The 72,089-nt window shown below is 35.5% G+C and overlaps 1 protein-coding gene across 2 annotated transcripts; it reads right to left on the bottom strand.

Annotated features, from left to right (window-relative positions):
- Window positions 1-14,692: 14,692 nt before the first annotated feature.
- Window positions 14,693-28,958, bottom strand: LOC128217463 (demethylmenaquinone methyltransferase-like). Of its 2 annotated transcripts, none has more exons than XM_052924738.1 (4): window positions 28,455-28,958; window positions 19,160-19,307; window positions 18,939-19,021; window positions 14,693-18,621 (listed from the first exon to the last, which is right to left on the bottom strand). In XM_052924738.1, the coding sequence occupies exons 1-4, from the start codon at window positions 28,632-28,634 to the stop codon at window positions 18,130-18,132; spliced, it is 903 nt and encodes a 300-aa protein (XP_052780698.1). In that variant the 5' UTR covers window positions 28,635-28,958; the 3' UTR covers window positions 14,693-18,129. The 2 variants fall into 2 exon arrangements, with proteins under 2 accessions (XP_052780698.1, XP_052780615.1); XM_052924655.1 differs by lacking the exon at window positions 28,455-28,958 and adding an exon at window positions 24,342-24,704.
- Between the last annotated feature and the right edge of the window lie 43,131 nt (window positions 28,959-72,089).

Genomic DNA, 72,089 nt, shown 5'->3' on the forward strand with positions numbered 1-72,089 from the left:
TATAATTTGTTTGCGGCATTTAGTATTGAATTGATCATAGACCATTGAACATAGGTTGTGCTGGAGATTGATATTGCTTTGAACTTTGAACTTTTATGGTGATTAAGTTTATTAAACATTAAATATGTCACTGGAAGAGGATAAATTAGGAATAGCAGCTGGTGGTATGGAGAAAGATAGTAAGGCAAAGCCTGTAATTAAGAAAGATGATGAACATGAAATTGAAGAGGCATTGAAGCTATTTAAAGCATTTCATGAATTGAAACTAGATCCAGGGGTGAGTGGCCCAGAGGATTTAAAGAAGTTTTTGACGGAATATACAAAGAGGAGTAAAGAAGACAGTAATGCAGCCGAGCAACACCAATCAGACCCAGCATCCGGGAAATCGTACCAATTTCCAAAATTGTCATTGTTCTCCGGTGAAGATAATAAGGGAGAAGTTTCGTGGGATGCATACAGATTTGAAATTGATTCCCTAGTAAAGGAGAAGACTTTTAGTGATGAACAGTAACTTTTAGGTATTAGAAGGAGTGTTAGGGGTACCGCTAGTGATATTGTAAGGAGATTGGGTACAGGGGTGAAAGTGGTGGAGGTTTTAAAGAAGTTGAATGGAACTTTCGGAAACATTGAATCAAAGGAGTCATTGATAAGGAAATTGTACTCATGCTCTCAAGGATTGGATCCGGTGAACATATATGCATCAAAGCTTGAGAATTTATTTGCACAAGGAGTTGAACTTGGAGCTGTACTGCAGGGGGATGACATCTTATTGAGAGAACTTTTGTTTCAAGGATTAAGAATTGATTTGAAACATGTTGCCCAGTTTAAGTTTGAAACCATCAAAGACTATGATAGATTTGAAATTGAGCTGAGGAAACTTGAAGCTGAAATGAAGTGTCAGACCAATCAGACAGAAGCAAAGAAGACTTGTCATGTGGCACAGAACGCTCCGTCAAAACAAGAAAAGGACTTACAGGAGCTCAAGGAGGACATGAGTAAGAAGTTTAATCAATTTAAGTCAGAAAGCTTTCACAGAGGTAATGGTAGAAGCAGGGGAACTTACAGACCTGGACGCCCATTAGGTGCAAACAATTACAGGGGGTGTTGTCACAGATGTGGTGGACATGACCATTATGTGAAGGATTGCACATCAGAATATCCTCGGACGGAGCAGACAGGGAATTATAGGGGCTGTTGTCATAGGTGTGGTGGCAATGATCATTATGTAAAGGACTGTACAGCAGCATACTCACGGGTGGGACAGACAGAGAATTTAAACGCGAAGGTGCCTTGTTTGATGGACCGGACCAGGGCACAAAAAACATTAAGGAGGGTCTTGCATTAGTAGGGGAAGCGAACATAACAAAAGTTATTATAAATGAATAGGAAGTAAATGCTTTACTGGATACAGGTTCTTCAGTAAGTGTACTTGCACAATCATATTTTGAAGAACATTTTAAAAATATTGAATTAAAACCAGTGACTGAAATCTTAAATATTGAATGTGCAGGTGGATCTATGCTTCCATACTCAGGATAAATTGAAGTTGAAGTAAATGCTATTGGAATTCCGGAATGTAAGAAGCAATTAGCATTATTTTTGGTATCACCAGATACAAAATTTTCCAGTTCAACACCAGTCATTATTGGAACTAACATTTTGCAAGAAGTTCAAGAGGATTGTAGACAGAAATTTGGAGAAAGATATTTACAAATAGCAAAGCTGACATACCCTTGGTACTCTTGTTTTAGAACTATAGTGATTAGAGAAAGAACATAGAAACAGAATAAGAATAGATTTGGAATCATCAGATGTGCTTTACCACACAAGTTGACATTGAATCCGAATCACACCATGGATATTAAAGGTTACATTGACAAGAATATTGACCATAAACCTACAGCAGCCATTGTATGTGGGACTAATAAGGCCAGCCTACCAGATGGTTTGGAGGTTACACCCAGCATCATACACTATTCTTACACCGATGCCAATGAAGTTATTATTACCATTTCTAATCATTCAAGTTGTCCTATTCATATTTCGCCAAAGGCAATTGTATGTGAGATACAGCCAGTAACAGTCACTGATGAAGTTTTAAATAAGATAGAAGAAAAGGACATAGATCAGAAGAGAAGAAAGATAGTTGAAGAATAGAAGATAGATGAAGATAATGTACGTAATGAAGACCAGAAACAGAAATTGAATACCTTACTTTTCCACCATCGTGATATATTCAGCACTAGTGATACAGACATAGGCAGATGCAATTGTTTCAAACACCGAATTGAATTGATAAATCCTTTACCATTTTAGCAGAGGCACCGTCGAATACCACCTGCTATGGTAGAAGAGGTCAGATCACATTTAGAACAGTTGTTGTCATGTGGCATCATACGGCCATCGAAGTCACCATGGGCTTCACCAGTAGTCTTAGTTAGAAAGAAAAATGGAAAATTACGGCTATGTGTTGATTACATGATGCTAAATGAACGGACAGTTAAAGATGCCTATGGTCTGCCTAGGAAAGAAGAGATGTTTGACTGCTTACACGAGGCACGCTTCTTCACCACAATGGACATGAAAAGTGGATACCATCAACTACCAATGGAGGAAGAACACATAGAGAGAACTGCTTTCACAGTAGGACCACTGGGACACTTTGAAAATCAGTTTATGCCTTTTGGATTAACTTATGCCCCTGCCAGTTACAGTAGACTGATGAATGAATGTCTAGGTGAAATGAACATGTCCATTTGTATAATATATTTAGATGACCTAATTATCTCCAGTAAAACTTCTAATGAACATCTGGAACGCTTGGATGAAGTTTAAGCAAGATTAAAGGAATGCAATCTGAAATTAGCCCCTGAGAAATGTAGCTTCTTCAGAGAGAGAGTCAACTTCCTTGGTCATGTAGTTAGCAAAGACGGAATTGAGACTGATCCCAGTAAGATTGAGAAAGTTAAAAACTGGCCATCACCAAACACACCAGAAGAGCTCCACAGTTTCTTGGCATTTGCGCTATATTACAGAAGATTCATTAAAGATTTTTCAAAAATTACCCGTCCCTTAGCTGAGATGATTCCACATCCCACCTCCAAGAAAAGCCCATAGAAGAAAGCAGGACAGAAGAATTGGAAATGGACAGAAAATGAAGAGAAGATATTTCAAGATTTGACCAGCCCTCCTATATTAGCATACCCAGATTTTAGTAAGCCATTTGAATTGCACACTGATGCATGCAATACTGGATTGGGAGCAGTACTTTACCAACAACAAGAGGGTGAAAAGAGAGTTATTTCATATGCAAGCAGAGCAGTTAGTAAATCTGAGAAGAATTATTCAACCTACAGATTAGAATTTTTGGCGTTGAAGTGGGCAGTAACTTCAAAATTTTCAGATTATTTAACAGGAAACCATTTCATAGTATATACTGACAATAACCCACTGACACATATACTCTCTTCACCCAACCTTGATGCTACAAGCCAGAGATGGGCAGCTGCACTGGCAGATTATGATTTTGAAATGAGATACAGACCTGGAACGAAAAATGGAGACGCAGATGCATTGAGCCGGTATCCATATGAGAAGATTGAGGTCATGAAACAAGATGGGAATGCAATTGAAGAACTTGTGAATTTGGATAGAGATGCGGTCAGAGCAATTTGTAGTACCCTTACACCACCATACATAGACACTCTACCCACCATGAATATGAACATAGTAGAAATTACTGAAGACACTAGTACCCCAATGGCCCAAGTAGAGTTAAGGGAGATTAGAAGGAAACAAATTGAGGATCCCCTGATAGGAAAATGGAGAATTGCAGTGATAGATAAAGTTAGATTAGAAAATGACTTTACTAAAGAAGGTACATTCATGAAGAAGAACTGGAAGCATTTCAAGATCAGAAGAGGTGTGCTGTACAGAGAGGTAGAGAGAGATGATGAAAAGATCGAACAATTAGTGTTACCAGAGTGTTATAGAAGAGATGTGTTGACAGGTATGCACACAGATGTTGGCCATCCAGGTATAGACAGAACAACAAATCTCATACGAAGAAGATTTTTTTGGCCTTGTATGACAGCGCAGATAGAAGACTTTGTGAAGAATTGTGACCGTTGTTTGAGGAGGAAGTCTGCAACAAACACACGTGCCCCATTAGTAAGTGTGAACACGACCTTCCCCTTAGAACTTGTTTGCTTTGATTTTTTGACATTAGAACCATCCAAGGGAGGATACTCAAACATATTAGTTGTCACTGACCATTTTACAAAGTACGCACTAGCCATACCAACCCGTAACCAGACAGCCAAAACTACAGCTGAGGCATTTTATAATCAGTTCATAGTGAATTATGGAATTCCACACAAACTCCACTCCGATCAAGGTGCTAACTTTGAAAGCCAACTTATCAAAGAGTTATGTGAACTTACCAACATGAAAAAGAGTCACACTTCAGTATACCACCCCCAGGGAAACGCAAGCCCAGAAAGGTTCAACAGGACTCTAATAAGCATGCTGGGGACACTTGAACAAGATCAGAAGAAGAATTGGAAAAAATACATTAGTTCCCTAGTGTTTGCCTACAATAGCACGCCTCATGAATCAACAAAAGTCTCACCATATGAGCTCATGTTTGGCAGGAAGCCACGTCTTCCTATTGAGGTTATGTTTGATGTCGAGAAAGAGAAAGAAGAAAAAGTAAATACTCAAGAAGAATACATAGTAAAATTAAGACAGACCATGAAAAAGACAAGAGATATTGTCCATGAACATGTAGAAAAGGCAAAGCAAAGACAAAAGAAATACTATGATATGAAGGTGGGAGGTGTACAGATTGAAAAAGGAGATCAGGTATTAGTGAAGATTCTGGCTAGAGGAGAGGGTAAACACAAATTTAGCGACAAGTTTGAGGAAGAGGTTTACACAGTTAGAGGGCAGAAAGGAGAAGTACCTGTATATACTCTAGAAGGTAACAGTACCGGGAGAATTAGGACCCTACACCGGAACCATCTATTCCCAGTGAACCATCGGGTGAGGGATGAATTTGTTCAAGATGAGAATATTGAGGAAACAGGAAAGATAAAAGATGCATCTAGAGATGAAGAAGATTCGGGTGGAACCACCAACGACAGCCATGATGATGAAGATGGTGTGATTTATGTCCCACAGACATATTTTTACGGGGACGCCCGTACGCCAGTAAATCGGTCAGAGGCAGAAATTGGGACAGACGTATTAAACATAGATGATGAAGACAAGAATAAAAGTGAAGTACTTCAGGTACAGTCTGAACTGGAGAAGGAACAGGTGGATATTGAAGAGAACACTACAGAAGTTGATGGTGAAGAAGAAATAAAGGATGTTGCCAACGCAGCATCAGGTGGTGCTAATATAGATGGGAGCCCAGGTGAATGGGAACAAGGTGACACTGTTGTTGAAGATGATTTCAGCAACGAAACAGACTCTACACTTCCTGTAACAGAAGACACAACACTTGAGGAAGTTCCGGAAACCACAAAGAAGAGAAAAAGACAGTTACCGCATCCACCAGTCAGAAGATCAGAAAGGGAAAAAAGAGCGCCTGAAAAATACGGTGGCTATGTGATGTATGGAATGAATAGACCTTTTGATGCCAGATTCCAGGCATTACAATCTATCATGAGTTCTGGAGTATTAGGAAGTATGGGTAGTGAAATTGCCAGATTAGTGACAGATGTTATGAAATAATTTTGATGTATTATTTTTTTTATAAAGATTGCTATGTGAGAATATTTTAATTACAATTTTCATCATGTTTATTCTTATTGATCATGAACCTACTACCCAGTAATTGGTTATTTTGTGTGGTAACTTTTTGTAGAAGGGGAGGAAGATGGCATGAAATTTATTTTTGGTATGTTGTACTAACTAAGTGTGGCTTTTTTTGTTTTTTGTTTGTTTAGGGTTTTTGGATATAATATTCATAAATTTTTGGTTTAAGTGACATGAGTGTAATTGAGATTTAATTGCCAGGAAATATTGGTTGTTATTTGATTTTTTTATTGTTTTATTTTTTTAAATTATTTTTGTGACGATTAGACAATGACGGGACGTCATTTCAGGAGACAGGGAAATGTGTAATAAAGTCCAAGTTTCATAATTATTACATTTTATTTTTTAAGTGAGTTTGATGTAATGCAAGGGAGAAAACAAACAAATCAGCTTTGATGTTATGTACAGAGTTGTCTTTCTTAGTAATTTTAAAATATAATTGCTGCGTGGTCATCTGTGACTATAATCCCTAAATTGACATTTTTGGTGGGAACACTGGATCATTCCGTTCTTTGTTTTCAAGGCGAACACATCATATTTTACTTTGTCTGTAATTGTTGGAATTGGCGGGAAAAGATATTGAAGGTTAGTCTATTAGTTATACTTCTAGAAACTAGTATTTCAAGAATATTGTTTATTAAGAAGTGTAATAGTTTTAATTACATTTGAGCAGTTGTATCTAAGTATTTAGTAAGTTGGAAATATGATAGTTATAATATTTCTAAAAGGTCAAGATAGTGATTCAACCTTGCATGTTAATATTATAAGTAATATTAATAAATCCACTTATTTTAGAATTGCGGTACCAGTTGAATGTATGTGTCAGGGAGAATATAAAGGCAGTTTGGCCTACAGCTGGTGAGTTAGATTATATGTAATGTGATGTGAAATGTGTTTGTACCTGTTTTGTATATGATGTTTGTATTGTTTTAATATGATTATATTACGTAATAGTATGGCCGCTAGAAAATAGTATTAATTATGAGGAATATTGATTCTCAAAGTATTATAGAAAACATACTGAATTAATTGTTAACTCTTGTGTGATATGCTTAAGTTGATGTTTATATACTTTCAGAGCTGTGGATTTATAATACATGTAATAAAAGCCCCTAAAGACTTCCGACGTTTTAATCAACTACACTGAACCCTAACTGCTAAGTTAGACCGTTAATATAGTCGTGGCCATAAGAAAACTACCCTTTTACAATAGGACCCGACGATATGTCCCTTGACACATGACGCGTGCTTAGTGTATTGACATCACATTCACACCTCTGGCATTATGGGCCAATCGTTGTAAAAACAAGTCAAACGAATCTTAAACACAACAACAAAGTTGTAGGCAAAATATTTATTGTTATATCAAACGTTTGATCGAATATTCGAATATTCGTTTGCATCCCTAGCACTATTATGTTGCGTTTGTGAGTTATTTGCTGCTATAATAGTTCGTACATTCTCTCTATCCGCTTCCTCACAAACACAAGATCTCCCCAGGCCGGAATATGTGCTCATTGTATTGCGTGGTCAGCTGACGTCAACGTCCATCGTGTTTTTTGGTGCCCAAGGCTTTCCGCCGAGAGACAAGTGTTAATGAACAGACTCGACACCCCATGTAATAGTGCAGAGTTCATTTTCTACTGTACTAGCGCGAATCATCATGAATATGCTGCACTAAAAGATCATACAGACACACGTATCCGCGCAGTCTGTAGATATTTTCACAATGCATTGCGCAAACGGACATAGTCTTACAATCACAAAGGACCTCTTACTGCTGATTATTTTATTCAAATGTATTATTATAAAAGCATATTTTCCTGAGCACCTTCACTTGCATTTCTATTTCGGCATGTTTTGAATCAGGTGCCACGAGAGAGTTTGAATATTGATTTTTTTCTGATTTATTTTTAATTCTGTTTTGGAATAAAATAAAATAATAGACTCAAGCCTAAGTCTTCTGTGCATTGTACATCGCGTTAATCATAAAAGCCACAAACTCAGAACATATACGCTCAGTTTTAAAGTATAAGCTTTATCTTACAATATTAGCACATTAACATCGTCATCCTTGTGCCTTATATCATGGAATATTTATTGCTGTATATACTGTATTAATGACTGTTTGTCTGTTTAATATGTTTAAATCACTTTTCACGGGTGAAAATAAAGAGAAAAATACTACTACTACTACTACTACTACTACTACTACTACTACTACTACTACTACTACTACTACTACTACTACTACTACTACTATTACTACTACTACTACTACTACTACTACTACTACTATTACTACTACTACTACTACTACTACTACTACAAGTTCACTAATTCCAACTGATAACTGAGACAGCAACACATCGATACGATTGACATAAGCTTAGTATTTGAACAAATAAGATGAATGCCCTCTTTGTCAGTTGTTCACAGTTATTTATTTCTTTATTTGTTTATTTTTATTTATTTATTTATTTATTTATTTATTTATTTATTTATTTATTTATTTATTTATTTATTTATTTATTTATTTATTTATTTATTTATTTATTTATTTATTCATTTATTTATTTTTTTATTTATTACTTTTTTAATTTATTTATTTATTTATTTATTTATTTATTTATTTATTTATTTATTTATTTATTTATTTATTTATTTATTTATTTATTTAATATTACGGCAATACTTGAAGAGTACTTGCCTTCTTGTTTTTGATTCTGACTTACATAACTTAACTTTCAGTGCTTTGATTTTATTAAACTTTTGCAGATTCCTGTTGTTGTTTTTTAAACCGTTTTTGGCTTGCTAAGAATGTTCCAGCATGTGACGTCTCTTTCTTTCCAAATTGTGCTTAGTTAATCATTTGCAATTTGCAATAATTTTTTAGCAAATATATGTCGTGTTTTATTTTTGATAAGGTTTTCTAACTTGTTTGTTCCCAGTTTTAGTACAATGATGCTTTACATTATGAAACTCTATGCTCACACGGTTTTAAACCTTTTATTTGCTAGGACATACCGTGTGTGATGTTCATAGTTTCAAACAATAACTGCATCGTATCTTTTATAAGTTTTTGCATTAGGTACTCTGAATTGTATTCCTTCGTCTGCAGATAGAGTCGGGATCCCTAATCATAGAAGTACTTGGGGTTTATTATCATTATTATTATTATTATTATTATTATTATTATTATTATTATTATTATTATTATTATATAGTTATTATTAAGTAAGTTTCCTCAAATTATGCGTACTTTGATAAGATTTACCTTTTACGTTTTTACTTTATTTGGGATTGTTGTGATAAAAGTGATGTTGTGCACACACACTCTTTCAAACCCCCAGTAAATTTATTACTGACCGTTCCAAGACGGTATCTAACAATCCTTGATAAACACAACTAGTTTTGTATATAGTGTATATGTACAGTGTTGTGTGTGGAGTTTTGTGCTGTTGTTCCATGCTGGTGGATTTTTATCTATTTATTTGGTTAGAGCTTGTTTCTGTATTTTTTTTGTTTATAAAGATTATAGTAAACGGTAGTATTTCAGTGAATCGTTTCATATACCAGCTTGTTCTTTGTTTGGTGTAGCGTACCAAGATAAAACGAATATAAGAATACATTTTGTATGTTCAATTTTACAAGCATACAATATATTTTTGATAGTTTTTAACAGTATTGATACACTTGATATAACGATAATCAATAGCCAGTATTAAAATAATCAATAACAATTATAAAATACAAATACAGTTTTCTTAATTAAATTGTCTTACTTAATGTTACTGTTTTTATCAAGCTGATGACCTTTTGGGATAGTTTTTTTCATTTCTTAAAGTAATTTGTTTTGTTTTTTTATCGTGACTTTTGATCATACCTTTAAAACACTACAAAAGGATAAACAAGGAATAGACATAGTTTGGCAAGGTGAAGGGTATTACGCTTAACTTTAACATCTTCATCACAATAAACTATGATACAAATATCCAATGAAAGGGTCGTTCAAGTCCCAGACCCACGACCCTACGCCAGAGTTTAAAGTCACACTTAGAGTTTAATTCTTGTGGAAAGCTGCATATAGGCACATTGAGAATAATTTGTAATACAAGTTTGAAATTAGAATTACTTGGCACATGTATTTGGTAAGTAGAGACGACATATCGCGTACAAGATCCAGTCCTACCGCAAAGGAATTCTGAGTACACAACATAGTTGGTCTTGTCCGGGCTGCATCTTGATTTATGTACATGAGAATTTAAAGGGACAGTACACCAGATTGGCACCAAAATAAGTTGTTTTTTTTCTGTTACGAATCTCAGGATTAATTTTTCAATAAAATGTTTTACTCTTTGATATCGTAATTGTAAAAAAATACCAAAATTGCAGTCCAGCGTTGTATCCACTGGGCTACGAAGCCTTACCCTAATCAAGTCAAGACAAAGTTTTATTAGCAAATTCAATTAGAACATTACCAGTACACAAAGCACATACTAGATGGCATTAATGACAGCAAAATAGAGTGAAATATAAATATGAAATAACTATGAGATCATTTTTACAACATTTTATCTAAAGGAGAAAAGTATGAACTATAACTATACATGAAATGTATTTAGACATGTTAATTATGCTAAGCAGCATTTCTTCTATCCGTAGCGAATGATAAATAAGTAGCAATATTATTCGATATTTTACCATTATTACAGCAATCAAGTTATTAAATTTGGTCGTATTAGGCCAGTGAATAAAATACCTGGGTATATTTTGTACGTAAATCCAAATAATGAGGGCACACTAACAAAAAGTGATATTCATTTTCTACAACATTCATATTACATTTATTACATTTTCTATCTTCTCGGTTTATATTTCTATATCTTCCTTCTTCAATATTAAGGTTGTGTGCCGTACATCTAAATCTAGTAAGTAGTATCCTTACCTTATTGCTATCAATACAAAATAAATATTTTTCAATTGCAAAATCGGTTGGAATATTTAACGTATATACCTAACTCAGTAACTGTGCTGCTTGTGGAGTTTTGTGCTGTTCTTCCATGTTTCTTGTTTGTGATTTTATGTCATATGTCTTTGGCGTTTATCCAGTGCTATTAAACCGGGTTTATGTTAACTTTTTGCTACTGAGCTTGTTTCTGTAGATTATTACACAAATATTGGTAATATCACGTGATAACATCGGCTAGCCAATCACGCATAAGGAATGAATTCTACTAGGTTCTTTCGCTATTTCATCATACGGAGTGCAGTCCCATTAATAATAATTAGAACATTTGTAAGGTACATACAGTTGATATTTCACGCGCAAGACCAACGTTACCATGAAGTCCATGATTAAACTTAAAAGATTCATCATTATGACATGTTGCATGTATGCACAAAGATAGAGTCTCGGCGTACGGTCGATAACTTTGTCATGCACGGAGGGATTTGATAATTAATTTGCACATGTTTTATGTACATAAAGAATCACGAACCCGCTTAAGAGTTCAAGGTCATACTTAGAGTTGAATCATTATGGAATGCTTCATATGATTAAGCGCAATGATAAAGAATTATTGTTTCCGGGCTGTAATATACAGCGGTATTTTTCAGTTACTTTGCACATATATTCGTTAAATACAGATGAAGTGTCCGATGCAAAACTCATGTCCCTATCATTGGCTGTATTTCCCTTATACACAAAACGCCAAATGGGCATGCATATGGAACTAGTTAAGGTACACACTATTTAAATATTAAGTGCCCAAGTGGTTCATAACACAGGCTCTATTTTTTAGACTGGGAATACTTCTTTTGAATGATAGATTGTTCAAGTCTGTATAATGCACATACTTTATAGTTGTTATATTTTGATTAAGTCCGAAACCTGCATGCTGCATGCTTTAATTAAAGGTCATAAATAACTCAGAGTTTAATCATGTCCTGCTGGAGTAGAACTTTGTTTACTTTAGGTATGATTCGACATGGATTCCTTAAACAATAAAGTTGCCTAATTTCAAAGTGAGTACATTTTAATATAATGATAGAAATGACTTTTTTCATCGCAATCTGAATCTGAACTGGATAGTGCTTAAGTTAAAAGACATTCGTCACTGACGGCAACATATTCAATGGAAGCTTCAATCACAAACGATTAAACTAATTGATACAACGTCTAAAATAAGTAAAAGGAGAAGGTGTATATCTGTCATTAACAAAAAATTACCGTTGCAATGGTGAAAATAGTTATGGTATGCCTTGCAGGACCTTCAGATTCTTGATGTTAGGTGTGGCACCTGACTGTATGCCAAGGCTATGTTGGACCATGGCAATGGCGGAATGTCACTGATTGATGCCTCGCAAGATATGTTGAACATAGCAAGCAGTAAACTTGCCACAGAAGTAGAACAAGGTATTGAATTGATCTGCCAGTGTATAAAATTTTGTGCGATTGTGAAACAAAATGCTAGAGGCGATTATTAAAAATACAATTTACTTTAATGGGCGGAGTTCCAGTCGTGATAAAACTGCATGTTTTAAGTGAATGTGATGATGTTCTTTTCAGGGCCGCGTCTTGAGTTTAGAACACTTTCAGACACCAACTTTAACATATCATAACGGGAGTTTTGACGCTGTGCTTCTGAACATGGTAAGACAAAACCCCTGTTTGATGTCAAAGGTTTTTGTTATTAACTAATGCATATCGTAGTATGAGATTTTTTCACTTAAATGTATATATGATAAAGTATCCATCATTTGTTGTTTTTCTTCTATCCACATACCTATCCTCTCATTTACATTTGCTGGTACTGCGGTTTAATATTAATTTCGTGATTATATAGCGTGAGTGACGTCGTTTTGTATAATACAGGTTATCCACCATTTAGATTATGGGAATGGTGGACCATTTCCCAATGCCATTGGCTTGCTGGAGAAAGCCAAAAGATTTTTGAAAAAAAGGAAGGCATAGTGGCAATCACAACGGTACTACCTTCGACGCGATGAATTACATGGTGCAACATACTGTGTAATGAATTCAGTCACATATTTATCAAGTATCTACCATCCTCCGATGAGTTTGAAACAATGTTTATAAAATCGGGTCTTCAATCTATGCAGAAGTTAACATTTCTTTGACCAGGTTTTCTTAGCTATGAAAATATCATCAATTCGAATGGATATTTGGACCAAAGCTGGGTAAACGGTGCATGTATATTTGAGCTCGCAACAGATGAAGAAATGATAGCGATACATGAAAAGGTACATAAACTTTTTCAAAAAGGAATGTTGCAACAGTGGACACAAGAGAATGACTCAACGGAAGAACACGGAAGCGTTACTCTACTTGTATGCCAAAAAGGTCATACAGACTAAATATCGTGTACGTAGCTTAATTTATTTTATTTAATTAAAGTATAGGTAACACTGTACATTGTACGTTCAACCGCCTGTCGGGCTTTACACTTAAGTATGTTCCTCTTTAATATTACGCATGCTCAGAGCGGAAACGAAAGATCAAATCGCCCTCGGATATATTTCGTTTAAAGAATAACAACAAAAACCTAAAAGGACACGATATATGCCGATAACTTTCCATATCAGTATGTACTAACGTCTATGCCGTTTGAAGGTTTAGAATTGTATTTCTCCGTCTGCAGATAGACCTCTAATCATAGAAGTACTTGGGGGTTTATTATGTTTTGTTTTATTGTTATAAGTTTCCTCAAGTTAATGCATACTTCGATAAGATTTACCTTTTGCGTTTTATCTTTATTTTAGATTGTTGGGATAAGAGTGAGGTTTGTGCAGTTAAACTGGTTTAAGCCCCCAGTAAATTTACATTTTACTGACCGTTCCAAGGCGGTACCTAGCAATCCTTGATAAACATACCTAGTTTTTTATATATAGTATGTATGTACTGTGCTGCTTGTTGAGTTTTGTGCTGTTCTTCCATGTTTCTTGTTTGTGATTTTATGTTATATGTCTTTGGCGTTTACCCAATGCCATTAAACCGGGTTTATGTATATATGTTTTGCTACTGAGCTTGTTTCTGTAGCTTTTTGCATAACTATTAGCTTAATGAAAACAATGTAGCTCAGCAGCATTTTTTTCTAAATTTGGAAGGCATTACAATGTTGGCTTGTTAGGCAGAATATCTTTCGATGCAATTTTTATCAATACGATTACATCGGCATATGTACTTATAACAGATAGAAAAAAGGTTCAATGATTGAAAATATTTCTGCATTGGAGGTGGTTCTTCTGCCAACCTTATGAAACGTGCTCCAATTATAGAAAATAAAAGTAGTTTTCCAAATCATAACTCAGGTTTTGTCCGGAATTCATAGTGGCGACTGCCACTTACCAGGCAAACGATTAACCTTTTGCTTACTCGAGTAGCACGTTTGTACACAAACCGTTATTTCCAAAATAATGCACTTTTATGTCTCAATGGCCCATTCCCCCATAGCTGTTTGGACGTTTCTACTTAAACGACACATGTGTCACGAATACTTTAGGTTACTATTTGTGTTTTTTTCCTTTATCCAGAGTACAATTTGGTGTCCAGGTATGAAGAAAAATACGCTGGATTGTAGTTTTTCATGAACAGCTTATAATATGAACTTGGTATCGTTTCTTTTTACGATGAGTATATATTCAATCAAATGACAAGGAATGGAAATACTGATACAAATATACACTATGAGTAGTCAAGCGTCTGATGCATCCCAATATGATATATATAGCAACTTGAACTCTTTGACGCAATTCAAATACATGTATACATATTAAAAAAAGTTTGATAGCTATTTCAAAAAAGCAGCAAAGTATTTAAATGGGTCATGAAAAATGCATTGTCAAAACTCATTTCTTCCAGGTTGTGCACGTTCTAGCCGCTGTAGTAGCCACGGAATGATTTCGGAGTTAAAAGATTCATTCCCGATAACAAATTCTGCAAATGTAGTTATAGTACCAGATGAACAGTTATCTGAATATTGATGCACGCTGACCCCATATTATTTTTGCTCAATGTGTAGAAGCTATTTTTTAATATTGTACCGATTCAAATATTGCGTATAGGCTGTTTTTATATTGAAATATTGAAAATATGTTATTTTAACTTCCGATTTATGTTGGTCTAATGAACATAAATACATACTGGTCAAAATTTATACGATTTGTTTTCGGTTAAATATTACAATATCAGAAATAAGCAAGCAATGCCCTGTTAATGATTCCAAAATGCCATCAAGATTAAATATAATAGCTTAATGAGAGAAAAGCTTATTTTCCTTAAGGGGTGCGTTATGACATCATATTTGATAGTCAGTCACATTGTGGAAATCCATCAAGTGGCCATGTTTCCAAGGTGGTATCAAACATTTATAAATACAGTTATTTGTATGCATATGTTATCTGTCATTATCACATTGTGACGTTGTTTACTGCCCTAGCATTGACAAGGGGTAATGGGAATATCAACGGGTTTTAACCCCAGTGAACTGGTGTTCCAGTAAAGTCGTGTTTTACTGCACGTTCCAAAGCGGTTATCCCATCCATTATTGATGAAGCTATCTTGATGCAGGTGTGGTCTGTCATTTTGTGTCTCTCGTACATTGTGTCTCTAAACAGGGCTTTACTTCAATGTTTGACTACAGTGTTAAATGCGACGCATACGCAGATTGTCAGAAATTGAAAGCCTGCAATCGGATCATGCTTAAAAAGCTCACTTCAAAAATCTCTCAAGGACTGTGTAGGATGTTATGTTGAAAGTAAACCACGACACGGTATATTTACCTGCCATATCAGAATATATAAATTCAGTGGAAAAAATATTGGTCACCGGGAAATTTCAAAACTTTAAATGAATAACATGTTGGAAAGTGAAACAGAATTACCTTGGAGGTAAATTTCCGAAATAATACAGAAATTGTCGAGGAATTTTGTCGACTGCATAGTCGAATGCCAATCCTGGGTTTGGGGCGGGTATACGGCTTATTACCTTATCTGCATATCTGAAATCCTTCATCGGCATATATACTCATACAGTAGGAGAAAACATTCTAGCAAGTGAAAGCATTTCTTAGAGTTTGAAACATAGTTGTGGTCGCTAACACCAGAATTGAATCTTTTGCTAACTAAATAAAGACTAATGAGGCATGCTTAACAAATAGAAAGTAAAGATAGTTTCCCTGATTAGTTTTCGGGAGTTGCACGGTCGTCATATGCAACTTCTTCGGAGGAGTTTATCATTTTTGTATACAAACTGTCATTTCGGAATATAACACGTTTTAGTATCAGCATAATCCCTTTACCGATATATGTTTGGTCGTCCCAAAGCATAGTGAAACATGTGTGTTATGTCATCATCAGAAAACGAACAAAACCATGTATGCAATTTATATAAAGTCTTCAACTTTAGAGGCAATGTTCCATAAAGAATTTGATCCGGCTTTATAAACTCATTTTATTAATACAGTCTATGTTCGTTGCTTGGTTCAGAGATTTCTGCAACTCTTTTCGCCTCGTTTCAAAGCGTGTGCATTCCGAGTAAACTACAGAACGTTCCGCGTAATGAACGAACCAAATTACAGAAATATTTGGGCGCTTGAACATGGTCGATGCTAGAAATTTTAATATTTTAAACAATAGAGAGAAAATAAACAAAAGTACATACCCTCCCACTTGCGCTGACCTTTTTCAGTGCCTGATATCAAAACAGTATACCGCGTGATCACCGCCTCTGCTTTTGTTAAACAGTATTATACCTATTTTACCCAGTTATCTACCCATCACAACTCGTTTAATTCGTAAAAACGTTAGATAGATAAAGCAAGCATATACCTAATTTGAAAGTTTTCGCTCTCAAGTGAGGTATCAGTGCGAAGCTAACCAATAAATTACCATGAGGGCAACCACCGTGCCTAGTGGTAAAACAGGTTTTTTATGGCATTTTAGGCAACATTTAAGCCACATAAGCCATCAAACAAATATTAAAGTACATAGGCATTTTCAATGACAGAGAGATATATCGGGTACAAAACACAATCATGCATTATTATGCATTTTAACTGCCTTAACGTTCGGTATGGTCCATACGATTTAAAGTTGAATGCATGCATCTACATACTTGTGTGGAGTTTTGCACCAGTGATGCATCCTGATATGCATTTAAAAGATTTGTTTTATTTTAGAAATTATCATAATGATATTCAAGACCATAGTTTAACCTACCGACAGTCATTTACGACAACTGAGGGAACAGCGCTTTGACTGGTACATGAAAACATGGAAACATATGACAAATGGATCTCACGCCATAGAAAATCCATGCAACTAAATGGTGACTATGTAGAAAAGTAAAACACGTTTATGTACTTTTTGACGTCAATATGTTTTTTTCCGAAACGGAAATTTGTCAAACTCCCAAAATATTGTTCATTTTAAAATTGTATTAATGAAAGATGTGACTGTGGCACTATACTGAGTTGTCCGGAAGAACAAAAACAATTGTACAGCTTTGTGACACCTCCCACTTAAGAGGTCACGTTGCCTCTAAAAAATAACACAGTACTGGTTTCTGCCCACGAAACGGACGCGAAAGTGACTCTTTAAGAATTCAGCTTCCGTCACAATCGAGCTAAAAGATGTCAGTATAATATGCTAATAGAACCAGTCCAGGTCATCTTGGTGAGACGCTTGATCATCATGCTTTTGTGCAACATGCAGCAGTGTAAATCGACTACATTAAAGTTTATTATGTGCATGAATGGGGAACGGTACTAAATTAAACAATTGTTTAGCATTGAAATGAATAAGGACAACTAGAACATACCGTACAGGGACACATTGTTAAATAATACAAGGATAACTAACAAAACAAGCTCAGTATTAACACATTCAAGTATAAGCTCTGTTTAGAGACACACTGTACTAGAGACACAAAGCGTTAGACCACACTTGCATTACAATAGCTTATCAACAAAGGAATTCATTACCGCCTTGGAACGTTAAGTGAAACATGACTTCACTGGAACACAAGTTCGTTTATATGTGTGTGCGTGTGAGCGTGTGTGCATGTTTGCGTGCGTGCGTGTGTGCGTGCGTGCGTGCGTGCAAGATTGGGTGCGTGCGCGTGTGCGCGTGTGCGTGTGCGTGTGTGTTTGCGCGTGTGTGCGTGTGTGCGTGTGTGTGTTTGTGCGTGTGTGTGTGTGTGTGTGTGTGTGTGTGTGTGTGTGTGTGTATTCAAACATTATTGACAATATCGAATTGTGAATATATATGTTTGTATATATATATCTAGTCTTTGTGGCATACAAGAAGAGTAACGCCACCAAGTGCTTCCGTTGTGTCATTCTCTTGTGTCCACTGTTGCCACATGCCGCTTTGAACAAGTCCATGTACCTTTTCATGTATTGCTATCATTTCTTCATCCGTTGCGAGCTCAAATACACATGCACTGTTCACCCAGCTTTGGTCCAAATATCCATTCGAATCGATAATATTTTCATAACAAATAAGACCTGGTCCAAGAAATGTTAACTTCTGAACAGATTTAAGACCTGATTTGATGAACATTGTTTCATACTCATCTAAGGATGGAAAATACTGGATAGTCCTGTGGGTGAATTCATAACACTGTTTGCTGGTCCAGTAATTCATGGCGTTGGAGGGTGGTATCGTTGTTATTGCCACTATGCCTTTCTTTTTCAAACACATCTCGGCTTCCTTCAGCAAGCGAATGGCATTGGGAAATGTTCTACCATTAACAGAATCTAAATGGTGGATAACCTGTATTGTACAACAATGCCTTAACTCACGCTGTATAATAATGACATTTGATCAAATGTAACTGGAAGGATAGGCATGTGAAAGAAATGGTATATACTTAATCATTCATTACAGTTTTACAAATTCATACTACGATAAAGTTAATGACAATATAATGGTGACATTTGAATTAAACCACAGTATGAGCAAATGTAACTGATAGGTAAGTGAAAAGGAAAACATATGATGGATACTTTATCATACATTGCATTGTCATACTATAATATACCTTAGTAAATAAAACTAACGTTTGAATCCAAACAAGTTTTCTGTCTTACCATGTTCAGAAGCACAACGTCAAAACTCCCGTTTTGATATGGTAAAGGTGGTGTCTGGTAATGATCTAAACTCAAGACGCACCCTGACAAGATAAGTATCATATTCATTTCAAATTGGTAGCATTATCACAACTGGAATTTAGCGCATTGAAGTGAATAATAATTTAAACAAAAGACTTAAGCAATCGCACATATCTAAAAATTAAAGTTCAATTTGTTACCTTGTTCTATGTATGTTGCAAGTTTGTTGCTTGCTACGCTCAACATATCTTTCGAGGCATCAATCAGTGACATTTTGCCAAGCCCCAGGTCCAACAAAGCCTTTCCGTACAGACCGGTGCCACAGCCAACATCAAGAATATGAAGATCCTGAAACAATTACCATAACAATATTCACCATTGGAACGGTAGAACCAGGTAGTTCACACTTTTGATAATGACAGGCACACACATTCTCATTTACTTAATTTTATACAAATCGTTTAATCGTTTATGGCTGCATCCTCTCTTGAAGATGAACTGGCTTATAAAAAAAAAACAAGTGTTATTACAGTAAGTACCCAATGCTCTTTTCGCGCCATTTAGTTCAATGTATTATGCATGCATTAAGGAGGAATATACACGTCTACTCAATGTCCCTATGTATTTCATGTAACAAGGCAACACTTAAGCATGGAAAAAAGCCATTTCTAGCCTATCGCATATGTGACAACTATTCATTTTCTTGAAAGTCAGTTTAAAGTGATTTATTTAAGTAATGATAAAGGTGTTTCACTTTGAAAGAAGACACCTTTATGGTTTCAAGTGATCCATATTGCATCATGCCAGAAGTAAAATCGTTCTAGTCAAGCAGAACATATTTATTCTCTGAGACGTGCAAGAAATGTTTCCACCAGAATGCAGGAATTTGACTGGATTCAAAGTATAATAACTATATATTTTGTGCATTCTACAGACTTAAACAAACAATCAATCTAAAGAAGCACTCCCAAGTTTAAATATAGAAATTGCATCATTGATCACAATCGGGGACTTGCTATATGGTTACCTAAACTATATCCATATGCATGCCCGCTTAATGTTTGACGTGAAGTGCAGTGGTGTAAGTTCCGAACATATAGGCAAAGTAAGTGTAAAAAAGTTCTGTACACGACACAGATATAGTCCAAAAACAACTAACTATGCAAATAATTATATGAAACATTCAATAATGATTCAGCTATATGTATAACTTTGAACTCTTAGATGGGACCTGGTTATCTTATGTACAAAATAAATGTGCCTAGTTATTTATATATTCATACATGACACGCTTGCATTGTATATACTAGCCTGAGGTTTGTCTTTTCCCTCGATGTTTAGTTATCCGATGTTTCCAGTCCGGTTTGGCCCGATTTTAATTGTTTATTGTTTTGTATAGGCTTTACACATTTGAAAGACTGAACATCTTTGCTTGCAACAGATAATTTAGCTTTGATCTAAATATTATCCCATCTTTTGCATTTACAATATCTACTGTTAAAGCATTCCCATTGTTTACGATACCATGGGCGAACGAGTATAGACGAATGTTCTAATTAGCTCTTGGTTCCTGTATCTGCAATAATGTCCACGGAAGGATTTGTTGGTTGATAAGGTCAAACTGCATTGATATTATCATTAACATTGCGTGGAAACGCCAGTTTAGGATAGGCTTCGATGCTGTACCATTGAGGATCACGTGATCTAAATGGACCAGCCATCATTATTCTTTTAAAATAAAACTAAAAAAATGATTAAAAACAACCTCATAAACATTTATAAACAAACAATTTTATAAACTGATTAAAGAAAAAGAAAACATGGAGAAACAAAATAAACGTTTGTCATACACCGTTATTATAACCCTTTGGGCACAATGGGTTTTTAATAACTTCAAACTCGAAGGCTAAGGTTTTTGTATAGCTTGGTTTCTGATCATGTTTAACTTATTCAAAATAAACGGGTATACTTGAAAAGTCAATGACAATTCATTACATATAACAGTATCAATGATATAATGTAAAAACTGTGCGGAACCCAAACATTACATAGGCTTTCACGATTACCCGTCAGCCAATCAAATCGCAGGAATTTCAGTTAAGATACTTCCGGTTTGAATTTAACAACAATTAAAACCTGTGTTGAAAGCGCTGATTACTGGCATAATCCATAAAATCGAATTTCGAACAATGGTATTAAGCTGTGCTTTAGGAAAGTGTAATGCGGATGATCGGTACCCGGAAAGGCTGAAAGATGGTAAAATGGTCCGTTTTTTGCGCCTAAATGGAACATTGCAAAGTGTAAACGTTGGTTCAAATATTGCGGAAGACCCCACCAACAGCTGAATATCGATCGGATTAATCAATCTACATAAAGCGTTATGTACGAAGGTAACCCATCTTTAAGTTAGTGTGTTTTTAATATTCGTCTTATATAATATGTTTCGATGCTACAATTGGTCAGACACCACCAAAACATTACCTGTTAGCTGGCATGAATCGTTATTCTTATCGTATTGTACACACGGTTGTTTCAAATATATACACGAACAGGACAATCAAATACCTTGTGCCATTTAAAAATGATATTGTATGAGTGTTTGTGAAAAATTGTTTTTCAATAGTTAACAACTTCGGGCTACATATTCAGTATGCATAAATTCAAATTGATTGTTCACACAGTGACAGTACTCGAATACGTTACATATTATTCGTTAAAATACATAGTAAATGAAAGTACTAGAAATTCTGTTCGCTGAAGAAGGGGGAATGGGGAAAGCGTGTAAACTATAGGTCAGCATCTCGAATAGTTATTTACTTGTACCCCTCCTTTTACTTTCAAATCGTGTTGAAGCTTACAATAAAGTGAATTCTGTAATAAGGAAAACTTAATTTTTATAAAAAATAAAGTTCATTTTAATTGATGAAATTCATATGTACAGTTTAATTGTTGAAGCTTTAATTTATTTGCAGCATTTATTTGGTGGCAATGACCCAACAGAGAGCTATCCGGACCGGGTTCGAGCAAATGGATCCCTAGTCTTAAATATTAGACGTCCAAAACGGGATTCTTCAAAGGATTTACCATATAAAAATCCTTAAACGTCTGTTCACGTACAATTATTTGATCTAATGGATCTCACGATGACGCCATACAACACCTGCTCGGGGATGTAGGTTAAGCAATCAATCATCTCTGGTGTTCAGCCGAAGAGGCTTAAAAAATTTAAGAAAATCCAACAAGTTATGTTTTGTAAATTATAATATATTTGTTTTAAATACTTTTAAATGAGAAATCATCAGAGAAAGGCGGAGAGGAATCCGGGGTTTCCACACAGACTGAATATTTATGAAAGTACTTGAAGATGAATTTTGAACATTAACAGTTTTTATTTTTGAGAAAAAAAGTGAGGCACATCATAGTTAACATAGATGTCTGCTAATCTGCTAAACATATCTGAACTAAATGAAATGTCTAAAATTATACTTTGAACATGTGTGTCTTAACTGGCGTACACATCTAATCAATTCGCAAAAGTTGCATCCAGTTATCAACAATTGATCTTGAGTCTGTGCATAGTACTAGTGTGTTTCTTTTCATGAGAAATGGTTAATTAGAACTCTTGAATTTCATTACATGCCTTAGCTATTATTCATTTTTATTGCTGAATGTGGACATTTTATTTCAACAATGCCAATTGTTCCAACCGTTGCATCTGGTTTGGCACCGAGAAAGGAAAATATGTAGTTAATAACTAAACCACATTATGCAGCCAGGAGGACAGGTCAAGTTTTTGTCAGAGAAATATTGCCACTTATATGAACATCAGCTGGCACAGATGTCTTCTTTAAGTATTCTTATAAACTTGTAAAGTTTTCTTTTCTTTTTAGAGTTGTTTCCACTTGATGTTTTGGGGTCGACAATAGAGACCTTTCTGCAGAAACATAAGGTGGCCACCCAGGATGAACACCTGACATGCCTAAGGATGCATCTTAAGACAATAAAATAAAGCAGCGTACGTCACATTCATGTAGAAAGCAGGCTTTCAATGTCAACTGTGTAATGAATAAGGAGAGGAAAATGAAAAACTTGTTCAAATTTCACACTGGAATAACATTCCCTCCACAACATTTAAGTTCCTCGAACTATAAATGTGTGGTTTTAACACATGTAATGATATCATGCACATTAACTTTTGCCAACAAATTTGCCGCATACATTATACATAATAAATTGCAAATCCTGGCTGGAGGACTTGTTCAAAATGACTGACTTAAACTAGAGTAATAGCCTGGTATGACACTAGTCAAGTTCAATATTAAGGACCAAAACGTTTTGCGAAACAAAGCTACATTTAGCTTAAGGATGTGCAGTATACATCAGACATGTAATATGGTTTTATTGAAAAAAATGCGGAGTTGCATTTCTCAAGCATGCCTTTTGTTGCTTTACCACATTTTGACTGTTAATGCTCTCACAATCGGTTTGTATATCAATCTTCAAAAAAATCGTTTTCTTTGATTCGATTCGCATGAAAGAAACATACATGGTACACACTGTGATGATAGAAGGGCTGTGTTGATGTCTCAGTTGACAGATTTTTCTTATGAAATGACTACTTGTATTTTTTTTAAGTTTAGTTGATAACAAGAACAACTCTGTGCAGATTTATTAAGAATTTATATTGTCACGCAACATTAAACAAAAAGTGGTTTATGAAACGATTTACTGAAATATTGCTGTTTGCTTCAAATCCAGTATCATGAATAGGCTGTATACAATTTAAACTCGATGTTAACACTTTAAAAGCTTATGAATAAAGTACAACTGAGGGCAGCCATCTAATTTATTGATGGTTACAAATCTCGATAAAGAATGAATATAATTATAAACTTATAGATGAAATATAACAATTGAATATTGATAAAATATTGCATAATTTATATTAATACTTAAATTTGTTTAAACGGGTTTTTGGAAGCTGCGTTAACGTTTCAACGTTAACTTGAAGATTGATTACAGGGGAATATACATTTAAATATTACCCAATATAGTTTAAAGAATTGGCGGTATTAGAAAAACAGGCAGGGATCCATATCAGCTGACCGCTCCCAATAAGCCGGAGCGGTTCGGACAGTTCATTCATTATAAGATGAGGGATTTATAATTGGATATGGAATAGGTCATTTGGTGCGTTGTGCTTGAGATGAGAGTTTCTCACTACTCATCAATTACCTGAATATCGACATCGATTGCGATATTAATGGTGTGTTCAAAATATTGAGGACAGCCGTATGACTGACAACATTCATTGTGTTTAAATATATAATACTATTTTTCAATATGATACAAAACATATATATATATATGTGTATGTATTACCTTTAACTGTTTCCCGGTGTAAAACTGGCTCAATCCGGCAATCAAATCACTTCCCACAGGTCTCCTATATTTGTCATAGTCATGACAAGATTTACGAAAGTTTGCCCATGAGCTTCTGAATCTAACACCACATCCTTTACCAATATAATTCACGAATTTAAACATCTTGCATCTGTTCATATCAGCTAGAATGTTCGAGATATCAAAGCAAGTAACTGACAAAAACAACCTAAGGATAAGTGCTATACAGAATGATAATGTTATATACATAATAGGTTCAATGCTTGACTGAACATGAACAAATGAAACAGTATGGAAAGGCAGTGGGGTAAACATTCAAATCCGAGTGTTGATGATTGTATCACCTTGTTTGTTTATTTCTTTTTATGTAATGCAATTTTTAAATTCCAACTCGCCAGGTCACAATTTTATTACCTGGTGTTTCTTATTTCATCTTGATTAATGCAATTCTATTGCGTCTTTTCCGTGTTTTCCATTTTACTGATACACGTGGTTTTTCCTTTTTTCAATTTAATGTGAAAAGTGTTTTTTTTCATAAAATATGGATTAGAAAGAGTGAAATTTGTGTGGACTACAGATCAACTGCCACTGTTGTTATCATAACATTAGTTTTAAAAATCTGCGGATATCAGGATTTAACCAATACACAAACATGCCATGCATGGAATTTAAATTTGGATTTACATGTTAACGGATCTTTTGACATTCGTGGAAATGTACCATACCAAAGAAGCCAGCACGTTAGAATGTTTCGAGATTGAACAATAAGGACGTTTGTACGCGGATGGATATCTGAAATGCTAAGGATGACCTTCAGGGAATCAGGGACCAAACCAGGATACACCTGACAAGTTGAACATTTGTTTTGTGAAATGACATGTAGTGACACTTGTGTTTAGTGGCCATTGTGAGAGGCTTGATGTGTTTTTGGTTTTGGATTTTGTGAGTACCATATTTTGCCTAAAATGCTTAGAACTTGCAATTCAATTTCTATTTCGCATTTTAAATAAATTACAAACTGCAGATTCTAGTATTTTATATGATTTCTGTTAGATTTTGATTCTGTAAAGTGAGAGAGAGATTTCACTTGCATGAAGAATAATCTGGTAAAGGTATTCCTCATATTTAATATTTTAACCATTCACCACAAATGTAACAGATTTAAAGTGCTGCTTTTTTGAAAATATTGTGAAAATCTATTTTTTACAGTAGTCAGCTGTTCCAATACATTGCCAGTACAACACATATTGATCCTGACATAGTTTGAGACCTCTGAGTGCATACAGGTGTTAATTCCTAAATCAAGGTTATTATGCAATATTCAAGGTTTGGGAGATTCGTTTCCTTCAATATTTATTACTTGATTACCTTTATATTTTTTGGATGTGTTCATTGAAATTTAGAGGTTAAACTTCCTATTTTACTACTTTAACCTGTATGGGATTTGTTGACATTGATCCATTGAAAATTAATACACCATTCATTCGCCATGTGACTTCCACTCCTGTCATGTGATCAGGGATTCTATTTATTTCCAGTGTTCTCATTGGTTGATATTGGGTTTCGCTCTGTGACGTCATTGACATTTGATGGTCATGTGCCACGATCATGTGATTTTCTTACACCATAGTAAAAATGTTTGAATGAGTTGTCTGATATGTGCATTGGCATTGTGTATTGAAAATATAATAGGAGAGCACTTATAGTGAAGCAAAGTGGAGTTGAATAGAAAACCACTTATAGATTGAATATATGAGTTTGTGATACATTATGGTGATATGTGTGAAACTGGGAGTCATGATATTGTGAAAAAGATTATTTATTATTCAGATGGAGTGAGTAGTGAGTTTGAGTAACACAGAAGTTTGACCAATTTTGTGAAAAAAAATAATGGTGTATGGGTTTGGGAACATTTGGGAGGTCAGTGAACAGTGAATTTTATTTTGGAAATTGAATTTATGCAAATGAGTTGTGATGATCTGAGGTCATAGTAGAATTAAATAGTGTGAACTTTACGTTTTTAATTTGTGTTATTAAAAGTGATTATTGTGAACGCACGATCTTGTGTTTATGATGAGAAGTTGTACCTATTGTGATGTGACATTATTGTATGGTGCTACATATGGAACATCTTTCATTGAGTAGTGATTGATCAAGTGAATTATTGGATCTGTGGGTGATGAATTAAGTGATAAACATTCATTCAAATATTGTGATTATTTGTAGTGAAGATGACAAGTGAACACTTGCGTGTGAACATAGTTGAATTATATAAGTGATTTTCGTGCTTAAAAGAACATTTTGACACTTGGACATTGTAACTTTAGTGTAATAAAGTGATAAGTGATACTTGTGATTAAGATTTGTGCATGTTAGTGCATTAAAGAACTTAGTTTAGATGGCAGAATTTGTTGATGAAGACAGCGGTATGGAGTGGGAGCATGAGACTTACCTGTACCCGCCATTATCCACATTCAGCGGAAATGAGTCGGACAGTTATGTAAATTGTGATACGTTTAAACTTGAAGTTGAGATGTTGGTGGAAAGTTATACCTATAGTGAAAATGAGTTTCTTATGAGTATACGGAAATCATTGAAAGGCGAGGCATTTGATATAATGAGATTTCTGGGTGTGAATGCAACTTTTTACATCAGCATTTCTCAAAAGTAGGGTGATATACAGAAACAAACATCTGACACAAATTGACACAAAGGAATGACCTAAAGTTCGGCCTGTCTGGCCGGGATAGCCGTCTTGCTCCCGGACGAGCTGTCTCCACACCCAAATACGGCAATAGTATATAAGAAGCGACCACTCTAGATCGGGCGCGCTTCATGTTTTAGCAATACCAAATTCGCCACGGTTTTGCGGGCTCTAGGCCTGGAAAGATTCTTTTTGTTTCTTTTTGATTTGAAAACTGCAAGTAAACGTTTTATATAAAATTAAAGGACAGTTTAAGCAATGTGTTAAACGTTTTAACACTATGTTTATTTAAAACTGGACATCATTTAATTATTTTACTTAAAATACCACTATCCGATCATCGATGCTAGATGAATCGGTATATATGTACACCTTGATAAATGTATACAAACATACGAACATAAATTAGTGTGTTGTTTTCATTCAAGCATACTAAAAATAAGGACACATAAACGAAGGCGCTTCATACACATGATGTGCAAAGACATGTCAAAAGTGGTGTGTGCCCAAACGAAAGGGAAACGAACCAGCGGTGTTAGTCTGCAGTAACAATAGTCTTCTGAAGTATAGGCATGAGTTTCAAGACTTATTCGAGCCATCGGATAATAGCGGAAACGAGAGAGACGATGAAGGAAGTGATGGTGATGATGAACAATAAATATCAAATTATGTACCTGAAGGATATTACTTCATTTAAACATATTCTATGGACTGTTGCAGACGTAGCTCCTTTGGACTACGAATTCGCCACACGCTGCCAGTTTTGTAGGACAACAGAAACTGTATAAAGTGATGCAACGAGAGGGTGAATACAAATTTGCACATAATTCGGATATGTTTGCAGAACTAATAATTGTAAAGTCTTCACAACTTGTGTGTCGGCGCTTCCAAAGTAATCATGTTATAAGCGATGGTTATGCTACTCATTCATTTTCTGTTTTCGAGGGCAAGAGTTTAAAGCAAAATTGGATCAGAATCTCATGCGATAAGCTGAATTGCATTTTTTTCCATCACAGAATGAAACAAACGCGTCCACGTCTGAGCGAGCTATTTTACCATTAAACGGAAAATGTATCGCATCTTAACTCACAAGGATAATTACAGCTATCTATCCATGTTGCAAAACACATAGCGTTTTGCGTCAGACATATCGATGTGTTGTTGTCGCTGGTTTTCGGTTGGAGTGAGATAACTGTAAATACTTAAACTTTTTGACCCGGTATTGGACGCTTCGTAAACATATCTTCTGCTAGGATCGATGATTTATCATCAATTAATGGTGTGTTGAAATATTAAAACAGCCCGTATCATTGAGAGCAAATATAGTGTTTGCAGAAATGAAACTATTTTTCAATATGATACAACATATGCATGTATACACACATTACCTTTAACTGTTTCCCGGTATAAAACTGGCTCATTCCTGCAATCAAATCACTTCCCACAGGTCTCCTATATCTGTCATAGTCATGACAAGATTTACTGAAGTCTGCCCATGTGCTTCTGAATCTAACACCACATCCTTTACCAATATATTTCACACATCTAAACATCTTGCATCTGTTCATATCGGAAATAATGTACGAACTGTTATGAAAATGAGTAACTGACAAACACAAACTAAAGATTATTGCTCTACATAAATAAAAGGTTATATAAATATCTGGTTCAAGGCGTGATAGAGCGTAAAAAGTATGGAAAGGCAGAGTGGTCAAAATTCCTATCCGAATGCTGATAATGTTATCAACTTGTTTTTATATCATTTTATTTAATGCAATATATAAGTTTCAATTCGCGTTTTGAAAATTTATAACCTGGATTTTCTTATTTCATCTTTGTTAATGCATTTTCATTGCGTCTATATTTCGACGTCGGAAATCTCGACTTTTCGGTTGTGTCGACTTTTTTCTCCGGTCCCGAATTTATATGAAATAAATCTGCTTATGTCGATTTTAATATCTCGGTTTTTTCGCTATGTCGACCTCCTATTTCAGTCCTTATGGTCGAATTTCACGCGTTTTCCTTGTTCCTTATGTCGAGCTGTAGATCGAGTTATAGGTGCGAAAATATTATGACTGTTTGCGGCATGTCGCTAAATTACCGTGCGTGTCAACAATTACAATCTGTCATAATTGGAGGTTAATTGGTAGGTGTAAATAATTAAAGTTGTTTGTTCATGTGTTTTTTTACTAAAGGTACACTTATTGCTCAGTATATTTATTGAACGTACAAGAACGCCGATGAAATCATGGAAAATTTCGACAACATTGAAATTAACGTGTTGCAATTTATTGGGGCTGTTCAAAATGGGTTGAGTCCGAAGGATATCACCAACATTTTGAACTGCGCCTTTGCATACCATACCCCAATAAAATGCAACATGTCGAATTTTAAAACTTATATTTACATTCATTTAAGTCTACATTTCTGCTAAAAAAAATATTCAAAAGCATTTTCTCTTTTTTCTTTCTCTCGTTGTTCTCAACGGTAGGTAAATTAGAACAGCGATCGTAACCTAATTTTATACGACAATGAATGCACAGATAAAATAGTTCCTTATTTTATTTATATGTTTATTTTCTATCTTTTCAAGGTCAAGAGTATTACAAATACGTATTATTGCATAAAATGTGTGTTTTCGGTCCGTTATCATGGTGTATTAAAATGCAAAAACCCGGGCGTTATCGGTAGAAAACGTGAATTATTCAGTAAATTCACGTGCCTTTAATGTCCGGTTTTTTGTTTTACATATGCGCTATCAGGGCCCGCATCATAACAATGAAGGCTGAGCGACCTGGTTTCTGACCGAAAGTTGGTCAACGATGCAAACTTTTGCACAAAAACATATTTTAGCATATTTAATGTAGCTGCATACAAATACCAAAACATGAAATAAACCACATCATTTCTACTGAGTTGTCTTTTCCTGGCAAGCTGATGTGTTTACTAAATAGATTTTTTTCCTGCAATTGTTTTGACTATTGAAAGCACTAAATTATGTCTAAAACGACTAACTCCTCGATTTTATTCAGAATATACGACTTAAATGGACATGATTCCATTACGTCGTATGCAATGAACAAAGAAATATCAAATATTTTTTCTCTGATGCTGGAGATGCTGTACATTTTATCAAGAACACGTTTACAAAGTTTTTAGGCTTAAATAAGTTATCAAAATAATTAATGGTTAAAGTAGGACTGTATAGGTAATTAACTGATTACCCGATAGGTATTGTGTGTAAATAATCCCAGTAATCCAATCAATTTTCGAAAAAGCAACACTTTCAAAACGAATGAACACTGCAAAAAATGGCGTCGAAACAAAATGCAACTGCCGAGTTATGTTGCGGCCCGAATCGACCTTGATGTAAAACTTTTTCAATGACATCACTCATGACGTCATACAACCACCCGTTATAGAGGTTATTTTGAACTAACTGTTTTTGCATTTTCGTGACTTTTTAAACACAAACGTTTCTGCAACTGTTCCATCCATCATGAAATCATCTACACTAAAATCAATCAAATTATCGTTGCTAATCTTGTTTTAACTGCTTTACTGCAGATTACAGTTTTGCATGTCGCAATAATTTTACTACGATTTTATTGAAAAAAATAGTTCCGTAGTAAATATGCCCCGCCCATTAGTATTATTGCGCCCAATGCCAGGACAGAAGTATCGAACAAACGCACACGATTTCGATGGGAAATGCCATTGCACTTTATACAGATATAATATGAAATTGATAAATAACAACCATCGTTAAGTAATGAAGTGTTAATGTAAAGATATGTATATAATCTGATGTTGAGTTTGATAAAACGCAAGGGGAGTTTTACCAAAACTCGTCAAATGAAAATGAAATAAAGTTTATTGTTCAACAGTTAATGAAGTTATAAATCCAACAAAAGGTGAAACAATTAAAAAATGAAGGTTTTAGTAAAAGTTCCAATTACTAGTAACCTATACATACATGTATCATGTGCTATGTAATTGCTAGATCTACACTTAATTGTTACTACAGACTCTGTACTCAAAGTTCTTTTGAACAAATTAAAACTGCCCACAATATTATTCGTAACACACCGTTGGTCGCTTTTTACCCGGCTACCGATTAAAGTATTGACAATTCTTACTGGTACATATTGATCAAAGTAGGTTACGAATTGAATTAATGGTTATTGACTGAAGTTTACAAAATGACAGAAAATTAGAGGGTACAAAAGACAACGGTACGAAATGACAAGATCAATTCAAGTTAAAATTTAAAGTCAATATAAATACCTTTAAACTTTACGAACAATTGTGTTTACTTTGACTGGACGTTTGAAACGCTTATTGCATAGCTTAAAATTATATTGATACTCGACAGAACTGGCAAAAAAATTAAGCCGCATGTTTGTGAGCGGAATGAAAAAAGGGAAATGGCTTGAAGTAAAAGCGTAATAGCATTTAGCACAAAACGCATTGCATTTGTCAGTTTGGCTAAAGAACACCAATCAAAGAATTTTGCTCATACCATTTGATGTATCAACTTAAGCCAGCAAACTGAGTTCCACTATATAGATTAATGTTTGCATCTACGATGAGAAAACGACTGTCTGAAATGCGTTAAAAAAGACTAAAATAATATGTAACAAAAACAGTCAAGTATAAAGGTACATTTTTCTAACAGAACATGAATAGACACTTCGCACAAATAAATTTTAAACAACAACATTAAATTAATCAAAAAGCGGAGTAAAGTTTTGACCCTTCTGAACATCCATAACTTTTTTACCCTTATATAATTGACTGTTTGTCGGTACCCATATTCTTGAATATCGTTATGATAATTTCCCTAAGTAATTACCCTTTTTAATGCATATCAGGATGCAAAACTGTAAATAAGTTTGTAGATGCATGCATTCAAGTTTAAATCGTATTGACCAAACCGAGGGTTGATGCAGTTACTATGCATTGGCGCCGAACTGAAGTGCGCCCCTATTATGGAATGGGAATTTATTTTAGTTAGTGGTAGGAGCGATTTTTAAGTTGGTTGACAGTTGGGTTTTACTGTTATTTTATAATGATTAAAAAATGCAAATGGGTGGCGATTGCATGGGTGTTAAAAATGATTTTTATGGTTGAATAGATAGGCTTCAATTTATCTTCAAAACATTGTTTCGGAATAACGACAAATAAGTTTAATAACTGCTCCCGATTCGTTTACGTTTTCCGATTGGTTACCTGAAATATCTGAAATATCATGTACCGGAAATGTAAAATGTGTGGACCGGTAATTATGTGAATGGGAATAATTATGTTTTATGTTGTTATGTTTACTGCATTGATAAACCATGAGGTAATCTTTTTTCTTTAATCTAATTGATATTGGAATTAAATGTTCACCTAACTCTATTTGTTAATGTGTTGAAGGTGACATTAGTAAAATTTTATTACGATTGTCCCCGAGTTTTAACACATACCGGATGTTGCTATTTTTAGAAACAGAAGGTATTTCCCCGCCATTCATAGGTCAATAATGGAATTTCTACATCGTAGTAGTTGGAAACTCGGGTGATGATTTTATCATGAATATACGTTTGAAATAAGTAAACACTAAAAGTGAACACTGACAGTTGATTACGATACACCTAACAATTTGAGTCATTACAGTAAAACATGAATAATAAGTGAATTATACGCGTAAGAGAAGATTTTCTGTCGAAAAAAACGAATGTCAACAATCGGCATGGAACTGGAATATTCGTATCAAAGGACTATGTATGTAAGTATCTTTGAGTAGTTTTGTACGTTGATGTGTTCCAAAATGTTTGTTTTTTAATTTATGTTTGGAATTCTTAAATCATTTTTATTTGCTACGTTAAGACAGCGTGTTAATATTTTAACATACATGTACTATAATTATATATTATTATAAATATACATGTTACATCTACTTATGCACCAGTCAATTGTAACCACGCCCCCCCCCCCCCAGGTTAGGGGTATACCGGTGATAGCAGGGGAAAAGGACCGTGTTTTTACCTTCGAGGTGTCCCCCCAGTGCCGGGTAAATGCGGTGGTGGGGCGTGGTTACAATTGACTGGTGCATTATGCACCAGTCAGTTGTAACCACGCCCCCGGTCAGGGGAATAGCCGGAACTTTGACTTTCGGTCCAGCCAACCCCAGGTAAAATCCTCGTCCTGCGAGGATGAACTGATGGCCAAATCCCTGCCATATGCCCCCGCACCCCAGGGAGCCTAGGTAAGGCATATTCCCCGCAATATTTTGCTCGAAGACACCGCATTCAACCGGCACTGCAGGGCCACCTGAAAGGTAAAAACAAAGCCCGTTTCCACGGCTATCCCCGGAATAACCCCAGACCTGGGGGGCCATGGTTACAATTGACTGGTGCATAATGTACATGTTTCATATTTTTAAATGTACTAATGCACATTATTTATGTATATGATATGAGTATGTAATCTTTTATTTGATTGTTTTATATTAGAAAAATATTAGACTTAAAATTTTGTTTAAAAATGATGTGTTCTGGTATGTGACCTATTTTTAACATACCATAATACATGAACATACCCATTATTTGTTTATAAACTGCATATTTTCAAAATAAACCTGTAAGAAAAGACGTACATGGTTTCGGACTGGAAGCCACGACAGCTTTGACACTAGCGACATTGATTTGCTTGGTGTAGGTCTCGTTAAAACCCCGTACTGTTGTGAATCATTATCAACCATGTGCACAACAACTACACATTTGTGCTTACCAACTTACTCTAGGCTAAAACGGATATTAGTGCAGAATGTATAATTGATACATGTGCATTTGTCTTTCACAGTTGTAGTTTCTGCTGGTTGATAATCAGAAGTCTAATTTCTTTCAGGTAGGAAAATGACTGAATATTACTAAGTCAACAAATTGGGGTTATGAAAAATTCCAGCCTGCATTAAATACTATGTTGGATCATTGAGACAGATTTGACAGCCATGTCATCCACAAGGCAGTCACAGCTGATAGAGATGATGTGAGTATTTCATATAAAACATATTTGAGTTGGTGTTTGTTGTTTTATAAACTCACTGTATTCAATAATCAAGTGGTGGTGGTGGTGGTGGTGGTGGTGATGTTGATGGTGGTGGTGGTGGTGGTGGTGGTGATGATGATGATGATGATGATGATGATGATGATGATGATGATGATGATGATGATGATGATGATAAATTTTATTGATAAATTTAGTAAGTTTTTTTTATATATTATCTACATGTATGTATCAGCTTGTTGTGGTTTTTTTAAACAATGTCGAGAAATATTAAACTGTTTATATTTTATTTTGTATATGTATGGCAGTATTATTATCTATACTAATAAGTTAGAAAGGCTTTTAACGTACTTTTTTTTTCCTTTACAGCACTAAACATTCTAGATGGGTAAAGAACCTGAAGGGGCATAAAAACCAAATCAGCATTGACTCAGCATTGAGTAATTATCATCTGTGCACACACTACAAGAACAAACGCATGGGAACAGACCAAACTTTGACCAAATGTTGAAGAGTAAAGACTTATCGTGAAAAATTCTAAATGTAAGAATACCATTGACAAAATAAAACAAATAGACATCGATTACCTACAGAGACTGTTTACATGTTATAATATTAAAAAGACAAATTAGTTGAGAACTTTCACTCTGACATTTTTGGAGGGGCATTACCGCCTAGCCCTACATGTACGTGTTTCTTTACATACGTATATTTTAATTTGAAAGTTCATTCATTGTTTTTAAATCTGAATTCTGAGTTAGTATCATACGTAAAATTCATTTATTTGAATGATTACAGTTTATGATTAAGTCCAATAAAGCTTTATCAATTTTTATAAGAAAAGAGTTGATTTTTAAGCATTTAATAGCTATAAAAATGTATGGTTACATGACATTATGTATATTTTCTTCAAAATTGAACGGTAAACTATCATAAATTGTCTTTTAAATTGTTCATTAGACATCATAGAAAATATTTAAAATGATTTCAGCAGGTTGTCTTATTAGTAATTATTTTTTATGAATTTATAAAACTGCATTATATTTTCAAACATCGAAATACTGCTCTGTTCACAAGACTCACACCATCAATCAAAATGATTTTTTGCATGTGTATCAATAATGCTGTTCGGTTGAACTTATGTTTTCTGTTAACTGAAGTTTATTTCACCAGAAACTGTTGTGTTTATTTCATAAGCTCTGATAATGTGAAACAAAAATCAAATATAGACAAAATATTTACTTGTCGCTCTTTGTAGCCCTTGGAGTTTGGGGTTGGGTGAAATGAAACTTAAATAACTTTTTTATCTTCAAAATTTGGATAAAAGTCCCATAGTGTACCTTGATAATAACTATGTTGTCGGTGAAAGCTTTTATTAGTGTGTATTACTTAATACCTTAATTCAGTTTAAATAATTACGGCCTTTAATGATTTTTATTTTCATATAGATTTCCTGTTATATTGAGTTTTGTCAATATTTTTGTTGTTTTGTATTATGTACAATTATTACTTCTATTTCCTAACTTAATTTTTTTTGTCTCATTTGTCAAATTGAATTGGTACATATTTCATATAAAGTGAAAAAAACACACACTATTTTTAAAGATGCACTCTTACTCCCAAACAAGACCTATCACAATTAATATTATTGTTTTGATTTTTCAAAATGGGTTGATAGATGTCAACAACAATGTTTCCAATGAAGGATTTTGAGTTCAATTTGCTAATAAGAATGAACATAAAACATGGTATTTCTGCCTTGTGATACTATAGTAGACCACAGTAAATCTTTTAGCAATCACCAATCATTTAATATTTGTCATGCTTCCTGCTATTATAAACAGGGTCACAAGCTTGTTATAAATCAGTAAACAATATTTCAGTAAATGCATTATTGAGTAAGTAGTTATTGTTTTATCAGTCAATTTGATGTGTGTTTGGAAGTATATTACTCCTTAGAAATGGGTTAAAACTTTCAAAATTGATTTCTAGGAAGTACAAAAACTTCCATAATTTTGAAGAAAACCACCAATGTAGAAAGCTTGGAAGTTCAAAATATTCAAACCTTGTGTCAAGATTACTTTTATGGTCACAATTTCAATCAGTCTTAAGATAAAATGATTTATAATTATATAAGTCTTTGAATTTGGCAAGTTAAAGTTACAAATTACTTGATTTTTAACATTCTAATTGAAAAGTAATGGAAAAAGATATTGTATTCGGGAGATTTTAACTTCCACATTTCAGTGTAAAACTTCCAAAATTGATGGACAGGAAGTTTATACTTCCAGTTTCAAATTCTTAATGGAAGCCCTGTTATATGTATTGATTTCAAATAAGAGTTTCACTTTAAAGTTGCTCATTTAAAGATAATGAACAGACACACAAAAACTAGACACATTTGATACTAATTTTATGAATGATTATTGTTTAGGTGACCTCTGATTTGTTTTGGAGATATTCATAAATGGGTGTTATTCTTTGTTGTCTTCAGTTTCTTATACATTTAAGGGTTTTTATAATTGCTTTTCTGGTATATATTAATTTAATGCAAATGAAAACACACTTTAAAGTAGACACATTTGATTATATAAATGATTATTGTTTACACGTACTCTGAGTTGTTATGAAGATATTCATAAAGGGGTGTTCTTCATGTTATTATACATTTTGGACTTGATTTAGTATTGCTTTTCTGGTATATATTCATTTAATGCACAAAGAAATTATTTTTAGTGTTCAGTATCACTTTCACACATTGTTTACTATTATTTTGTGCATATTTGGCCTATTTATGCTTATATGTGCATTGTTGTATTTCAAAACCTTCGTGAAAAATAAAAACAGTATTATTTCTTTCATGCATAGTCTGATACATATTCAGTTTGTATGCATTATTTTTATCATATTTGAAAAATTTGCCATTGTCCTATAAGACACATGCTATTTTTGTGTTAATATCACTATCAACTAAAAACATCCATTTTCAACTCTTCTTTACCATGTAAATGGAGAAGTTAACATTAAAACATACATTTTAGTATTATTAAACAGCTAAAAACAAGGCATGTTATGTTATAAATGCATTTCATCTAGTAAACAATGTTCTCTTTTTATATAACAGTTCAATAATTATGTTCTATATATATATATAAATGTTTGTAACTTTCATACGAAATGATAATGTTTATTAAAGTACTACAAAAAATGTTTTTCATGTCACTTCTTCATGATGAATTCCCCATATAATCAGGAAACTTATTCTTCCCTTCAAGTTGTCATTCCAGCATGGTGACTGCCCCCTCCCCCTAAATGATTAGAACTGCAGTGTACAAGAACAATAACTCTATTTCAGCAAATTGCAAGAGTTATTCCCTTTGTTCCTTTTCCTGTCCGTAGCATAACAAGAAACTACTTTTTTGGAATTTCATTAAACATCATTCAATGGTAAAGCACAACAAGAGGAAGTGCAGTGCACAATGACTATAGCTGTATTTCAGCTAATTACAGAATAATTGCCCTTTGCCGCTTTTTCTTGACCAGAGCATTACTTTAAAACTACTATGGTATTGAAAACTTGGTATATGGATAGGTGGCAATGACAAAAAGTGCAGTGCACAAGCACCCTAATTCTGTTGTGTTCATTAATGTACCACACCCCTAATGAAATGTTCAACTTGAAACTCTTCAATTTCAATGCTTTAGCCTATGTTGTTAAGCAGAATACTACAAATATTTTGAGAATTTCATGGATGCGGTTCGATGAATTGTAATGTGCTTGTTGGCCTTGACATTCCTTGTTTTGCAACATATAACAAATGCATAAACTATTAAACGGCGCCCTTTGATGCTTTGCATCAATGGTCTTTCTTGTTGTGTGTTGTACCCGAAATATCTGTCTGTCATTGACGGTACCGATGTACTTAAATACTTGTTGGATGGCTTATATCACTTAAATGTTGCCTAAAATGCCATGGAAACCTGTTTTACCACTAGGCATGGTGGTTTCCCCCTGGTAATTGATTGGCTGGATTCGCAGTGTCAAATAGCTCACTGGAGGGCCACTTTGAACGCGAAAACATTAAGCGCAGGTATAGGTTTCATTTGTCCATCTGACTTTTTTTAAATAAAGTAGGAACGTGTTGCATTGATGTGTAAATACGTTATAGGTTCAGTCGAAGTAGGTAGACGTATTAACAAACACGCTCGGGTTCAGAGCTAAGACTCCAGACACAACCACGCAAATCCTCGTTTAATTTTAACGTTAAATATAGTAAAGAATCTTGCACAAAACAATATTTTCTATACAGGTGTGCGAATATATTTAGTTGATGCGGGTAAAAGGTTTGAGCAGTTCGTGGGGAGGGGGTTCAATACAAAATTAAACGACTTTTCATGGGTAAATAACTGGATAAATATTAACCTATTAACCAGGTATAATACTGGTTACTAACAACAGCAGAGGCGGTGATCACGTGGTATATTGTTTTGATACAATGCACTAAACAAAGTCAGCACCCAGTAAGACGGCATGCAATTATGTTTTTTTTCCCTCTTTTGTTTTAAAGATTAAATTTCCTATCGTCGATCATGTTCCTGTGCCCAAATAAATATGTAGACTTGCTTTTATGAGATGGGAACACTATGGTTTACGCTCAAGTCTCAACCAATGGGAAAGACTGGCGGATTATGCCTTAACCATTTAGAAAGCCTCAACCAATGGGAAAGATTGGCGGATTATGCCTTAATCATTTAGAAAGCCTCAACCAATGGGAAAGACTGGCGGATTATGCCTTAACCATTTAGAAAGCCTCAACCAATGGGAAAGACTGGCGGATTATGCCTTAACCATTTAGAAAGCCTCAACCAATGGGAAAGACTGGCGGATTATGCCTTAACCATTTAGAAAGCCTCAACCAATGGGAAAGACTGACGGATTATGCCTTAATCATTTAGAAAGCCTCAACCAATGGGAAAGACTGACGGATTATGCCTTAATCATTTAGAAAGCCTCAACCAATGGGAAAGACTGGCGGATTATGCCTTAACCATTTAGAAAGCCTCAACCAATGGGAAAGACTGACGGATTATGCCTTAACCATTTAGAAAGCCTCAACCAATGGGAAAGACTGACGGATTATGCCTAAATCATTTAGAAAGCCTCAACCAATGGGAAAGACTGGCGGATTATGCCTTAACCATTTAGAAAGCCTCAACCAATGGGAAAGACTGACGGATTATGCTTAAATCATTTAGAAAGCCTCAACCAATGGGAAAGACTGGCGGATTATGCCTTAACCATTTAGAAAGCCTCTGATCATTTATTGCTATATATATATATATATATATATATGACATGTATGTACTATATAAGTCGGTTTTAGAGCGTTAAGCGCATGGTCGTGGGCTAATATTGAGCCATTCGCACAAACCCGAGAAAGATATGATTTGTTTGAGCAACGCTTATGCCGAATTTATAGGTTCAGCAAAGAATTAAACATTCAGTTATACCTTAATAACATTTGAATTAAATGAGAAAAGTACCAAGGGTAGTAAATAAATAAATAATAAACTTTTGTTGAGCAATGCTTTGGTCTCATCGGAAGTATTAAGTGCATTCAAAATATGAATAGAACTGATAGTATAGAGTTGCTATTCTTTTAACCTGTAACATATTCATAGGTTTAATAAGACCGCTACTTTATCTTGTATACCGATGTGACACGAGTCATGTAACCGTCCTGAAAATATCAATATGTGTGAGTCAATGTTTCTTTTATTCATTTCAAAATTAAGTTATTTAATCTCAGTTTTTATGATACCAAAATTAAAACAAAACAATTGTCAGATATTGTAAATGAAATGGCGCGAATAAAAATGACTTTGCTGTTACAAAATGCTTAAGTATGTATGTATGTGATTTATATTAAACATACAATATTAATAACAAAAACACATTTTGTCAGAAACAAGGTTACTTCTGAAATGGTATTCTAAGTACATGGATATGTGTGGTTATAGTTAGATAAATAATTGAATATTACTATAATTACTAGCTATGCTCAAATAGTTAATACATATTGAAGTTAACATATGATTTTGGAAATATATTTTTTTTAGTTTAATAATAAATTGAAAATATTGAAAATATTTAAAATTTACTTAAGATGCTTCTCAAATACGGGAGCTGTTGCATTGCTTAAACTTTATATGGAGTCATCGATATGCTGTATATGCATAAGATAGTAAACATTATCTTTTTCTCTTTTTTTGTACTTCTAACATTCCTCTCAATACATAACAGGTTGTTTATTCAGACCATTGTAGTCTTGCTAATTGTTGAGTATACAGCATGTGAATTTTATTTTAAATATTCTATATGGTCCTGTTTTTTTCATAATCTTACCCCCCCCCCCCCCCCTTCCTATGATCTGGAAGAGTATACAATTTTCCTTATTCCTCCAAAGCTTGTGTCATACTTAACTTATAACCAGAAACAATAAACTTTAAGTTTATAATTGTTAGTATAACAACATTATGACCAGCAGATTAACCTTATTACTTTTGAGAATAGTGAGCCAAAGGTCAAGTTCGTTTTGACCATAAAATACACAGATTCCTATCATTAATTTGAAAACGCTTAGATATTTGAACTAGGTAGAGGTCCCTCATACTTGAACAGCGCCCTTACAATTGTGACGTCATTTGGGCTACGATCATGGTTGTGGTGACCTTGAGCTAAAAATCTAATTTCTTTCAATAACGAATGCTTGTATCCAGGTACCTCAAACCTGTTGTGCTAGTAAACTGCATATACTTCATTTAAGACAAGTTTTAACAACGTTTGCGACGTATTTGATGCTCTGCATCAAAATTAGTCTTGTTTTGAATACTTGTATGAGATCACCTCAGAACCTTCTGTATTCTAGATGTGGCAAGTTCAGCTCAATCAAACGCTGCTCATATGGTAGATGATACATTTCCGGAACTAAATTTGTTGCTCGTCTTTGACAGTGTCCAATAATATGTTTCTTAAGATAAGGGTAATATATCGGATCTCCATTGTCAAAATTTAGCAATACTTATGTGAAAAACTATACTTATGTGAAAAACTACAGAAACAAGCTCGGTAGCAAAAAGTTTAAACAAAAACCCGGTTTAATGGCACTGGGTAAACACGAAAGACATAGAACACAAAAACAAACAATCACAAACAAGAAACATGGAAGAACAGCACAAAACTCTAAAAACAGCACAGTGCATATATACTATGTATGTAAAAAACTAGGTAAGTTTATAAATAATTGTTAAGTTAACGATCAGTACATCGATGACGAGCATAACGAAGAAGATTCGTTTGAAATTGCTACAGAGCGTATACGGCCATATAAAAAGGAGTTCTCTTTGAGGATTATCAGCGGTTTTCTTTGGCAATGTTATGACTGACGTTGCTGACAAATATGTCACAGAGAATTAAAGTTGAGCAAATCGATATTTACAACCTAGCGGTGTTGGTATTCCTTATGCAGTAAAATAGTCCTTAAAACGTTTAATTATAATTCATGTGACAATTATTGTGCTAGCGGTGTTTGTCTAGCTTATGCAGTAAAATAGTCGTTAAAAACCTTTCATTATAATAAATTTTACAATTATTGTGAAGAGGTTATGATAACTTATACTAAGAGTCTAAAATCAGCTAGAGTAGTTCCCATATTTAAAAAGAATGACAAAACACATTCTACAACTTCTACTATTACATGTGGAGTTCCTCAGGGTTCCATACTAGGTCCTCTTTTATTTTTGATTTATGTTAACGATATGTCAGCCGTGGTTAAAAACAAGCTCTTGTTATACGCTGATGATTCTGGCATAATTGTTTCAGGTAAATGTAAGTTTTCTGTGGATATGTCATTGAAAGATGACCTGCATCTTGTCAGTCAATGGTTGGTTGATAATAAGTTGTCACTTCATTTAAGCAAAACTGAGTCAAATTTTTTTGGGTCTAAACATAAAATAAGGTCAAACTCAACACTTGATATAACATGTAATGGTACCACTATTGAACCAACTTCTGCTGTTAAATTTCTCGGCGCAACTATTGATCAGACCCTATCTTTTGATTCTATGGCTCGTTCCATATTAAAAATGGCTAATGCAAGATTAAAATATCTATATCGAAAGAAAACACACCAAGAAACTCCTTGTCATGGCCTTAATTCAATGCCATTTTGATTATGCCTGTTCTATGTGGTATCATGGTCTGACCAAGTTACTTAAAACCAAGCTCCAAACCACACAAAATAATCTTATGAGGTTTGTTTTGGATCTTGATGCAAGGTCTCACATTGGCCCAGAACACTTTATATTACTCAACTGGTTACCTGTCAACAAACGTGTAGACCAGATTATTTTGGGTCATGTCTTTAGAATAAAAAATGGTATAGCCCCGGACTATATTGGAGACAATTTTATCTCCCAAGATACTGTACACACACATAGGACAAGGTTATGCCAGAAAGGGGCTTATGCTGTTCCAGAGGTCAAAGGTTTTGGGTTAAAGTCCTTCTTCTTTTCTGGCATTTCCTTATGGAACAAGTTGCCATCTTGTATCGCACAGACTAAGAAACTACCTGTTATTAAATTGCTAGTAAAGAACCTTTTTTTAGATAATTTGGCATAATTAGTTATGCTATTAAAAAGCTTTTTTTCATTTATTTATTCAAAGATTTTCAGTAAAGGATCTATTTTAACTTAACCTCGCATTTTATAAGTAATACATACTGTCATATTCATACTTTAATGTAATAGTTATATATAACTTTCTCAACTATAACTTTATGTTACTAAATTATGTAAAGTGACTGTGATACAACTACGGCAATATTTATTTTAATGCATAAATACTAACTTTCAATATATTTGTGCAATTTCGATTACAGCTATATTATTACTTAAATATGCAATGCCTCCCTATGCCATGCCACCAAAACAAAGGACCACAATGGAAATAAGAGTTTTCTCTTTTTTGTGTCATCCTTGGTTCGGTGTGCCTGTCATGGCTATTGATAATATCATGTATGTATAATGTTATTTACTATACATGTTGTTTATTTTAAATGTCCATGTATGTGCATTCCTTACTGAAATAATCTATCCATCTAAGTCACTCGCGTTAAAACGATGTTTCGCGAGGGTGTGGTCTTGTGTTGTGGGGGAAACCGGAGACCCGGAAAAAACCCACACTTGTCCGGCTTGGTGACCATTAACTAAACTAATATGCGCCCAGGCTAGGAATCGAACCGGGGTTGCCCAGTTAAGAAGCAAATGCGCTTATCACTGGACAACCAAAAGAATCATTTGGAAATGTAGGCACGAGTTTTAAGACTTATTCGACCTATTGGATGACAGCGGAGACGAGAATGACGATGAAAGTAGAAATAATGAGGATCAACATATATAAAATTATGTACTAGTAACAAATAGCTTTATTTGTTCCTACACTATAGACAGGTGCAGACATGCCCACTTAGAACTACGATCCATCACATACTACCAGTTTTGCAGGGCTTCAGAAGCTATACAAAGTGATGCAACGAGAGGACACAAACAAACTTTTATCAACAAACTTCGGAACTTTTTGAATGACCAAATATCGTACAGTCTTCACAAACCTGTTCGGTTGACCTCTCAACGAAGTCACGCTCGGGAAAAGATGATGGCTATCGTAATCGACAAAGTCAAATTTGGGAATTTAACGACGGTTCCATTTGTTGGCCATAAATACGTTCAGCAAGAAAGTGTGTCTACGCCCTTTAAGACGGAAAACGGATAAGAAGGTCGAAGATGCTTTTGATATCATATTGCAAAACCCGAAACTCAAATTTTAAAGGGATCCGACAAAATCGATAATGGATATATGTACATTTTATATATATATGAAAGTCATTGTATTTTTGTCTTTATCTTTTTTGATAATTTTGAATTAAATGTCTAAGAATATTATACCGTTGTTTATACTACATCTATTTAGTTATGTTCTATGTTTTACAAGGAAAGATTTCACGTGAAAAGAAGCAGAATTGCCTTTTTTCCTGAACAAAATGAGACCAAAAGTTCAACGTCTTAGCTAGCTATTTGTACCATCAAACAAAATAAACTATCGCTATTTTACTCACAAGTTCCATTACACTATCTACCCGTGCTGCACGACAATGCCGATGGTTGCAAAAATACCTATCACAGAAAAATAGGAATGTCCAAAAAAAACCGTTGACTAAGAACGATTCTGAACAAAAATGATTTCATCTACCTACCTTGCACAAAAACCCCAAATTGAAGCAATCATTGCCAAAACTAGAAGTATTTTAATCTTAAAGCCGGCAACTGCGTATGCATAAGTCGCTTGAAATATGCGTATACTCGAGCGTATAATGAAATATAATCAGCTGGAGGGTTTCTTATTCATAAACTTCACTACTGTTAAACACTATAAAAGCTGTATTCTGTATTTGCATAGACAAAAAATGTAAAAACACAAAAAAATCCTTACAAGTTATATTCGTCATATATTGTCACGCTATATAAAACAAATAATGGGTGGTTGAAACGATTTACTGAAATACGGCCGTTTGCTTCTTATTCAATATGATAAATTGGCTGTTTACAATTTACACTCGATGTAAACACTTTTAAAGCTTATGAATAAAATTACAACTTGAGAGCAAGCAGTCTTATAATTCCTTGATGGTTAGGCCAAAAAAAAATTACCTTTGTTTTCGGTAACATTGCGAAAAAAATGGGGTCGGTCGGTCGTGATTTTTTTTTGATTTTTTTTTTACAGTTTCAATATCATGCAATTTTCTGTTGCATCAGATCAATTATGTTATATCTAAGCGTTTCCTAATTTAGAAAAAGTCTGATAAAAATAGCATTGTTTAATGTCTGAAATCATTTCCTTACCTTAGACTACCGTATTTTCCCGCCAATTTTGCCCATGAAATCTGAGTTGTTTTGTATACAATACTCGTTTATAAGTCGCGGTCGGTTTTTAGGAAAAATCCAGCACTTTCTACAAATCTGTTCTAATGTTCTAGCCTAACAGTCAATTATCAACTAAATTTGTTAATTTTCTTGAGGAAAATCGCCGATTTTCTTGTCAAATGTGAGCTCCTTAAACTAGGCCTTCAAGTGGAGGTAGGTTAATAATAGAACAAGTAATGCAACAGTCATTTGTAACCACGCCCCCGCCCATCCCCTGGTCCGGGGAATAGCCGGGACCTTGACTTTCGGTCCAGCCAGCCCCGGGTAAAATCCCCGCTCTGCGGAGACGAACTGATGGTTAAACCCCGGCCAAATGTCCCCGCACCCCAGAGACTCTAAATAAGGCCCAATCTCGGCTAAATTTGGCGTTATGACAAAACCACCGCGGTCACCCGGCCCTGCGGGGCCACCTGGAAAGTAAAAACACTGCCCTTTTCACCGGCTATCGCCGGTATACCCCCGGACCTGGGGGGCCGTGGTTACAATTGACTGGTGCAAAAACGCGGATATGATTTTATTTTACGTATCTTATTTTCGTACAATCAAAGTTTCATTCATATTTATAGTGAATTCAAACATTTCGGTTATTGTTTTAAGATTACCAGACGACGATTATTGATTATTAATTTTTCGATCGTATGATATGATCTGCAGCCGACATATTCCAATAAATGTGTTGCTTGAATTTTAGTTGATGGGACTTAAATAAGGCGAAATAAATAACCATCGATGGATAAATTAATGTAACGATTAATGAAATGTGTATTGGAACCTGGCAGTTAGCTTGCATAAATTCGCAAAGCCTAATCGTGAGAAGCCTGCATGAATTCGCAAAGCCTAATCGTAAAAAAGTAAGTTTTATTTTGGACATGGATATGGATAAATAACATCGCGAACTATAATTCAAAATATTTTCATTATAAAGACAGCAAATATGTCTCCTGTGGTCAAAGACGTGTTTGGACCGTAAACATGCGCTTGCCAATTAGAAGATATCGGACAGGGTTCGCCGCCCTCCGCCATTTTGTTTTCCCGTCTCGGTAATACATAATCAGGAATGAAAGTTTATTCTCCGGAATTGTACGGAATAATAATATATGTCATATGTTTCCGGTGTCCGACCAAGGGCACCTGCGTTGCCAGATTTTTCTATCCGGAGTGAACGCACTTGATTTATATTTATTCAAGCATACCTTTAATTATGTTTTTTAAATGATATAGAAAACAATATGTTTGTACAATTCATTAACAACGTGTGCAATGATGTTTACTTACGTCATGACACGCAGTAATTTTCATTCATTGTATTCATCAAGAAGTTTCTTCAATATAACGTACTTTAAGAATTATTTTGTGTTGTTTTGTAGATACATTTTGTATAGTGAATATCTATGGAAATCATCCATTGTAATATCTCCGATAATGACATCAACCCCCGCAATTTATTCCTTATATTTACACCAATAGTTCATGATTGCATTCAAGAATTGTTAAAAAAAATGCTTCATTTCATTTAATAAAACCTTTCTGTAATCCTTTCTTACCTATTCTGTAAATAGAACGACCCAACTGTAACCGGAAACATTTTTTTCAAATGACGTCACAATAACGCGGGAAAAGATCAGCAACTTGAAATCACTTTTAAACGTAAAATTAACACACTTATGGCAACAATACATTTAAAATATAATAAATTAACACTTTCTAAAATGTTGATTTATATTTTACTGGACCTGCTGACATATCGTTATGCGATGAAATGCGATCCGAACATATCCGAAGATGTTGCGTTCATCGATTGATAAACGCAATTGCCGAAAGGCAGTTCATTTAAGGAATGGAGGTTGAGGTGTAAATATTTACTCTTGATTTAAACCAAAAACACATACAGGAACTCATTTTATTGAAAACATACAATTCCACAATTATGAAATAAAATCTATCTTTTATTGGAAAATCGCGCCAAACTTAAGCTTTGTGGCCATATAAAACTTATTTTTCGATGAATTCGGTTGAAAAGTATCTCCCGTCAAAAATAGTATAAAACGTATCATCCTCTTTTCATCATCTTTAAAGATAAAAAGTCAGCAGTTCTTTTAGCTGTGTGAAGTTAGCTAAACATACGACATTGGACATTGGACATTCAAAATCGAATGTTGTGCTGGCACGACATTAGACATTGGACATTCAAAATCGAATGTTGTGCTGGCACGACATTGGACATTGGACATTCAAAAGTGAAAGTCGTGCTAGCACGACATTGGACATTGGACATTCAAAATCGAATGTTGTGCTGGCACGACATTGGACATTGGACATTCAAAAACGATTGTCGTGCCGGCACGACATTGGACATTGGACATTCATAACCGAATGTCGTGCCAGCACAACATTGGACATTGGACATTCAAAATCGAATGTTGTGCTGGCACGACATTGGACATTGGACATTCAAAAGTGAAAGTCGTGATAGCACGACATTGGACATTGGACATTCAAAAGTGAAAGTCGTGCTAGCACGACATTGGACATTGGACATTCAAAATCGAATGTTGTGCTGGCACGACATTGGACATTGGACATTCAAAAGTTCCTGGTTGTCATAGATATTCGCTCAGTGATTCAGATTATGTTAATAGTCAAATCGTTCTATAGTTCTGGATGCAGCAAAGTGAAGGCAATAAAGAAGAGTTCCATACGGGTACTTGTTTATCTTTGCCCGTTGGGAAGATAAGAATTTCACGCATGGACAAATGTTTGAATCTACTTTTCTGAGGTGGCAGAAATATATATATCCGAAATCTTGGACTGGTGATAAGGCTGCAATTCTAATTTGTCCATTCAAATTATTGTGTTAAATAACGACATTCAACTTGGCTTTTATTTTTTAAAATATGGTTTATAATAACGTATATCTGTCTATTCATAGTGACCAAATATTATTTAGGCATCCAATGGAAGTGGTAAATATTAAGAGAAAAAATATAATGAAACGACAACCAGTATACAAATAATAATTGTTGGACAAAGGTCATTTTTACTCATTAATTATCTGTCAGGAGTTCCCTTTAAAATAATACCAAAATTATATGGGATCCCCATGCATCAAAATGTAGCATTATCGCCAATGGTTTATGCATTGACAAGTTTAGCTGTGTGTGTATGTTGCCTTAAGTCACATCCATGTCCGACAATATTATACATTTGAGGTACCTAACACATATTTAACAAAGAAACTTGTATTTGAAAGTCCGCAACATTGTTATTGAGAGTTGTATTAAAACAATCCTTTCGATTGATATACATACATATTTCCATGTAAATGCAGACACATTCATTAATGTAATATAATTATTCTAAAGCTCTGTAGATAAACACATACTGAAGTGCACATTTGTTGGGTTTATATAATTATTTGCGCTTTGTTTCCTTTCAACCCTTTCAACCATTGTCAGTTCTGTCCAAGATGCCATTTCCAATGGCGCTGGTGTCACATTTTACATGTATAAATTGTATATTCTGTAAAACCTATAAGAACTTATGTCGTATGTGATGAAGACGTCATTTTGAATTCTTTAATGTCGATGCGATTGATTATAAAACGCTTTGTGTAATTCTGTCGACTTATCAAAAAGGTTTATCGAACACAATTATTTCTTATAAACTTTACCAAATGAAGACGACGTAGCATGTTCGACTAACTGAGTCGATAAAAAAACTAGTCGACAGGCAGGAATAGGTTACTTTATCGACTCATTGACAATATTTTTTTTGTGTTTACGTAAAACCAGATAAAAAAGATGTACGGACGATTACATTTATACTTGTAGGAATCATCAATGCATGTCTATATTTTCCATATGTCATTATATACTGTGGATATAATTATCTTCACTTCCTTTATAAATGGTACTAGATGTGTAGCAGTGGTGTGTAAACAATTAATCTTATTAAAAATATGCCCTTTTGAAAGCATTATCACTGTTTGTCTACATATAATCCACGACCATTCATAACAATATTCATTTGAATCTTTCTCTGCATATGTGACATCATATATATCTGAATCATGCTTAAGTTTCAAATATTGCGATGGAATCGTCATGACAATGCTCTCTTGGTGTTAATAATCTTTATAATGGTTCATTGCTTTGTGATCTCTGACCCTTTTCAAATAATTTCAAGACAATATCTCCAACAAACAAAAAATCCGAATAATGCATGCAATCAAAATTAATTTACAGTCGGTAAAAAAAAACATTCATTCATAAAACATGTCATACATTGATTTAAATGTGCTAACTGCTAGCACGACTAACACTTTTGAATGTCCAATGTCCAATGTCGTGCTGACACAACATTCGATTTTGAATGTCCAATGTCCAATGTCGTGCTAGCACGACTTTCACTTTTGAATGTCCAATGTCCAATGTCGTGCTGACACAACATTCGATTTTGAATGCCCAATGTCCAATGTCGTGCCAGCACAACATTCGATTTTGAATGTCCAATGTCCAATGTCGTGCTTGCACGACTTTCACTTTTGAATGTCCAATGTCCAATGTCGTGCCAGCACAACATTCGATTTTGAATGTCCAATGTCCAATGTCGTGCTAGCACAACATTCGATTTTGAATGTCCAATGTCCAATGTCGTGCTAGCACAACAATCGATTTTGAATGTCCAATGTCGTGCTAGCACGACTTTCACTTTTGAATGTCCAATGTCCAATGTCGTGCCAGCACAACATTCGATTTTGAATGTCCAATGTCCAATGTCGTGCCAGCACGACATTCAATTTTGAATGTCCAATGTCCAATGTCGTGCTAGCACGACATTCGATTTTGAATGTCCAATGTCCAATGTCGTGCCAGCACGACATTCGATTTTGAATGTCCAATGTCCAATGTCGTGCCAGCATGACATTCGATTTTGAATGTCCAATGTCCAATGTCGTGCTAGCACGACTTTCACGTTTGAATGTCCAATGTCCAATGTCGTGCCAGCACAACATTCGATTTTGAATGTCCAATGTCCAATGTCGTGCTAGCACGACTTTCACTTTTGAATGTCCAATGTCCAATGTCGTGCCAGCACAACATTCGATTTTGAATGTCCAATGTCTAATGTCGTGCTAGCACGACTTTCACTTTTGAATGTCCAATGTCCAATGTCGTGCCAGCACAACATTCGATTTTGAATGTCCAATGTCCAATGTCGTGCTAGCACGACTTTCACTTTTGAATGTCCAATGTCGTGCCAGCACAACATTCGATTTTGAATGTCCAATGTCCAATGTCGTGCTAGCACGACTTTCACTTTTGAATGTCCAATGTCCAATGTCGTGCTAGCACGACATTCGATTTTGAATGTCCAATGTCCAATGTCGTGCCAGCACAACATTCGATTTTGAATGTCCAATGTCCAATGTCGTGCTAGCACAACATTCGATTTTGAATGTCCAATGTCCAATGTCGTGCTAGCACAACAATCGATTTTGAATGTCCAATGTCGTGCTAGCACGACTTTCACTTTTGAATGTCCAATGTCCAATGTCGTGCCAGCACAACATTCGATTTTGAATGTCCAATGTCCAATGTCGTGCCAGCACGACATTCAATTTTGAATGTCCAATGTCCAATGTCGTGCTAGCACGACATTCGATTTTGAATGTCCAATGTCCAATGTCGTGCCAGCACGACATTCGATTTTGAATGTCCAATGTCCAATGTCGTGCCAGCACGACATTCGATTTTGAATGTCCAATGTCCAATGTTGTGCTGGCACGACATTCGATTTTGAATGTCCAATGTCCAATGTCGTGCCAGCACGACTTTCACGTTTGAATGTCCAATGTCCAATGTCGTGCCAGCACAACATTCGATTTTGAATGTCCAATGTCCAATGTCGTGCCAGCACGACTTTCCCTTTTAAATGTCCAATGTCCAATGTCGTGCCAGCACAACATTCGATTTTGAATGTCCAATGTCCAATGTCGTGCCAGCACAACATTCGATTTTGAATGTCCAATGTCCAATGTCGTGCTAGCACGACTTTCACTTATGAATGTCCAATGTCCAATGTCGTGCTAGCACGACTTTCACTTTTGAATGTCCAATGTCCAATGTCGTGCCAGCACAACATTCGATTTTGAATGTCCAATGTCCAATGTCGTATGTTTAGCTAACTTCACACAGCTAGTTCTTTTGGTACCAAATAAGTCCAATGTGAGAAGTAAATGAAGCTTCTGTTCGGGTTTTACACCTATATCTGCCGGGGTTAAAGTTCACGCCTGCGCAGAGCGGGTCAGACGTACACAGGCTGATACATTTTATCTGAGCTCGTGGTCGAGTCGACAGTATGTATATCGCTACCCCATGAATGTGTGCCGTCCTTGTGTGTATATATGCAGCCTTAAAAACAGCATGACACATCAATAACTATTCCAAGAAATGCATGCAATGTGTTGTAAGTAAAAAAAATCGACCTCATGATTATTCTTGATCGTTATAGTTTATACTCTGCATAAGGTATTTCGTTCAATCGAAAAATATCATGTATCATAGATGCATTTTATAAAGAATTTGAACATCATTGTATTCCCAAACAATCTTATGTGACATAAAAGACAGAATGTAGAAAATACTTACGGGAATTGTGCTTAAAGTAGCTGCTATAGTTGTCATGGAAACGACTTCGGGTTTGTAAAACGTCCCTTTCAAAATAGACACATTCCGCAATATCGTTCATGATTTGTGTTGTGACGTAACAGTTACATATGACGTCATAAAAATCCACGCACTCGGGTTCTATCCGACATTCTGCAGCACACATGTTTTGCTTGCTTTTTTTGTTTTTATGGAAACAAGTGTTCATGCAGAATGTGCTTCTGTAGTTAGTATCTTGTTTAAAAGGCGAATCACACATAACCGTTCTCAATATTAAAAGAAATTGCAGAAAGCTCAATACCACAGTTATCTGCCCCCGTTTAACCAGATCCGGATGTCAAAACAGAAAAAAAGAGTGCTTGTATTCAAGAATCAATATTTTATTAACTGAATGAAAAAGAAGAAACGGGTAGCCTTTTTGCATAGAGCTTAACATAATTTGGCACTGTATTGCAAAAAAATGATAGTTTTCAAGGTAAAAAGTGGGAAAATCATTGCATGTGGAACTAAGTAAATTGGTTGTTTGGAGCCTTATTCCGTCTTGACCTCAGGGTCATGGAATACTAATCAATTTTGTGACATAACGCATTGGTCAACCCTATATTTTCTTGTGATAACATTTGGTGTCTTGGATTGTTCTACAGCAGCCAGTTACTGGTGTTTCAATTGGGACTGTTTTAAAGTGAAAAGCCAGGTTAGTGTCCATATGAAACATAATTATAGTAAAAATAACTGTGGTCTCAGGCCAGAAGTAAAAATAAAGCTTATTTATACTCGCACATGGGCAAGGCGCATTCGGTGAGTGCTCTGATATAGTATTTTTGGAGCATAGTGTACAGACAGAATGTAGACGTGGCTAGAGCTACCCTGGTTCTTTAACGTGCACCAGTGTCACGACGGTAGGATCAGGTGCCTTATATTCTAATTCCAGTGTATCGAACTGATTTGCGATATAATATTAGCATTCTTAAGGTCATGATAATTATGTTTGTTTGATATTGAGAAATGCTTCAAGGTTAGATGGCACGATTTTTTTAAAATAGTTACAGAGCGTTCCGTTTCTTAATACTTGAATGTTTAATCCGACGTTTATGCATTCAATGATTTGTTGTTTTCTCTACCGAAATACCGTCGTTTGGAACTAGGAAGTCCTCGACTAAGCCCATTGGCTGATAAAATCAAAGAAAATTTTCTTTTGGTCAAACTTCTAATTTCCAAATTCATGCAGACTGTTTGGTTTATAAGCGGAACATTTTCCGTGTCTGCAATTCTTTTGACCAGATCGTGTGTTCACTTTTGATAACTTTGATCAGAAACAGAAAATGACTGTGTTAAGTAAAGCAAATGTCCTAAAATGGCTTTGCTAGTAATGTATGAAACAGTAGTAATTAATACCGATGCATTGGAAACTGCGCTGCTACAGTAACTGTTATTAAGAAACTACAGTTGCTTGAAGTCTGAACTGTTTGTTTATTCTTAAAACAATGGAGATATCATTCCTGGGCATACTGATTTATTAGACACTATTCTTTCAGATACTTAGAGAGCCTTATGTGTTTCAATAATTATAAATCTTAAAGCATTAATCAAATACAATGTAGAAGGTTTCGCTTCCGAAGTATCGCTCTTCCAGAATGATCGAGGTACGTCATTGTGTCATGTACACCATTCACTGGAATCAAAACACTGATATTAATACAAGGACTTTTGTCAAAATGATACTATACCATGGCATGTTGCATGAAGAGAGAGTTTGACTCTTCCATGATATATAGAGACATATGGTCTGAGGACATGGCATGCTCAGTGTTTCATATCTTGTTGATGGTCCATTGAATGCGGTCAAAAGTATAGTTTAATCGTCAGCATCATCATCATCATCATCATCATCATCATCATCATCATCATCAAATACGTTATTATTCCAGCCACTTACCTGAAAATCGGTATCGATTGCGATTTTAATGGTGTTTTTAAAATGTTTAAAATATTTAAAACAGCCCGTATCACTGAGAGCAATAATAGTTTTTGCATTTATATTTATTGATATAATACAAAATATGTACATATTATAAATATAACCTTTAACTGTTTCCCGGTGTAAAACCGGCTCAATCCCGCAATCAAATCACTTCCAACTGTTCTCATTGCCATCGTCATCGTCATGTTAACGTCGACGTTCGTCAGCATCACATCATCGTCATCATCATCATCATCATCATCATCATCATCATCATCATCATCATCATCATCATCATCATCATCATCATCATCATCATCATCATCCCGCAGACAATTTACCTTCTGTTATTTATATATAATTTGAACTAAGAGCGTAAGCTAATATTGCTTTAAAATCTGTTTGGGGCAAAGGCGACCATGATCGACCACTGATTTGAAAGCTTGAATTACGCGATGTTATGCGATACATATATTCCAATCCTGGTGTTCTAAAACTGTTAAGTTTGGCTGCAATCTAATAAAGATGCGCAACGATATGGCTGAGACGCAATTTTAATGCAATACATATTGTACCAAATCCCAAACTGTGACCTTGACTTTTGAGATGAAAGACAAATCTATGCACGACACACTTTCACATTGTACACTTAAAGTATTCAAAGTATATTTGAAATCCCATTAAAATCTACAAAACTATGGCTGAAACATAATGTATTGCTATATAATCAAAATTAAGCACGTATCAGCTTGACATTGTTGATGAAAGAACAGATTCATGCGCGACATATCTCCCCTTTATGATCAACAATTCTGATAAGCTTTAATGAACTTCCCGTAAATAGTTACATACTTATGGATGATATACGAATCCCTTCAAGGCACCATTGGCAAATAAGTATGACCTTGACCTTTGAAGTAAAAGCACGGATGATATGCACAACACATCTTCAAGTTCATCTAAAGACATGTTTATGTATAAAATATTATTTTACGATTTTTTTTTAGTTTGTATTCGACATTAATTATTTTAATATATCTTTGTTGCTTTTGCTGAGGATGCCTTTTATGCGGAGCTATGGGAATTTGACATGTGTATTGCAATTCAAATAAGCTAATCAGATAGCAGTCTTTATTAATCGTCTTGCGGAAATGACACTCAAAGGGAATCCTCTTTATACACAAGTGTAGCAGTTGCCTTTCTTAAAAAAATGGCAAGAATACTCCTCGTGTCTTTGGATTGTTACCAATATTTTAACACATTTAAATTGACATTTTAATCAACAGCTGTTGTGAAACGCGTCTTTTTAACATCAACATACCTACACATACATTAATGATGTAAATTTACTTTATGCTGTGGGCGTATACGACTGCATAAGGCCTAAAAAAATAAATTGTGTGGTTCGGGTAACATAGTCCCCAACTATAGGTAGGGTATGTGGGGATTTTTTATTTATTTATTTTTTTAGTTTGGTACAGGTTTGCTTGCTTTGTTTTTGTCCTTTTACAACAGAATTTCAGTTATATAAGGACATTGCTGAGCATCACTGCAGTTAGGTGGTGTCATTGCTTGTTTTGTTGTCATTCGTCACACACCTTCCGAAAGCAAAATATATTGATAATTAAATGTGACAATACTGACCTGCTTCAGCATCTCAAAAACATTTCTCTGCCATTCTCCAAGAAGTAAAGTTAGGAATAATTTATAAACTGGCAACAGACCCAGGTTTCAGTCCCAGTTTAAAAGAAAGTCACATTTTGTCAGGCACCAGCCTATGTCAGAGCTCCCAGTATTTTATATTTCCTTTCTATACTAGTAGTATGTTTGCCCTGCTGCTATTTTATTTGAACTATTTTTTATGATTGAATCTGACAACATGACTAGTGAAAAGGGTCATGCCTTGTCCTGCAGTGGTGGGTGGGGTATATCAAAATTAGACCGGCATTCAATCATATGTGTGGGTAAACTTAAACTATTTTCCAGAGAAATTTTGTTCCATTGTATGTACCTTACTCTGAAGAGCAAAAAGTCGGAGAATTTTCCAAAAATTGTACGACAGGAATATCGTACAGCTGTTCTTCATACAAACGGGTCCATGGCCCCTTGTCGGATGTTGACATATCAATCTTGGATACAGATCCCGGCTCGAACGAAAACATTATCTCTACATCTTTGAAACTCATTTTGGATGTTATGATCTTAATCTCCCGACGTTCTGGAGTGTGTGTTTTTGCAAGTCGCAACAAAAAAACAGTAGGGTCGGCGATATTTTCAAGGTAGGGTCGGGTGACCCGAACCACACAATTTATTTGTTTAGGACTAACGGAACAGTAATAACATGGTGGTCTATGACGTCACAGATAACTAATAATTAAAGGCCTCCTAAGTACAAGCTGACATACCTGCTTGGAAAAGTGAATTGGCGAACAGTGTTCGACTTGGTGGTGAGCAAACTCATGTTCTCAATGTTGTCTGCGACATTGACGACACAATGGCCTTGCAAGCAGGATCGAAAAGACAATGCAAGTCAGTAACTGAGCAGTAGGAAGCGATCGAGCAATGGCAGATACATTAAAACAATACAGTACTGAAATCGGCCATGCCTTGTTCGCTTATCATCACAGTACAGTAATGAAATGGCCCATGCCGAGTTCCCTTATCACCACAGTACAGTAGTGAAATGGGTCATGCCGAGTTCCCTTATCACCACAGTACAGTAATGAAATGGGTCATGCCAATTCCCTTATCACCACAGTACAGTAATGAAATGGGTCATGCCAAGTTCCCTTATCATCACAGTACAGTAATGAAATGGCTCATGCCGAGTTCCCTTATCACCACAGTACAGTAATGAAATGGCACATGCCAAGTTCCCTTATCACCACAGTACAGTAATGAAATGGCACATGCCAAGTTCCCTTATCACCACAGTACAGTAATGAAATGGCACATGCCAAGTTCCCTTATCACCACAGTACAGTAATGAAAAGGCACATGCCAAGTTCCCTTATCACCACAGTACAGTAATGAAATGGCACATGCCAAGTTCCCTTATCACCACAGTACAGTAATGAAATGGCACATGCCAAGTTCCCTTATCAGCACAGTACAGTAATGAAATGGCACATGCCAAGTTCCCTTATCACCACAGTACAGTAATGAAATGGCACATGCCAGGTTCCCTTATCACCACAGTACAGTAATGAAATGGCACATGCCAAGTTCCCTTATCACCACAGTACAGTAATGAAATGGCACGTGCCAAGTTCCCTTATCATCACAGTACAGTAATGAAATGGCCCATGCCGAGTTCCTTTATCACAACAGTAGAGTAATGGAATGGGTCATGCCGAGTTCCCTTATCACCACAGTACAGTAATGAAATGGGTCATGCCGAGTTCCCTTATCACCACAGTACAGTAATGAAATGGGTCATGCCGAGTTCCCTTATCATCACAGTACAGTAATGAAATGGGTCATGCCGAGTTCCTTTATCACCACAGTACAGTAATGAAATGGCACATGCCAAGTTCCCTTATCACCACAGTACAGTAATGAAATGGCCCATGCCGAGTTCCCTTATCACCACAGTACAGTAATGAAATGGCCCATGCCAAGTTCCCTTATCATCACAGTACAGTAATGAAATGGCACATGCCAAGTTCCCTTATCACCACAGTACAGTAATGAAATGGCACATGCCAAGTTCCCTTATCACCACAGTACAGTAATGAAATGGCCCATGCCAAGTTCCCTTATCACCACAGTACAGTAATGAAATGGCACATGCCAAGTTCCCTTATCATCACAGAACAGTAATGAAATGACCCATGCCAAGTTCCCTTATCACCACAGTACAGTAATGAAATGGCACATGCCAAGTTCCCTTATCACCACAGTACAGTAATGAAATGGCACATGCCAAGTTCCCTTATCACCACAGTACAGTAATGAAATGGCACATGCCAAGTTCCCTTATCACCACAGTACAGTAATGAAATGGCACATGCCGAGTTCCCTTATCATCACAGTACAGTAATGGAATGGCCCATGCCGAGTTCCCTTATCACAACAGTAGAGTAATGGAATGGGTCATGCCAAGTTCCCTTATCACAACAGTACAGTAATGAAATGGGTCATGCCGAGTTCCCTTATCACCACAGTACAGTAATGAAATTGCACATGCCGAGTTCCCTTATCACCACAGTACAGTAATGAAATGGGTCATGCCGAGTTCGCCTATCATCACAGTACAGTAATGAAATGGGATATGCCGAGTTCGCCTATCACCACAGTACAGTAATGAAATGGGTTATGTATCACCACAGTACAGTAATGAAATGGCTCATGCCGAGTTCCCTTATCACCACAGTACAGTAATGATATGGCTCATGCCGAGTTCCCTTATCACCACAGTACAGTAATGAAACCACAGTACAGTAATGAAATGGGTCCTGCCGAGTTCCCTTATCACCACAGTACAGTAATGAAATGGCACATGCCAAGTTCCCTTATCACCACAGTACAGTAATGAAATGGGTCATGCCGAGTTCCCTTATCACCACAGTACAGTAATGAAATGGGTCATGCCGAGTTCCCTTATCACCACAGTACAGTAACGAAATGGGTCATGCCGAGTTCCTTTATCACCACAGTACAGTAATGAAATGGGTCATGCCGAGTTCCCTTATCACCACAGTACAGTAATGAAATGACTCATGCCGAGTTCCCTAATCACCACAGTACAGTAATGAAATGGGTCATGCCGAGTTCCCTTATCATCACAATACAGTAATGGAATGGCCCATGCCGAGTTCGCTTACCATCACAATACAATAATAAAGTGGCTCATGCCGAGTTCCCTTATCACCACAGTACAGTAATGAACTGGGTCATGCCGAGTTCTCTTATCACCACAGTACAGTAATGGAATGGCCCATGCCGAGTTCCCTAATCGTCACAATACAATAATGGAATGGTCCAAGACGAGTTCGCGTATCATCACAATACAATATTGGAATGGATCATGTCGGGTTCGCTTATCACCACAGTGCAGTAATGGAATGGATCTTGTCGAGTTTGCCTATCATCACAGTACAGTAATGAAATGGGTTATGCCGAATTCGCCTATCATCACAGTGCAATAATGAAATGGGTTATGCCGAGTTCGCCTATCACCACAGTACAGTAATGAAATGGGTTATGCCGAGTTCGCCTATCACCACAGTACTGTAATGAAATGGGTTATGCCGAATTCGCCTATCATCACAGTGCAATAATGAAATGGGTTATGCCGAGTTCGCCTATCACCACAGTACAGTAATGAAATGGGATATGCCGAGTTCGCCTATCATCACAGTACAGTAATGGAATGGGATATGCCGAGTTCGCCTATCATCACAGTACAGTAATGAAATGGGTCATGCCGAGTTCGCCTATCATCACAGTACAGTAATGAAATGGGATATGCCGAGTTCGCCTATCATCACAGTACAGTAATGAAATGGGATATGCCGAGTTCGCCTATCATCACAGTGCAGTAATGAAATGGGATATGCCGAGTTCGCCTATCATCACAGTACAGTAATAAAATGGGTCATGCCGAGTTCGCCTATCACCACAGTACAGTAATGAAATGGGATATGCCGAGTTCGCCTATCATCACAGTACAGTAATGAAATGGGTCATGCCGAGTTCGCCTATCATTAAAGTACAGCAATGAAATGGGTCATGCCGAGTTCGCCTATCATCACAGTACAGTAATAAAATGGGTCATGCCGAGTTCGCCTATCATCACAGTACAGTAATGAAATGGGATATGCCGGGTTCGCCTATCATCACAGTACAGTAATGAAATGGGATCACAGTACAGTAATGAAATGGGTCATGCCGAGTTCGCCTATCATCACAGTACAGTAATGAAATGGGGTATGCCGAGTTCGCCTATCATCACAGTACAGTAATGAAATGGGATATGCCGAGTTCGCCTATCATCACAGTACAGTAATGGAATGGGATATGCCGAGTTCGCCTATCATCACAGTACAGTAATGAAATGGGATATGCCGAGTTCGCCTATCATCACAGTACAGTAATGGAATGGGATATGCCGAGTTCGCCTATCATCACAGTACAGTAATGGAATGGGATATGCCGAGTTCGCCTATCATCACAGTACAGTAATGGAATGGCACATGCCGAGTTCGCCTATCATCACAGTACAGTAATGGAATGGGATATGCCGAGTTCGCCTATCATCACAGTACAGTAATGGAATGGGATATGCCGAGTTCGCCTATCATCACAGTACAGTAATGGAATGGGATATGCCGAGTTCGCCTATCATCACAGTACAGTAATGGAATGGGATATGCCGAGTTCGCCTATCATCACAGTACAGTAATGAAATGGGTCATGCCGAGTTCGTCTATCATCACAAAACAGTAATGAAATGGATCATGCCGAGTTCGTCTATCATCACAAAACAGTAATGAAATTGGTCTAGTTAGCTTAATATAACAGTACAATTATGAAATGAGTCATGTTGAGTTCGCTCGTCTACTGCGTTTCTTTTAAATTACATCAGATCCAACGCAGTCCACATTTGTATGGAGGCTTTTCGTTGCCAAAAGTACAGACGTGTAATTCCCACAATGTGCTTCTTAATCGTACTAAATATCTCTTACAATTGTCAATGTAGACGTGTTATTTGTTGTTTCTATTCGTCAGTTTTTCCGTATTGATTTGACATTTGTCATTATAGTAGTCAAAATGTATATTTGTCAGATCTACCCTGTATAAACTCACTAAAACATAGATCGTATAATTGCCTTTAAAAATATGATGATGTAATTTAGAAAGCCGAATCATGCATATGTAAAACTGCAATCCTACAGTCGACACTCGCATTTGTAAAATGAACATTTGCAGTCCAACAAGTCCAGGTTAACAAAAGTGAATTGACGAGTTCAGAATTACAAGGATAGACGATTTCGCCTATACCTTATATGGTAAATGTCACATGAAGAAACGAAGGTGAATTGGCGGAGCTAACGAATTGGGTTTTCTTTCGTTTATTTCCGTCGAATCAAGCATGGGAGATAACATCTTCGCCTACTTCCTGTAAATTCCCGGCTGTACCACAGTCTACCATTCCGAGTACTCTCTCTTTATTTCACAATAAAAACTAAAATTTACTTCATCTATTATTTTATTTTGACAATCAATGTTCCTAAATGGGTTATAAATCACCATATTATTTAGTCAATTGCAGTTGGGTGTATCTGAGCTGGGCTCACGGACCCAGATTTATACTGCCACTGACATTTTGTTTTTACTTATATACCCAAGCAAGCAAAAATATTGTTCATTTATTTTATTAACAACTTGACCATGGGCGGGTCGTTCAGTGGGGGGGGGGGGGGGCTGTAAGGCCTGTGTCCCCCCACCCAGTTGGCCCGCAAGGAAACTTAAAGGTTAATTTTTTTGCCAATATTTCTCAGAAAAAAGTACTTAATTACGCCACAATGCACCAATTCAGACTAAACATATTTATAATATTCTAGGGGGAGTACCCCTAAACCCCACATATGAATGTCATGCCCACTCGAGGGAGCATGTCCAAAAAGTTGTGCCCCTAAGTAACGCCCCTCTAACGCAAGTCCCTGTTCAAAATCTGCTCCAGCAAACCCACGAAATTTTTGATGGACATCATAATGATATCCACCTAGTTTTGTCTGATGTTATACATTTACTATCTTAATAAGCATGTATGGTGTAAACGTGTAATTTCAATAAATCATTGAAACAAAATATCCATGTGGATGGAAGAACAGCCCTCCAACCCACTTGTGTCCCCCCGTTATGAATTACGGGATCTGCCACTATGAACCATAACAATCAAGTGAGGGATTTCAAGAACATGAAAAAATAGATATCGTGAGTCTTAGATTAGAAAAACAAACGCGCGATTTTTCCCCTCCAAAAGGGCTAGGGCCGCTTCACCTAAATGTGAAAAAAGCCCTGACTGCTGAGTGTGGGTGGGGTATAAAAGGTATTAGCAAGTATTAATTGTTTATTAGCAATAATGAAATTGCATCTATTTGATTAGTACAAACTGTTACTACTGTACTCTATTAGACTGACCTTGCCCTTCGAATGAGAAACTCTTTTCGTAAATTTTAAATTATCTAATATTACTTGCAATCTAAAACATTGCAAAAAGTGTCCTCTAATGGTAGAATTTAAAATAGTGTTTATAGTAATTTAAAGCTGCACTCTCACATATTGACAGTTTTGACAACCTTTTTTCTGTCCCAGACTCGGCTGATTTTGGCAGCAATGCTTTCTATTCAAATAATAAGATTACTCACAATAAAACACATCTAAATTGTTTGGAAAACTGCCGACGTTTTTCATTTTTCTTAAAACGTTACTGTAGTATCACTTTTAGCCATAAAACATCAATTTGTGAACGTAAAACTGAAAAACTGTATCTGATCTTTTGTCAGCAGTCTTATACCACTGGTATCCAGGCATTTACGCAAAAATTGGCTCATTCTAAAACAAAAAATAAAAATAGTTGTCAACACGGTCAATCTTTGAGAGTGCAGCTTTTAAAAAAAAAAAATAAGACAATGGGACTTTTCATTCTTGAAGTATAATTTAATGCTAATGACTTACATTTTGTTGTGTTTGAGTCAAATATCATTTTGCATACATCTCATTTCATGTCATATGTGCGTATTAATTACTATTATATAGACAAAAACATTTTGTAATATCATATATTATTTTATTCGACATGATATAATTTATAATCCATCCTGTTTCCAAATCATAGTCCATAGTGTCATAATATAGATGATGCGTAATGTCCATAATAAGGTTCGCAATGTCCATGGTCCAAAGTATCCATAATTGGTTTAAATAGAGCCGAGTGATAGCGGAAATTTTCGAAAGACGTAAGGAGGAGTTAAGACATGGTTAAGGCGGAGCTATCTATAAATTAAATTAAATTCATCTCGTGAACATGTTCAACTGCGAATGAAAAGTCACCACCATACAATGTACTTTGTAGAACGACGAACTGAAATCTGTCTTCTACACACCGCAATATAAAATTCGGCATGTGACTTTCACAAAATGACGTATGTTTAACATACACAACTTGATAAACACGACTGAATCGTCTGATGAATAGATGCAACGAGAATAAAACTCCAATCGGTATAATGAAAAATGAAAATGTGCAGTGTAAAATGTAAACATACAACCGATGAGTTGGCGGTTGTAAAATGTAAATTGGTAAATCATCAATGTTACAAACCTAAAATACATACATACACGTCTGGACTTTTGGCAACGTATGGCCTCCATACATTTGTACCCATTGACACTACCCTATGACGTACTTTTTGAAAAGTCTTATTAATACTTACGATAATTTCCTGAGCTTCTACATTAGGTGATTCTTCCAAATTTGTATGTACATTTATCGAAATGACGTCACAGCATGTATGTCAGCGGCAAGTCATGCTTCTAGAGATCAGTATTTATGATTAGACACTTGAATATCATAATAAAGCCAGTTGCTTAACATTATTTAACAACAATTCATCATAAGGTAAATAAATGTGTTTTCGTTTTGATGTTGTTGTTGTTTGGGTTTTTGTTGTTTTTTATTGGTTTGTTGTTGTTGTTGTTTTGTTGTTTGTTTGTTTGTTGTTTGGGTTTTTTTTTTTTTTTTTTTTTTTTTTTTTTTGGGGGGGGGGGGTGTTATTAATCTTACTCAAATGTAAACAGATTCACACCAGAGATACGGCGAATTGCCGACTGACGTCAAGCAAATAGGAAATATCTAATATCAAACATAGTAAATGATCAGCAATACTTAGGTGAAAAACTGAAAACTACAGAAACCAGCTCAGTAGCTAAAAGTTTAAACATAAACCCCGTTTAATGGCACATGGTATACCTCTTGCTTGAGTATTTGAGACTTGAATAGGTGTTTTATACTGCCTTCATAATCTAAACGGTCAGAATTCGTGGGAATGGTAAATACAAGCTTTATTAAAAGTGTTCCGTCAGAGGAAGTCACTTATATTTTGTAAAAGCTTTCCACTCGAAACGGTGAAGTACTTGGATGAACTTAGAAAACAGAAAAATAAGATCTCATTTAGCAAACAAGCTAACAGACGGATTCAAAAGGCTCACTTGGAGTGTTTTGTTAAGAATGTATTGTAAATATTACTTCAGGGCAATAAATACGTGATATCAATTTTAACTCCTCTATCCATGCTATCTGTGGTCTAAATATGTCTGACGTATCTATTTATAATAAACCCATCGACTATTTAACCATTAGCGACTGGCTCATTTGGTATCATGTGTTTGACGTGAGATGCCTGTAATATCAAAACGTTTCTTTAATTTGTCTTTGATTAGTAAAAGTGATAACCGATTAAGGAAAAATGGCACTCTTCGTAAAAACCATATTCCTACAATTAATTCTAAATGTTTACACGGTGGCTGGCGATTTGCTGTATAAAGAAGATGTCAACTACAAAGACACATTTTGTTCGGATATATTTCTTTATAAAAACAAAAGACCGTCTAAAATAATGTGCGCTAGAGAGTGTGGGATGGATCCCACGTGTATGGCATTCTTCTATGACGTCACGGGTAACTGTTACGTCATTACGCAACATATAAACGGTTCCGAAAGCTGTGTTTATCAGGAAGGGAAGTTGTACAAGTCTGAAAGGTTTTTCGGGACAACCACAACAGCAATGACAACCACGACGATCTCTACAGCTCCCTCAACCACAACCATCGCGGAAATAACAACCACGACCTTGGCGGGTAATATTTTTTAATTGAATCCTTCATAGGATTGCACATATTTGACTTAGTATAATTAATAAATCAAACATATATTACAGTTTAGTTCAGTAATTTATATATTAACTATTCTGAACATTTCCTGGGTTTAAAGGACCTTTATCAGTGATTTATTTTTATGGAACACGTGTATTAAATTCAGCACAACATATTACTATGTAACATTTTTTATAACTACATTTAAGGCGCATATACGGAGATATACGGCCAGAAATCAGACGGCCCGGGAATAGGCACCATTGACGCAGTCTCAAGCGCAGACCCGTGTATTAGCGTTTGCACCCCTGATCCGAACTGCGCAGGCGTGAACTATAACCCCAGTAGAAACAGGTGTACATACAGAGAACAAGTGGCTTCCCTCACTGCAGCACCTGGAATGATTTATTACCAAAAGAACTAAATTATTTGAAACATAAAACACTCAAAAGAGATGGACATCATATTGCAACATGCATCCTGCTTATTCTTGATAGAAACATATTTTGCCAGTTTCTATTTACAAATTGCTATTTCTCTTTTTTGATTAAAAGCACTTCAAGCTAGTGTCATCATGGATAGTTTGGTTTCATTTCTGAGCTAATAATGGATTGTTAAATGTTTTCAAAACTTGTCTATATGCACCTTTCCGTACAAAAGAATATACATTTATATGAAAAGCTACAGAAACAAGTCTACTAGTCGAAAGTTTAAATATGAGCCCCGTTAAATGGCACAGGATTAATGCCAATAACACAGATAGAAAAACAAACATTCACAAACACACAAACACGGAACAACACGAAACTCCACAAACAACACATATAATATATAAAGCTAGGAGTGCTAATCAATGTTTTTTAGATACCGCCTTGGAACGGTCAGTAAAATGTACGTTTACTTGGGGTTCGAAATAGTTTGTGTTCACAACCTCACACTCCTCCCAACAATCCTGAATAAAATAAGAACGTTAATGGTAAATCCTGTCATATATGCATTATCTTGAGGAAATTTAAGACTAAAACCAATAATAATAAAGCTAATAGTAAACCCCAAGTCCTTCAACGATGCGGGATCCCAAATATATCTGCAGACGAAGAAATACAATTCAGAGCAATAACATTTCAAATATATGATGCAGTTATTGTTAAAGAAACAATTAAAAGTAAATTAATACCGATTAGAGTAGCAAATGGCAAATAATATTAAACAACTATCAACTGGTAAATTATAATTGGCAAAATGGCATGTTAGCAATTGACAATGAACTTTACCCGATCGGCCATTCATAAAAGAAAAGTGTAGTTTTAGCACACAGTTCACAACGTACAAGTATATCTTGAATACGTAGCAGTTATTTTTTACAGAAACTGAACTTAATTGATTATTGATTGCTTGTCAAAATAGTGTAATGCACCGTATCCCTGTTGTCAGCCCGTCTATAAATATATATTTGCCAAGTTGGTTGTCATATTACCCGTATTGATGTTTTGCATGTCTATTGTAAGATAATATTACAACTTTTTTTGTTTTTCACATTAAATCGTGTTTTTTTGTGCTTCACCTTATCATTTTCTTATTTTTCTCCTAACAATCTTTTTAAAGTGACACTCGTATTTAAAATCAATACATAACATGCATAACAAACACACATTTTGACTGATAAACTTTTAACTACTTACTAAATAATGCATTTATGGAAAATATTAATTACTGATAAGACGATTTTACCATGTATTTAATAGCTGAATATATATTAAACAAATATTAAATGACTGGTGAATGCTAAAAGATTTACAGTGATCAACTATCGTCTCACGAGGTAGAAATTCTGTGTTGTCTGCACCTTTCTTTCAAATTAAACGCGAAATCCTTCATCAGAACTATTGTTTTCGATATATTTTCATCTCTTCGGTAAATTAAAACAGTTATATTAATTGTGGTATATCTTATTTGGGAGTGAGAGCGCATCTTTAAATGCTCATCAAACAACTGTTTTTGTTTTTCACCTAACCTTGTTTATCATTGTGAAAGGTAAGCGATATCCAACTAGGGCACTTGAAAATACTAGTTTGGCATTAAGAAAATGTATATGATAAAACCATCAATTATCAACTTACATGTATTTTTTCACACGATGGTAAATGATTTGCACAATAAATACATTATGTCTAGATATATTCTTTTGCTTTTATAAATCACCGATCAAATATATTTGTGCTGCAAAGTGTGGGCCGAACCTCTATTAGACAAAGAGTACATGTACAGTTAGAATAGGCGGTACATTCAAAAGGTAAAGGCAATTCGGAAGACAATGCGGGTCATTTTAAAGGCAATGATGGTCATTCGAAAGGCAATGCGGGTCCTTCGAAAGGCAATGCGGGTCATTCAAAATCCAATGCTGGTCAGTCTGAAGGCAATGCGGGTCATTCGAAATGCAATGATGGTCATTCGAAAGGCAATGCGGGTCATTCTAAAGGCAATGCGGGTCATTCTAAAGGCAATGCGGGACATTCTAAAAGCAATGCGGGTCATTCTAAATGCAATGCGGGTCATTCTAAAAGCAATGCGGGTCATTTAAAGGCAATGCGAGTCATTCTAAAAGCAATGCGGGTCATTCTTAAGGCAATGTGGGTCATTCTTAAGGCAATGCGGGTCATTCTTAATGCATTGATGGTCATTCAAAAGGCAATTCGGGTCAGTCATAAGGCAATGCGAGCCATTCTAAAAGCAATGCGGGTCATTAAATGCAATGCGGATCATTCAAAAGACAGTGCGGGTCATTCTTAAAGCAATGTGGGTCATTCGTAAGGCAATATGGGTCATTCTAAAAGCACTGCCGGTTATTCTAAATGCAATGCGGGTCATTCTAAAGACAATGCGGGTCATTTGAAATGCAATTCGGGTCATTCTTAAGGCAATGCGGGTCATTCTTAAGGCAATGCGCGTCATTCTTAAGGCACTGTGGTTCATTTTTACGGCAATACGGGTCATTCTAAAGACAAATCTGGTTATTCTAAAGGCACTGTGGTCCATTTTTAAGGCGATGCGAGTCAATCAAAAGGCACTGTGGTCCATTTTTATGGCAATTCGGGTCATTCTTAAGACAATGCTGGTTATTCTAAAGGCACTGTGGTCCATTTTTATGACAATTCGGGTCATTCTTAAGACAATGCTGGTTATTCTAAAGGCACTGTGGTCCATTTTTATGGCAATTCGGGTCATTCTTAAGACAATGCTGGTTATTCTAAAGGCACTGTGATCCATGTTTAAGGCAATGCGGGTCATTCTAAAGGCACTGTGGACCATTTTTACGGAAATACGGGTCATTCTTAAGACAATGTGGGTTATTATAAAGTCTCTGTGTGCCATTTTTAAGGCTATTCAAGTCATTCTAAAGGCACTGTGAGTCATTTTTAAGGCAATGCTAGTCATTCTAAAGGCACTGTGGGTCATTTTTAAGGCAATGCTAGTCATAATGAAGGCACTGTGGGTCACTTTTAAAGCAACGCGAGTAATTCTTAAGTCAATGTGAGATAAACTGTGTTAAATGTCTACGATACCTACATATAGGGCCAAATGTCTATGAAGCGAGTAGCTGTCGACATACAGAAACACGTTTTGAAAATCCGAAAATATTCTTTGTCCTGTTTTCGTGTATAAGAAAGGGATAACGTTCAAATGAATAGATACATTTTCAACTGCATTAAAGGTGATTTGGTTTTGAGTGTTGTGCCATTTAAACTTATTGACTTGATGTGTCCGTTAGTTACACGGTAGGTAAATGTTAACTAACACAATTACCTTATCTATTAAGGTTCTTTTAATTTGGTTAACAATATGTTGATTGTTCATTTTTAACATTCAGGATCAAACTGTACCGAATCGTATTTGACAAACACACTGAAAGCCGGGATTTAAAAAGTCAAGAGGACTTTATTGTTCACTATTGATTGCCTGAATTCCGTGGCTATTGTTTAAATGAAAATGCTTTTAGGTACGTTCTATAAAATTCAAATGTATCTTTATTATCAATTAACTAGTTTGTCAGGTCGATGACATATTAGCATTCTCCACAGCGAGAGTTATCACTTGTGTATTTATATTTTCTAGTTATTTTTGTATGATACTCTCAAAGAGAAAGTGTAACTCAGAGTTGCCTATTTATTAAAAATGGTGCACATCAAACAGAGTTTGCTCTTACAACTTCAAGTAATTTTTCATACGGCAGTTTGTAATGAGATGTTTTATCAAGATGTCAATTACAAAGACACCTTTTGTTCGGATGCTTTTCTATATAAAAGCAAAACACCAAGCAAAACAAAGTGTGCTACTGCGTGTGAGATGGATCCAGCGTGCATGGCATTCTTCTATGACGTCATGAACAACTGTTACATCATAACGCAGCCTTTTACCAGTTCTGCAAGCTGTGTTTATCGGGAAGGGAAATTTTACAAAACTGGAACATTTTCCACGACATCCACAACAGCTATCCCAAGCACGACCATCGCTGATGCCACAAGCACTACTTTGACAGGTGAAATATTCTTACAAAGTATTTATCATAGCATATTAAATTGTTGGTAAACGTAATGGGCAGATCTATGCCGTGTTTTTTTTTATGTAACCCAGTTTGAGGTATAATAATGTTATGTCACTGGTGTTTTAAAACATCGATGAAAGCAATAGTTTGTGAAAATTGTTTTAATTTATCTATAGATGTTTTATAACACATCATTTACGTATTTTCCATAGAACATTCGTTCATTAATATATTTAAGGATGCACGTATACGCAGATTGACGACATGCGATGTTCCGGCACAGATCTAGATGGCGTCGAATCGACCACGAGCGCAGATCCGTGCATCATCAAGTGCACTAATGACCCACTCTGCGCAGGCGTGAACTTTAACCCCAGCGGACAAAGGTGTAAAACCCGATCAGCAGCAGTCTTAACTGCACGTTCAGGATTGATTTGGTATCGGAAGGACTGCTGAATGTATAAACGACCGTTTGGTAAAAGGAAAACATACTTTTGGTAAAAACATGATTCGAACATTGAAATTAATCTAATACATCGTAATATAACGATGTTCGTCACAAGCTATCACTTGTTTCCGGTTTACTTTAACCATCACGTATATAGTCATATGATACACAATTGTATTCAACTCATTCAGGAAATATGTTAGTGATATGTATATGAAAAATCACAGAAACAAGCTCCGTAGCCAATAGTTCAAACATAAACACCGTTGAATGCTATAGGGTAAACGCCAAAGACATAGAACACAAAAACAAACAACCAGAAACCAGAAACATTGAACTACAGCACAATACTCAACAAACAACACAGTACATATGAGCCGCGTCGCGCGATTTTGGGTCTTCGGACATATATTTGCTATTACAAAGTTTTAAGGTATTTGAATGAAATTATATTCCAGGAATATATTCTGAAAATGTCATGATGATATCACTTAAACTGCGTAAGATACGTGCTTACAAGTAAGACCATGTATTGCACACTTTGAATACTAAATTTGACGTCATTCAAATGACGTCGTTACGAAAGCAGATTATTCAAATGACGTGCAAAATTAACGTATCAATATCACATTTAGCTTATAATTTAAATTCTTTTCTTATCATAGAATCTTCAATGACCATAAATTAAGATAAAAATAATGAATCAGTTTTGTATTTTAATACATTTGGCAGTTTTAAACACAGACTATTAATGCCGGCAAAATATGTCGGGACGAAATCCATGGTTGCTATGGAAACATGAGTAAACCAATGGTCATAAATTGTCGAGAAAATGACAAACCTTAAAAAGAAAGAAGTTTGGAAGAAATTGATTAACATATTAACATAGAAAAATCATTATTTTTGGCATTTTTTATTAATGATTATTTCATTTGTAATATTTATGTCCGAAGGCCCAAAATCGCGCGATGCGGCTCATATATACTATATAAAAAAACTAGGTGTGTTTATCAAGTAAATTCGCCAAAGGCTCGCTTACTTACATATTTCCACAACTTGTTGAATGAACTTGTGTAATATATGGCGACTCGTGGCAGATCCTGTATGTACCCTCTGGGACAAATATGTGCATAGATCAATAATTCCGTCGGGAGCAAACTTGTCCAATGTTAAGAGTTGGCGTAAAAATTCCCCCTTGTGTTTTTTATAACGTATTGAGCGAAATATAATTTTGCTGAAGGATGTATTTCAATTTCGGCAGGTTTTAAGTAAATATTCAATATAATTACAAAATCACAAAATATAAACTATATATATCCATAATTATTAATTTGTTATCAAACTTTTGTCGGCATTCCTCGACCAAAAGATCTTATTAAAGCGACGTGTTTCTTTTCGCGTTTAGCTCATTGGTCTGGTCTGGGGCTATACAAGTATCAGACTAGAGTGCGAAACAGTTTTAAATTTTAAAAACATCCTAGGTTCTTTTTTTGTGCATATCATTTTCCAAACTGTCTTACAATAAATGAAAGGGAGGACACAGGACATACACATTATTTGGTATTTATGTCTATTGGATGCATGATGTTTTACTCAAGCGAAATATAATAGTATTTCATATAAATAAAACGACACAAGTCACGTATAATAGCAGTAACAATATGATTTATATATTACTTTCAATAAAAATATTAGCTTTTCATTGACAATATTCATTTTTTTTTCATTTTTAATTGCGTTTTAACACGCATCGAAAAAATGGAGCAATTTTATTTTAATGCATTCCATTTGTCACAATGCAGTGTTTACAAAACAGAGAAATCAGTTTGCAAACATTTTAAAAGCTTTTGCAGGTGCAGTTCATTGTTTGTAATCAATTTCGTGAGACGTGAATGTATCTCTTATTGTTTTAACGACAAAGACCTTCATCTACTGCTCTATGTATATCAGATTTACATGATTTGCATCGATTGCGGTATAATAACAACATTATATTCATTCTTCTCGTTGACACAATGTTACGCGACAGTGTGGTATAATGCCGTCGGGGTTTCCCGGAGGCAACGCATATTTCCGAGTTTGTGACCACTAACCTAACTCTCATGCGCCCAGACCGGAAACATTCAAGTATAAACCCTGTTTAGAAACACAAATCGAACAAACACGAAAGACACTCAAAATAGCTGCATCAATAAAGGATTGGATTACGGCCTTGGAACGTTCAGTGAAACACGACCTCACTTAAACACGACCTCACTTAAACACGACCTCACTTAAACACGACCTCACTTAAACACGACCTCACTTAAACACGAGTTCACTGGGGTTTGAGCCCTTATATAGGTTTAACTGACACTTGTCGAGGAGTTCAAGCAATATGAATTAATAAATATTGAGGCCACTGACCTGACCTAGACACCTGTCGTCCCG

Source organism: Mya arenaria, chromosome 1 (assembly GCF_026914265.1).
Source record: "Mya arenaria isolate MELC-2E11 chromosome 1, ASM2691426v1".
Classification (NCBI taxonomy): Eukaryota; Metazoa; Mollusca; class Bivalvia; order Myida; family Myidae; genus Mya; species Mya arenaria.

Excerpts from the sequence above, each read along its gene's own strand:
- LOC128217463 (XM_052924655.1), bottom strand. The coding sequence starts at position 24,677 with ATGTTTACCCCACTGCCTTTCCATACTGTTTCATTTGTTCATGTTCAG. Across the intron at positions 19,308-24,341 it reads ACACCGGGAAACAGTTAAAG|GATCTTCATATTCTTGATGT; the intron begins GTAATACATACA and ends TAATTGTTTCAG. Across the intron at positions 19,022-19,159 it reads TGCAACATACATAGAACAAG|GGTGCGTCTTGAGTTTAGAT; the intron begins GTAACAAATTGA and ends TTATCTTGTCAG.